This window comes from Lolium perenne, chromosome 1 (assembly GCF_019359855.2).
Source record: "Lolium perenne isolate Kyuss_39 chromosome 1, Kyuss_2.0, whole genome shotgun sequence".
NCBI lineage: Eukaryota > Viridiplantae > Streptophyta > Magnoliopsida > Poales > Poaceae > Lolium > Lolium perenne.
In genome coordinates this window covers 68,738,162-68,810,250 of record NC_067244.2, presented here as the reverse complement: position 1 = coordinate 68,810,250, position 72,089 = coordinate 68,738,162, and the positions used below count along the sequence as shown (strand labels likewise).

General features: G+C 43.0%; 2 long non-coding RNA genes and 1 pseudogene across 2 annotated transcripts; 1 reads left to right on the top strand and 2 right to left on the bottom strand.

Moving 5' to 3' along the window:
• Positions 1-18,811: 18,811 nt before the first annotated feature.
• On the bottom strand, positions 18,812-21,435 carry LOC127296347 (uncharacterized). The gene is made up of 4 exons (XR_011756873.1): positions 21,124-21,435; positions 20,938-21,034; positions 20,696-20,850; positions 18,812-19,571 (listed from the first exon to the last, which is right to left on the bottom strand). It is a non-coding gene; the product is annotated as an uncharacterized lncRNA (long non-coding RNA).
• Positions 21,436-28,682: 7,247 nt separating this feature from the next.
• On the bottom strand, positions 28,683-29,423 carry LOC139829788 (uncharacterized). The gene is made up of 3 exons (XR_007848466.1): positions 29,113-29,423; positions 28,927-29,023; positions 28,683-28,839 (listed from the first exon to the last, which is right to left on the bottom strand). It is a non-coding gene; the product is annotated as an uncharacterized lncRNA (long non-coding RNA).
• Positions 29,424-66,859: 37,436 nt separating this feature from the next.
• Positions 66,860-69,115, top strand: LOC127296330 (indole-2-monooxygenase-like; annotated as a pseudogene).
• The last annotated feature ends 2,974 nt before the right edge of the window (positions 69,116-72,089 follow it).

The window sequence follows — 72,089 nt, the reverse complement described above, 5'->3', positions numbered from 1 at the left end:
GTTAAGTTCTGGGGATTGCCGATGATCCCTTCTGCTTTGCCGCGCTCTGTCGACTCTTGCTTGTGCTGCTGTGTCTCTTGCTCCACTTGGCCCTTCGAGTCTTTGCCGCTGTTCTTGCCTGCGGGTCGCGGACTATTTTGCCTTGCCACTCCTTCGGGAGGCGTTGATATAAACGCTGTCCCCATAGCTCCAACTCCTGCTACCGCCATATTGTACGGTGTTTCCCTTGGGTCACCCGGAGGTGGTTTAGATGCAAGGATAAAAGCATGTGTCGCCATATACCCAGCCTCTGGTGTCTTAGGGATGATGTTTCCTCTTGTATCTATCGACATAAAGGACATGTCGAGGTTTTGAACCAAGTGTTCTCTTTCTGCCTCGGGTATGTGTTGCAGCCTTGATCTTGCTCTGTTCCGCGCCTCCCGATGGCTATCACCCGTAGTTCTAGATTGTCGACTTAGATCTGCCCTTCTCCTGCTGGATGCAGAAGCTGCCTCCTTTCTCCTGTTCAACTCAGCTGTCTGTTTTTCCAATTCCCTGGCAGCTCGTGCGAGCCTATATTGATATGCTTGCAATTCTTCTGGTGTGGCTGTGGTAGCCATTGGTTCTGTGCCGTTCATAGCTCTCGCAGCTCTGTCCCACGCTGCTTGTGAAAGTTGAACTCTATCTCGCGGCTCTGGCCCGACGTATTTGTTGCCCAAGCCTTGTCGCAGATTGGAGGGATCGACGTATGGATTTCCCAAACTGTCGAAAGCCTCAGATGTCTCCTCTTGACCTTCAATGGCGTAAATCTGATGATACCTTGTACTCAGATCTATGTTGGGTTTGGTGACATCATCGTTGAGATTGATGAAGACCTTGCCCACTGTGAGAGATTTGTCGATGAAGTCATGACTGTCGACATCGCTTGAGCCATCGCTTATATACGAGTCCGCAGATGACTCAAACGATATGTCGTTGAAGATCTTGGCGAGTTTCTCTCTTGCTCTGATGCTGACGTAGCGTGTCGCCGAGGTTTCTTCTCCTGACTCGTTTGACGATGCATAGCTTGAAAAATCGGAATCGGCCACTGATGATCCCGACGAAATCGGAATTTCGACACGATACGATCCTTCCTTCTCGACGCGAAAGTGGAACCTTCCGAACGTCATCTCCATGGGCTCCGCCAGATACGCATATGCATCCAAACGGGAGGGTGGGTGAGGAACAAAATCGACAAGACCAGTAGCGATCTGTTTACCTCGATCCATTGTGTTGCTTGCGGTTGACGATGTCGAAGATCTTGAGCGTGCCATCGAGATCAGCTCCTTACGCCTCTAATTCCCACAGACGGCGCCAATTGACAAGGGATTAACTTGTCAATGCCTATGGATTATAGGCTAGGGTTTAGTTAGAAGTAGAGGGTAAGTAGATCTCGAAGGTTTCAGCCGAAAAGTACTCTTGTGTGAGGCTAGCACCTCCTCAACGCAGACGTACTCCCTTTTGTGGGAGGAACTGCGGGAAACAAACCTCGCCTCGTCTCCGCGCCCTCCGGTTGTCTCGCTCCCTACTCTTACTATCTTGTTGATTCCTTTGCTTGTTGCACTTGTCCTAGGATCATTGTAGGAACACCGCTATCACTAAAGCTATCACCTTTACCTTCCGTTGCAATGAAAATTGAAAAAGGCTAAAACTTGGCGTAGCGCCCAGTCACCCCCCCTCTTGTTCGCTACGATCCATTCAAGTGGTATCAGAGCAAGGTTTTCTTGCTCGGGCTTTACCGCCTAAGAAATGGCCGAACAAGAGGTGGTTGTGAATGGAGTCCTTCCCGGTGAGCAATCATCTCCATTATCAATTGCCGATAATACTCCGGCAATCATCTCCATTATCCATTGTATCTCAAATGAAGGCTATGATGATGGAGTTGATTACTCCAAAATCAAACCCCATCATAGATCCTAAGAGAGGTGTCGATGTTCCACCACCACAAGTCAAGACTTTTCCTCTTGTGGGATTTGTTGAGCAATCGACAAATCCACCTCGGGAAAAGGAACTTGAGAATGTTGACACCTCATCACAAGGGAAGGATGAATCTCCGGTTGCGGGACAATTAAGAGATAATCATGCGGTGTCTCCACCAAGTGATTATGCCTTAAATGTCCCAATACCCATGCCTTGCATTTTGACTCATGGTTCACCACCACTACTTGAATCTAATAGCTTTGAAAATTGGCAATTCCTAATGCGTTCCCATGTGCGCAGTGCTTCTACCGAGCTTTGGCGTATCATTGAAGAGGGATATTCACCACGAGACCCAATGAACTTGACAAGAAGGGAAGTGGTGGACGACCAACTCAACGCCATCGCCATCAACATGATTCACTTGGCCGTTACTCCCAAGGACCGCGCTCATATCCGCTCGCTCAAGACGGCCAAGGAAGCTTGGGACAAACTTGACAAGCTCTTCCTCGGAAATGGGACCATCCAAAGCTCTCGTTTTAATGAAGTGAACAACATAGCCGACGACTTCGTCATGAAAGAGGGAGAATCGCCCGAAGAGATGTACCGGCGCCTTATTACTCTCGCCGTGCAAATGCAAGATCTTGGAGCAACGTTTGTGAATGACCCTTGGATCAAGAGAAAGTTCTACAATGCTCTCCTTCCTTGGAGCGGAAACAAGAGACGAAGCTCAAGACCAGGAAGTTCGTGCTACAATTGTGGCGACAAAAGTCACTTCGTTGCGGATTGTATCTATGAGAGAAGGGACGAAAATGGTGGAAAGCTCATTCGTAAGAGAAAGTTTAGGTCTATCTCCAAAGGGCTCTCCAAGCTTTCCTCCAACAATGACGACACCAAGATCTCCTCCACCAAGAAGCCTAGAACTAACATGCTGGGAGATCAAGACCATATGGTGGAAAAGGAAAGGCTTGAAAAGAAGGAGGAATTAGAGCTTATCTCTCTCACCCAAGCTTACGAGGAAGAAGTGTGCATGCGTATGAATCTTGAAGCTAGTGCTCTTATTCTTGAAGACTTCAACAATTCTCTCATCTCCCAACTCATCAAGGACCGAGATTATGCTCTTGGTTGGGTGGATGAGCTCAAGGCAAAGAAGTGTTATCTTGAAGAAAAACATGAATGGTCGCTTGAGGATGTTGCAACCTTTACCAAGAAGAAAGAAGATGAAGGTCCTAATTCATGTTGTGACAAGCTCCTTGATGAAGTTTGCTTCTTGAGAAGACACAATGCAAAATTCTTGGAAGTCATCTCAACTCAAGAGGAGGCCTTGGATGAATACTATCGCTTGAGTAAAGAGAAGGTGCAATGTTGTGATCATGAAGAAGAGATTGCCACTCTAAAGAAACACAAGGCCAAGCTATTTGAAGTGAATGAGTGGAAAAATGAGTCCTTGTTGGAGTGGATCCGTTTGAGCAAGGAAAATGTCACTTGTTGTAACCTGATAACCCACAAGTATAGGGGGTCGCGGCAGTCTTCGAGGGAAGTAAAACCCAAATTTATTGATTCGACACAAGGGGAGGTAAAGAATACTTATAAGCCTTAACAACTGAGTTGTCAATTCAGCTGCACCTGGAAAAGCACTAGTAACAGGGGTGATGTGAAAGCATCAGTAATATGAGAGCAATAGTAATAGTAACACAGCAGCGGTAACAGTAACACAGGAGCAATGGCACCAGAAAATAGTTGATACTACTTCCAATGACATATAGAACGAGTATATGATGATGAGAGATGGACCGGGGTTCCCAGCGATCTACACTAGTGGTAACTCTCCAATAAGTGACAAGTGTTGGGTGAACAAATTACAGTTGGGAAATTGATAGGATTGATAAAGCATTAAGATAGAACATCAATTCATTAATTATGTAGGCATGTTTTCCATATATAGTCATACGTGCTCGCAATGAGAAACTTGTACAACATCTTTTGTCCTACCAGCCGGTGGCAGCCGGGCCTCAAGGGAATCTACTGGATATTAAGGTACTCCTTTTAATAGAGCACCGGAGCAAAGCATTAACACTTGGTGAAAACATGTGATCCTCACATCACCGCCATCCCCTCCGGTTGTCCCGATTCTTGTCACTTCGGGGCCATTGGTTCCGGACAGCGACATGTGCATACAACTTGTAGATACAATCTAAGCAATAATTATAAAGCTCAAATCTAAGATCATGCCACTCGGGCCCTAGTGACAAGCATTAAGCATAACAAGATTGCAGCAACAATAACTTCACAAACTTTATAGATAGACTAATCATAATGTATCATCCATCGGATCCCAACAAACACAACACCAATTACATCAGATGGATCTCAATCATGTAAGGCAGCTCATGAGATCATTGTATTGAAGTACATGGAGGAGAGAATACCAACTAGCTACTGCTAGAACCCGTAGTCCATGGGGGAACTACTCACGGAGCATGATGGAGACGGTGGCGTCGATGGAGATGGCTTCCGGGGGCACTTCCCCGTCCCGGCAGGGTGCCGGAACAGAGACTTCTGTCCCCGGGTGGAGTTTCGCGATGGCGGCGGCGCCCCTGGAGTCTTTCTGGAGTTTCGTCAATTGGTATCGAGTTTTTAGGTCGAAAGGGCTTATATAGGCGAAGAGGCGGCGCAGGAGGGTCGACAGGGTGGCCTCCCCATAGGGGGGCGCGGCCAGGGTGTGGCCCGCGCGGCCCACCCGTGTGGTGGCCCCCTGGCTCTCCTCCGACTCTCCTTCGGTGTTCTGGATGCTTCCGGGAAAAATAGGATGTTTGGCGTTGATTTCGTCCAATTCCGAGAATATTGCCCGAACAGCCTTTCTGGAACCAAAAACAGCAGAAAACAGGAACTGGCACTGTGGCATCTTGTTAATAGGTTAGTTCCGGAAAACGCATAAAAACATCATAAAGTGCAAGCAAAACATGTAAGTATTGTCATAAAACAAGCATGGAACATCAGAAATTATGGATACGTTGGAGACGTATCAGCATCCCCAAGCTTAGTTTCTGCTTTTCCCGAGCAGGTAAACGATAAAAAGAATAATTTCTGTAGTGACATGCTACTTACATAACCTTGATCATACTATTACAAAGCATATGAGATGAATGAAGTGACTCAAGGCAATGATCTATAGTTGCTAACAAATAGATAACATATAGCAAAACTTTTCATGAAGAGTACTTTCAAGACAAGCATCAAAAGCCTTGCACAAGAGTTAACTCATAAAGCAATAAATTCAAAGTAAAGGCATCGATGCAACACAAAGGAAGATATAAGTTTCAGCGGTTGCTTTCAACTTTCAACATGCATATCTCATGGATAATTGTCAACACAAAGTAATATGATGAATGCAAATATGCAAGTATGTAAGAATCAATGCACAGTTAACACAAGTGTTTGCTTCTAAGATGGAAGGAAGTAGGTAAACTGACTCAACATAAAAGTAAAAGAATGGCCCTTCGCAGAGGGAAGCATCGATTGCTATATTTGTGCTAGAGCTTTGATTTTGAAAACATAAAGAGAGCATAAAAGTAAAGTTTTGAGAGATGTTTGTTGTTGTCAACGAATGGTAGTGGGCACTCTAACCCCCTCGCCAGACAAACCTTCAAAGAGCGGCTCGCATGAATTATTTTTATTTTTGGGTGGCACTACTTCCAACCTTTCTTTCACAAACCATGGCTAACCGAATCCTCGGGTGCCTGCCAACAATCTCATACCATGAAGGAGTGCCTTTTTATTTTAGTTTTATTATGATGACACTCCTCCCCACCTTTGCTTTCTCAAGCCATGGCTAACTGAATCCTCGGGTGACGTCCAACAATCACATACCATGGAGGAGTGTCTATTTAGGTTAATTAATTTGGGACTGGGAATCCCATTGCCAGCTCTTTTTGCAAAATTATTGGATAAGCGGATGAAGCCACTAGTCCATTGGTGAAAGTTGCCCAACAAGATTGAAAGATAAACACCACATACTTCCTCATGAGCTATAAAACATTGACACAAATTGAGAAGCATTTTGAATTGTTTAAAGGTAGCACTCAAGCAATTTACTTTGGAATGGCAGAGAAATACCATGTAGTAGGTAGGTATGGTGGACACAAATGGCATAGTGGTTGGCTCAAGGATTTTGGATGCATGAGAAGTATTCCCTCTCGATACAAGGCTTAGGCTAGTAAGGCTATTTGAAGCAAACACAAGTATGAACTAGTACAGCAAAACTTACATAAAAAACATATTGCAAGCATTATAATACTCTACATTGTCTTCCTTGTTGCTCAAACACTTTTACCAGAAAATATCTAGACCTTAAGAGAGACCAATCATGCAAACCAATTTTAACAAGCTCTACAGTAGTTCTCCACTAATAGGTTTAAACTACATGAAAAAAAAACTTAATCATGATCTACTTGAGAGCTCAAAACAATTGCCAAGTGTCAAATTATCCAAGACATTATGAGGCATTTTCTTTTTCCAACCAAATCATAATAAGTGCGGTAGCTTCCAACTTTTATCATTGAATATTAAAAGTAAAACGAAGAACAAGTGTTCATATGAAAAAGCGGAGCGTGTCTCTCTCCCAAACAATGAATGCTAGGATCCGATTTTATTCAAACAAAAACACAAATAAAAACACACAGACGCTCCAAGTAAAGCACATATGATGTGATCGAATAAAAATATAGTTTCAATAGAAGAAACCTGATAAGTTGATGAAGAAGGGGATGCCTTGGGCATCCCCAAGCTTAGACGCTTGAGTCTTCTTGAAATATGCAGGGATGAACCACGGGGGCATCCCCAAGCTTAGACTTTTCACTCTTCTTGATCATATGTCATCCTCCTCTCTTGACCCTTGAAAACTTCCTTCACACCAAACTTCTCATAAACTTCATTAGAGGGGTTAGTACTCAAAAAATTTGAATCCACCTTGGTCCTGTAGTGACACATTGCAAGAACTCAATAAAACATTAGCTACAGCTCTCCACGTCTAGAAAGCCTTGCTTAAAGTCCACAAGAGACAATGCAAAAAACAGAGACAGAATCTGCCAAAACAGAACAGCCAGTAAAGACGAATTTTAAAGAAATACTTCCGTTGCTCAAATCAGAAAACTCAAAACTAATGAAAGTTGCATAAATATCTGAGGAACACGCACGTAAATTGGCATATTTTTCTGAGTTACCTACAGAGAAAACAGCCCAGATTAGTGACAGATAGAAATCTGTTTCTGCGCAGAAATCCAAATCTAGTATCAACCTTCGATTAGAGGCTTCACTTGGCACAACATTGCAACAAAATAAAGATAAGGAGAGGTTGCTACAGTAGTAATAACTTCCAAAACACAACAAAACAGTAGCAAAATAAACACATGGGTTATCTCCCAAGAAGTTCTTTCTTTATAGCCATTAAGATGGGCTCAGCAGTTTTAATGATGCACTCGCAAGAAATAAGAGTTGAAGCAAAATAGAGCATCAAAAAGCAAATTCAAAACACATTTAAGTCTAACCCACTTCCTATGCATAGGAATCTTGTACACAAATAAATTCTTGAAGAACAAAGTGACAAGCATAAGAAGATAAAACAAGAGTAACTTCAAAATTTTCAGCATATAGAGAGGTGTTTTAGTACCATGCAAATTTCTACAACCATATTTTCCTCTCTCATAATAATTTTCAGTAGCTTCATGAATAAACTCAACAATATAACTATCACATACAACATGCTTTTAATGATTCACAAACACATAATTTTTATCAAGCTCAAAAATAGTGGGATTAAAACTCTCAAACACACTTTTATCAATAATATAACATGATGATTGATCATTCTCAAGAGATATGGGACTCATAGATAAAGTCAAGAACTCTCCAATCCCATTTTCATTAGTAGTACAATTAATATTATCAAGTAACATAGGACCATCATCTAAAGCTATCATAAACATTTGCTAAGCAAAATTCTTTAGTACCATGCATTTCGACATCAGGCACAAACAAAGCATTATCATAAGATTTATCGAAGTAGCATGGATTATCATAAATAACAGTAGCATAATTATTTTCACAAGTTTTACTCATAGGGAATATTTCAAGAGAATCCACAGGAACATAACATTCAACCTCTTTCGGTAAGCATGGAGGACAATCAAATAGTGTAAGAGATAAAGAGTTACTCTCATTAGAAGGTTGGCATGGGTAGCTAATCCATTCTTCCTCCTTTTGTTCATCACTCTCCTCTTCTTTTTCATCTAATGAGCTTTCAGGTTCATCAATTTCCTCCTCTTTTTCACCCAATGCGCTTTCAGGTTCATCAGCTGCTTCTTCCACAGGTTCCTGCAAATTGTGAGTGCCTTCTTGTGCATTAATGAGTCTCTCTTTATAATCAATGATATAAGGATTATCACTGTAGCATTCTATGCAAGAATTAAGGATAAAAGAGACATAATCTTTAAGGTCCTTACAAACAACGCAAGTTTCATAATTCTTAACCATGAAGGATTCTATCTCAGAGGCTCCCATAAATAAGACAAATTGTTCTACCTCTTCGAACCCATAATGAATATAGCAATTCCGATTATAGTTCTTAATTAAAAATTCCTCACTAAAGCCACATTGAAATTTAAGATGTTTAGTATCCTGTTGAGAGCAACAGTTTATATCATGGCGTTTAAGCAAGATTTTAGCAATTGTATTCAATTTTTCTATCATAGCACTCATAACTTTACCCATTCTTGATTCTCTATAATTATTATAATATTCTATAAGCTCCAAGTATGTTATGGGTTCTCCCATAACTGCAGTTTTTAATTTTTAGGGTTTTCAAATTTTTATGGATTTTTGGGTATATGAGAAAAGTAAAACAAGACAAAAAGAAACTAAGCAAAGTAATACTAGACAGAAATAAACTAAGCACAAATAAACTAAACAAAAGTAAACTAAGCAAAACAAAATAAAATAAAATAAAAACAGAGAGAGAGGTAGAGTGTACTCCCCAGGTGAACTTATGAGTAGAGCTATACCTCCCCGGCAACGGCGCCAGAAAACAGTCTTGATAACCCACAAGTATAGGGTATCGCGGCAGTCTTCGAGGGAAGTAAAACCCAAATTTATTGATTCGACACAAGGGGAGGTAAAGAATACTTATAAGCCTTAACAACTGAGTTGTCAATTCAGCTGCACCTGGAAAAGCACTAGTAACAGGGGTGATGTGAAAGCAGCAGTAATATGAGAGCAATAGTAATAGTAACATAGCAGCGGTAACAGTAACACAGGAGCAATGGCACCAGAAAATAGTTGATACTACTTCCAATGACATATAGAACGAGTATATGATGATGAGAGATGGACCGGGGTTCCCAGCGATCTACACTAGTGGTAACTCTCCAATAAGTGACAAGTGTTGGGTGAACAAATTACAGTTGGGCAATTGATAGGATTGATAAAGCATTAAGATAGAACATCAATTCATTAATTATGTAGGCATGTTTTCCATATATAGTCATACGTGCTCGCAATGAGAAACTTGTACAACATCTTTTGTCCTACCAGCCGGTGGCAGCCGGGCCTCAAGGGAATCTACTGGATATTAAGGTACTCCTTTTAATAGAGCACCGGAGCAAAGCATTAACACTTGGTGAAAACATGTGATCCTCACATCACTGCCATCCCCTCCGGTTGTCCCGATTCTTGTCACTTCGAGGCCATTGGTTCCGGATAGCGACATGTGCATACAACTTGTAGATACAATCTAAGCAATAATTATAAAGCTCAAATCTAAGATCATGCCACTCGGGCCCTAGTGACAAGCATTAAGCATAACAAGATTGCAGCAACAATAACTTCACAAACTTTATAGATAGACTAATCATAATGTATCATCCATCGGATCCCAACAAACACAACACCAATTACATCAGATGGATCTCAATCATGTAAGGCAGCTCATGAGATCATTGTATTGAAGTACATGGAGGAGAGAATACCAACTAGCTACTGCTAGAACCCGTAGTCCATGGGGGAACTACTCACGGAGCATGATGGAGACGGTGGCGTCGATGGAGATGGCTTCCGGGGGCACTTCCCCGTCCCGGCAGGGTGCCGGAACAGAGACTTCTGTCCCCCGAATTGGAGTTTCGCGATGGCGGCGGCGCCCCTGGAGTCTTTCTGGAGTTTCGTCAATTGGTATCGAGTTTTTAGGTCGAAAGGGCTTATATAGGCGAAAAGGCGGCGCAGGAGGGTCGACAGGGTGGCCTCCCCATAGGGGGGCGCGGCCAGGGTGTGGCCCGCGCGGCCCACCCGTGTGGTGGCCCCTTGGCTCTCCTCCGACTCTCCTTCGGTGTTCCGGATGCTTCCGGGAAAAATAGGATGTTTGGCGTTGATTTCGTCCAATTCCGAGAATATTGCCCGAACAGCCTTTCTGGAACCAAAAACAGCAAAACAGGAGCGCCTTTGTGGCATCTTGTTAATAGGTTAGTTCCGGAAAACGCATAAAAACATCATAAAGTGCAAGCAAAACATGTAAGTATTGTCATAAAACAAGCATGGAACATCAGAAATTATGGATACGTTGGAGACGTATCATAACCATCAGGATGAAATTGCATATCTAAAGAGAAGCAAGGACAAACTTATGGTGATCAAGCTTATGCAAGATGAAGCCTTAAAAGAATGCCAACTCTCAAGCAAGGATCACACTTGTTGTAATCATGAAGACGACATTGCCACTTTTGAAAGACACAAGCGTTTACTCTTGAAAAGGAATTCTCTTCTTGAGGAAGCTCTATCGGAACAATTCCGGGTGAATAAGGAGAAAGAGGTTCAAGTGTTTGATATAACTAACCCTCACCCGGATCATGAAGATAAAGTTAATCACTTGAAGTCCAAAATTGAGAGTCTCCAAGTCCAAGTCAAATTCTTGGAAGGAGTTATTGAAGAAAGAGTTGAAACTTATGAGGACGCATGCAATGAAGGAGAAGTGGCAATCATGCCAAAGAAGATCGAGAGAGGAAGAAGGATCAATGTAAAGAAGAACATCATGATAGGGCCCATTGAAAAATGGGTTCCTATTTCCAAGTCTTGATCCATGAAGGACCTTGCTTTTGGAGGTGCTTATTGGGTGGTTGATCTTGAAGCCACAAGTCTTATGTCCGGAAGAAAGGAATTCGTTGCCGTCATCAAGTCACTTATCTCTATCACTCTCATGATGACAACACAAGCGAGCTTAAAGGTATTGGAGCCTTGACAAGGTGGTGATCATGTCCTACCTTGTCAAGACTCTTGCGTATGTTCTCTTTGTTCATTGCTTTACACTCTTGGGTCTTTGTACCTACTATAATGAACATGTAGTGGTTCTCTTGTGGAGCTAGTCTCTTCAAGAGGCCACGGTCTAGGACTAATGGAATTTGCTTCTTTGTGTAGAGATCGTGTTTTGTAGGAATTGTGTTGAAGGAAATGAACCATGATGAAGTTTTCTCAAACAAATTCAATACAAGTTCTATGACATGTACCTTGCAAGAAGGAGCAACAATGGAATGGAGTTTATGCTCAAGATCTTGGATGTCTTCATTGGAAAAGAAGGAATCCGTTATATACTCCTAGCCATACTCTTACCCTAACTTCATGGGGTTGCCGGAAGTGAGAGACAAACCTAAGTTGTAGACACTCAAACATGATGATGGAGTATGAGTCTATTGTGTGGTTTGTGGTATTGTGTGATGAGACTTTTTGATGGATATGATAGTTCGTTGGAGGAGGCGAAGTGCTTCTTGTGAGAAAGGAGATGCAATTCCCCCGGTTACCATAGGAATGATGGGTGTTGGCACTCGCCGATCTCAAAAGCTACCTTCTATGAGTGCCGGGGAAGGACGAAGTTCCACCTATGTGGAGCCATCTACACCACAAGGCCAAGTCTTTTCCATTGAACAACCAAGTGCTAGATCACCTCTTCCACAACCTCAAGTTTGGCATCAACAACAATGAGGGTCAAGGCGAGGACCTAAACCATGATGAAGATCAAGGGACCTCACAAGAATCTATCCTTTTGGTCCATACTCGCCTATGTGCAAAAGCTCAAGACTCTTCCATATCTCAAGCAAAGCACATCAAGACACACTCAAGGGAAGTTATGTAAGGGGTCAACGGTATGAAAACCCCAAAGTACCTCAAGTATCTACACTCCTTTGATGAGACCGACAAGGATATGATCTCATGCTCTACCGGTCAACGATAAGGTTTGCTTCTCTCTCTTTCTGCGTTTCATCCGGACATTGCATTGAAAGTGGACATCATACCACTCTCGTGCTACATGTCTAGATGGAAAGCACGCATGAACATAGGGGGAGTGCGGTTTAAACTTATTGAGCTATCCCTCCCCCCTATAATGCATAAAGAAATCCAAAACATATGCTATTCGTCAACTAAGTGACTAATGAGCTTCATGTTGAGTTGTAGCCGTGAGTCCTAGGTACATCTACACGACCTCACACTACTAAACTCTTACACGGTGGCTTCGGCCACCAACCTCCTCCTTGAGGAGCTTTTGTTCTTTTGATTTCTTTTCTCCTTTTGTTTTTGGTTTTCGTTTCTTCTTTTTCTGTTTCTTTCTTCATGGGAGATTCACCCAAGCTTGGCTTTTCTTGCTTCGATTCTTGCAAGCTTGGTTGGGTCGTACCTTAACAGTTCCGTCATCTAATCCTAAGCCACTATCTATCTCTTGAGCCAACTCAGTCTAAAAGCACAAGTCTACACCAAAATCTGAGTGTCTTTGAGTTTGTAGGCCGGTACTACTAGATCTTAGGCCGGTACTACCGCTTTGGGGCAGTTATCTGACGAAACTGAAATTTTGTCCCCAGAGCGGTACTACCGCCCGAGGTACCGGGCAAGTACCGGTAAGCGGTACTACCGCTCCTACGAGCGGTACTACCGCTTGCGCTTTTGACTTAAGGTACCGGGCAGGTCGTTTTTCTCCCCAAATCACCACAAACCCCTGCCCACCTCAAGCCAAAGGAGTCCCCAAGCTCAAGACCTCGAGGAGACCGGCCCCGATCTCCTCCTCCAGCCGCCCCCGGCCAAATCTCCTCCGTGGAGAAGCTTGATAACGCGTGAAGCACACGTCCATTGGGAACCCCAAGAGGAAGGTGTGATGCGTACAGCAGCAAGTTTTCCCTCAGAAAGAAACCAAGGTTATCGAACCAGTAGGAGTCAAGGGTCACGTGAAGGTTGTTGGTGACGGAGTGTAGTGCGGCGCAACACCAGGGATTCCGGCGCCAACGTGGAACCTGCACAACACAATCAAAATACTTTGCCCCAACTTAACAGTGAGGTTGTCAATCTCACCGGCTTGCTGTAAACAAAGGATTAAACGTATGGTGTGGAAAATGATGTTTGTTTGCGAAGAACAGTAGAGAACAATTATTGCAGTAGATTGTATTCAGATGTAAAGAATGGACCGGGGTCCACAGTTCACTAGTCGTGTCTCTCCAATAAGAAATAACATGTTGGGTGAACAAATTACAGTTGGGCAATTGACAAATAAAGAGGGCATAACAATGCACATACATATCATGATGACTACTATGAGATTTACTTAGGGCATTACGACAAAGTACATAGACCGCTATCCAGCATGCATCTATGCCTAAAAAGTCCACCTTCGGGTTCGCATCCGCACCCCTTCCAGTATTAAGTTGCAAACAACAGACAATTGCATTAAGTATGGTGCGTAATGTAATCAACACAAATATCCTTAGACAAAGCATTTATGTTTTATCCCTAGTGGCAACAGCACATCCACAACCTTAGAACTTTCTGTCATTGTCCCAGATTCAATGGAGGCATGAACCCACTATCGAGCATAATTACTCCATCTTGGAGTTACAAGTATCAACTTGGCCAGAGCCTCTACTAGCAATGGAGAGCATGCAAGATCATAAACAACACATATATGATAGATTGATAATCAACTTGACATAGTATTCCATATTCATCGGATCCCAACAAACACAACATGTAGCATTACAAATAGATGATCTTGATCATGATAGGCAGCTCACAAGATCTAACATGATAGCACAATGAGGAGAAGACAGCCATCTAGCTACTGCTATGGACCCATAGTCCAAGGATGAACTACTCACACATCAGTCCGGAGGCGATCATGGTGATGAAGAGTCCTCCGGGAGATGATTCCCCTCTCCGGCAGGGTGCCGGAGGCGATCTCCTGAATCCCCCGAGATGGGATTGGCGGCGGCGGCGTCTCTGGAACTTTTTCCGTATCGTGGCTCTCGCTAATAGGGTTTTCGCGATGGAGAGTTTAAGTAGGCGGAAGGGCAGGGTCGGTGGAGGCACGAGGGCCCCACACCATAGGGCGGCGCGGGCCCCATGCTGGCCACGCGGCCCTGTGGTCTGGGCGCCTCGTGGCCCCACTTCGTATCCTCTTCGGTCTTCTGGAAGCTCCGTGGAAAAATAAGACCCTGGGCGTTGATTTCGTCCAATTCCGAGAATATTTCCTTTGTAGGATTTCTGAAACCAAAAACAACAGAAAACAGGAACTGGCGCTTCGGCATCTTGTCAATAGGTTAGTGCCGGAAAATGCATATAAATGATGTAATGTGTGTATAAAACATGTGAGTATTGTCATAAAAGTAGCATGGAACATAAGAAATTATAGATACGTTTGCGACGTATCAAGCATCCCCAAGCTTAGTTCCTACTCACCCTCGAGTAGGTAAACGATAACAAGGATAATTTCTTAAGTGACATGCTATCATAATCTTGATCAATACTATTGTAAAGCATATGAGATGAATGAAGTGATTCGAAGCAATGGTAAAGACAATGATTAAACAACTAAATCATATAACAAAGACTTTTCATGAATAGTACTTTCAAGACAAGCATCAATAAGACTTGCATAGGAGTTAACTCATAAAGCAATAGATTCTTAGTAGAAAGTTTTGAAGCAACCCAAAGGAAGATATAAGTTTCAGCAGTTGCTTTCAACTTCAACATGTATATCTCATGGATAATTGTCAACACAAAGTAATATGATGAATGCAAATAAGCAAGTATGTAGGAATCAATGCACACAGTTGACACAAGTGTTTGCTTCTAAGATAGAAAGAAATAGGTAAACTGACTCAACATAAAGTAAAAGAATGGCCCTTCGCAGAGGGAAGCATGGATTACTATTTTGTGCTAGAGCTTTTCATTTTGAAAACATAAAAACAATTTTGTCAACGGTAGTAATAATTCATATGTGTTATGCATAAGACATCATATAAGTTGCAAGCCTCATGCATAGAATACCAATAGTGCTCGCACCTTGTCCTAATTAGCTTGGATTTACATGGATTATCATTGCATAACATATGTTTCAACCAAGTGTCACAAAGGGGTACCTCTATGCCGCCTGTACAAAGGTCCAACGAGATAGATCGCATTTGATTTCTCGTTTTTGATAGATCTCAACTAAGGACATCCATACCGGGACAACATAGAAAACAGATAATGGACTCCTCTTTAATGCATAAGCATTCAACAACAGATAATATTCTCATAAGAGATTGAGGATTAATGTCCAAAACTGAAACTTCCACCATCATACATGGCTTTAGTTAGCGGCCCAATGTTCTTCTCTAACAATATGCATACTCAAACCATTTGATCATGATAAATCACCCTTACTTCAGACAAGATGAACATGCATAGCAACTCACATGATATTCAACAAAGGTGTAATAGTTGATGGCATCCGCAGAAACATGGTTACCGCTCAACAAGCAACTTATAAGAAATAAGATACATAAGCTACATATTCTTTACCACAATAGTTTTTAAGCTATTTTCCCATGAGCTATATATTGCAAAGACAAGGAATGAAATTTTAAAGGTAGCACTCAAGTAATTTACTTTGGAATGGCAGAGAAATACCATGTAGTAGGTAGGTATGCTGGACACAAATGGCATAGTTTTTGGCTTAAGGTTTTGGATGCCCGAGAAGAATTCCCTCTCAATACAAGGCTTTGGCTAGCAAGGTTGTTTGAAGCAAACACAAGTATGAACCGGTACAGCAAAACTTACATAAGAATATATTGCAAGCATTATAAGACTCTACACTGTCTTCCTTGTTGTTCAAACACCTCACCAGAAAATATCTAGACTTTAGAGAGACCAATCATGCAAACCAAATTTCAACAAGCTCTATGGTAGTTCTTCACTAATAGGTGCAGAGTACATGATGCAAGAGCTTAAACATGATCTATTTGAGCACAACAATTGCCAACTATCAAATTATTCAAGACAATATACCAATTACCACATGAAGCATTTTCTGTTTCCAACCATATAACAATGAACGAAGCAGTTTCAACCTTCGCCATGAACATTAAAAGTAAAGCTAAGAACACCAGTGTTCATATGAAACAGCGGAGCGTGTCTCTCTCCCAAACAAAAAATGTTAGGATCCAATTTTATTCAAACACAAACAAAAACAAAAACATACAGACGCTCCAAGTAAAGCACATAAGATGTGACGGAATAAAAATATAGTTTCACTAGAGGTGACCTGATAAGTTGTCGATGAAGAAGGGGGTGCCTTGGGCATCCCCAAGCTTAGATGCTTGAGTCTTCTTGAAATATGCAGGGATGAACCACGGGGGCATCCCCAAGCTTAGACTTTTCATTCTTCTTGATCATATTGTATCATCCTCCTCTCTTGATCCTTGAAAACTTCCTCCACACCAAACTCTAAACAAACTCATTAGATGGTTAGTGCATAATCAAAAATTCACATATTCAGAGGTGACATAATCATTCTTAACACTTCTTGACATTGCACAAAGCTACTGAAAGTTAATGGAACAAAGAAATCCATCCAACATACTCCCTCCGTTCCTAAATATAAGTCATATAGTGTTTTGAGAAAAATTCCAGAATATAAGGTTTACGAGGTTGCCCAACTTGTATGGAAAATATTTTTAGTGATTTGATTATGTTTATTTAGCTTATGCAAAGTCCTCTATTAGCTCACGTTAATATCCTAGGATTAATCCTAGCCAAACATGGTGTAATTTTTCCAAAATGTGTGTTTCTTAATTTCCGTGCCAAAAACTATATGGCTTATATTTAGGATCAGAGGGAGTAGCAAACCAGGCAATGCGAAATAAAAGGCAGAATCCGTCAAAACAGAATAGTCTGTAAATATGAATTTTTCAGGGGCTCTTAACTTGCTCAGATGAAAAAGCTCAAATTGAATGAAAGTTGCGTACATATCTGAGGATCATGCACGTAAATTGGCAGATTTTTCTGAGTTACCTACAGACGGGGCTACTCAATTTCGTGACAGCAAGAAATCTGTTTCTGCGCAGTAATCCAGATCTAGTATCATCCTTACTATCAAAGACTTTACTTGGCACAACAATGCAATAAAATAAAGGTAAGGAGAGGTTGCTACAGTAGTAACAACTTCTAAGACTCAAATATAAAACAAAAGTGCAGAAGTAAAATAATGGGTTGTCTCCCATAAGCGCTTTTCTTTAACGCCTTTCAGCTAGGCGCAGAAAGTGTGAATCAAGTATTATCAAGAGATGAAGCATTAACATTCTTATCAGGGGCTTTGCGTCTACCCTTATTACTCTTATTCTTACTCTTTGGTTTAGGGAATATATGACCGCATCCGGGTGTAGAGGTAAAATTTAGAGTGCCTTTCCCCACATCTATGATTGCTCCCACGAGTTTCAGCAGGGATCTTGTGGGGACCCCGGACTAGCTGTCCGAAATTCCCTGTTATGTATACAGTTCACGATCCCATGATCAGTGCGCCGTGAACACATAACCGAACTGATATCAAATTACACCATCCAATTACAAAGCGGAATAAGAAAAATACAACATGGTCACATGACCGATAATTACATAATAGCCTCGAAGGGCCTAACTAAACATCAGAGTAGCATCATCACTTCGATGGCGCCAGCCCAAGTCATCTGCCATAACCCTACAGGCAACTGACTGGGAAGACGTTCCTAGCTCGCATAGACGTCGCCAACTCCTTCTTCATCTGTCGAATTCCTTCAAGCCTGGCCAAGTAAATAGCCAGGGACAAAGCCGTGAGTACATTTGGAATTGTACTCGCAAACCATTTACAAAGTAACATATCAAGGAGAACAAGGTACCGAGGACTAACTAGGAGATCAAGAGGGAATGACCACTTATATAACAAGAATATGTTATGTAGAAGAGAAGAAGTGTTTTAGTGGAGTTAGCATCTCAACTTCATGGGTGAAGGAGATGAGAGAATATATCTAAGACCTCACTACTAGACTTAATTTAGGAAGATCTTTCACGACATAAACGCTTAGGAAGGGTAGACCCAATTTTTATCAATTCCTTTCCGACCACCTCATTGTGGTCATCAACCATTTTACCAGTACTCCAAGTACTCCAACACAAAACCCGTTTCTTTCCTTTGTCAAACATTTTCACAAACAAAACACATCAGGCTAAGCAACAGCCAATCCAACCGTCCATGACCGCGGACGCGGCTATTCGAATAGATTTAACTCTGCAGAGTTTGCGCACTTTCCCCACAAGAACCGATAAATCCGCCGGTATCATCCCCGGATCGTCATACGAAAGTATGCGAGACTCGGATAATCGGTCATAGTCTTTCGCCTGTCTCCCTTAACATGAGCCCCTCCCTGCGGGCTTAACCCTTCTCGGCACCCCGGCAGCATACCTCCTTTTTGAGCGTATCTCCGGCGCCACGACAGAAGACCCTCAGTAATCGTCCGGCTGCAAGTTAATGCAGTGTATTGCCTCCTTCAGAGCACAACCCGGTGTCAGAGGTCATCGTGACCCTCCTAGAGAGTGGTGAAGGTATCTCATGTCAAATTCAACAAACTACGGACTAAGCCCGTGCCCACTTTGGATATTGTGGTTGCGCTAGTTAATTGTCATGGGTGAGTACTTAGGCGCCAAAGTTTTCATAAAACCCAACCTTTTTCACATCCTCATCATTTTTACCAAATCCTTTCCTTTCATAAATCCTCACTTGCGGAAAACATCATGCCCAAGGTTTTATCAAAAACTTTTACAACAAGGTAAAACCTTGAGGGTTTTCCCAACCTAAAGTTTATGTGTGAACTAAGAAGTATAATAGCCCAAAAGTTGCCATTATACCATGAAGGGTGACAAAGACATCCATACTCACATTGAGCATAAATGGAGATAATCAAAAGTGGAGCAATTTTAATGAGGTTAACCCATATCTTTACTAGAATTAGAGGTGTCAAAAGGCGATGAACGTAATTCGCATACTTAGAGTAGGTATGCAAAGTAACAAGGAGAACCTTACATACTTGGTGGCAAGTATGTAAAGAAACAAAGTAATCGAAAACCCAAGGAACACAAGGAGCCAAGAGACCAAAGGATGGCAAGATCTCAATCAAGAACATAGAGAATGATGGATCAAAGTAAATGGCTTGCCTTGGCTTATTTGTCCCTGTACTTCTTCAATTCCATCAATATAAAAATTCCAACAATATAAATAATCTTCTCATCCGATTCCACTTCTTCTTCTTCTCCGGAATTGTTCGCATCTATCGCTGGAAAATATAAAAGGAACGCAATCAATCACATTGCATCAACAAGACAACATTCAACAATCAACAACTAACCATGCAGCCAAGGTATAACATACTAAGGACCTATAGATACCACAAAACAACTTTAAGATTTTTAATTTAGAAAACCCCATTTATTTACCTAGTAAAGGTATGAGAGTGCCATGACTTAGCAATTGCCTCTCTAGGTACCACCATGGAACAAGCTAAGTACCCCCTGGTATATAACATCATAGAGAGGACAAGAGCATTAGTTTGACATCAAATACATTCACAAAACATTTTCAAACATTTTTGGAAAAGTAGAAAACAGTTTTCCTAATTTAATTTGCTCACTTAACACTATACAAAAATAGGAAGCAAACCATATACCACGTCATTTGAAAACTTAAGCAAAACAAAAGAGCTAAAGTTAGGTTGCAGAGGTTTTGTTTTGCAAGCATAAAACAAAGGTTGCCCACCTCTACTAAAAAGAGTTGGTCAAGGGTTTTAAATAAACCGAAAAGTTTTGCTTCAACAATGCATGCCACACATAAACATCACTAACAGCAACAAATATGTATGAACAGAGACTAATAATATTTTTTCTAGATAGCCAGTACTAATACAAGACTAACCCAATTGGAATCACCCAAAAATACGAAACCTACAATTTTAGGAATTTGTTTGAATCTGACTGTACAGAAAACAAGATCTGTAAGCCATAAATCGTAGAAAAATCCTAAAAATATGAAGCTACAGGCATTTGAAAGGTAATTAAACAGAGATGCATACACAATTGGATTTGGGTTCAAATTGTTTCCGAAACTCTCACAAATGGATTTACAAGTTTACTGTATGTCTGTACCATTTTCTTTCTCTCTGGATTTACACAACAGATAAATGTTTGAAATTTGTTTGAGATGATTAAGAAAACATTCAGTAATCCTACCGAATTGGAATCACACAATTAGGTTCAAAAATGGATTTTTGATGATTTAAAAGCTAACAGCCATGTCTGCAGAATACACAGAACAAGTTTAATTCACCAAAAATCGTACACAACTCATAAAAATATGAAGTAAGCTGCATCTGAAAGGTATTGAATAGGTGGTTCTTACCCATCTTGTTTCACTCCAAAATTCGTTTCCAAGCTCCTGGTTTAATTCGACAAAGCCAGATCTGACCAGATCTTTATATGTGAACCATTTCAGTTTCAGGAGGTCAATCGAAGTGAAACCACCGCCACAATGAAGGTATTGAAGAGGGCTTTCACCTGCAGTTGAGTTTGCTCAAAAAGGTTTCGTAAAACGGAGCAAATCTAACAAACAGTGAATCTGCATGTTTACAGAACTTTATTTACCACAGACAATCCGTAACGAATTTGAGGATGAGACTAACGCCAAGTTGTAGATATTTTCCGTATCTATCTGCGGAACTTTGAATCACTCGATTTGGATCTACGCACGAGATTTGGTGGATTTTACAAGTTCGTACCAGAATCTGAAACAGCAAGATAGCAGAAATTACTGCAAGGATTTGGACGAACTTTGCTCAAGAACTTCAGATCTGAGGATAGCTCAAGCTTCTCCATGCTTGGACCAACATGCACCTGCATCAAGATCCAATCTTAGCAATGGAGGAAGAGGAAGAGGAGAGAAAACCATCTAGGGTTGGGGAGAAGAAGGAGAGGGAGGCTCTCATGGTGAGGAGGAGCTTGAGGGAGGAGGGAGCTTCATCTTGGAGTGCCTTCCATGGCCATGGCCAGCCATGAAGCTTGGGAGGGGCAGCAGCTCGTGGGGAGAGGTAGGGGGAGAGTGTGGGGGAGTGGAGAGTGAAGGAAATGAAGCCAAAGGGGAGGTGGTGGCCGGCTAGGGCCAATTTATAGAGGGAGAGGGGTGGCTGCCTCCTTTTTTCATTGGCTATGGTGGGTGGCTACCCATTTAGTGATTGGGGTAGTTGGGAGGTAAGCCTTGTGGAGGAAAGAAGTGAGGAAAAGAGGGCTGGCCGAAATTTGCATGCACATACAATGGCCGGCTCCATTCTTATGTCATGCAAAAATGATTCATCAAAAGGGAGTTCCCATCATGCATGTAGATCATGGAGGAGCTACATAATTCCTTGCCGAGATGGTGGCTTAGATGATGTGTAGGAAAATATAAAATAGCTAGAGATGGAGGAAGAGCGTGATGGTGATGGGGGTGTACAAGTTTTCATGTGCAAGCTATTTTGGAGATGGCCGCCACAAGATTTTGAGACTTGGCCATTCCAAACAAGATGAGACACATGGTACCCAAGTGCCTAAGCAAGACACACGACACCACTTGTGTTATGCAAAGAAAATAGGTTCCTTCAAGTGGTAAAGAGTCTAAGGTTTAGAAGGATAGTGATGGATATAATGATACAATAACAATGATGAATATGGTGACATCAATTCATCAATTCATGAGGTCAAGAATGATGATGGAAGAGAATAGAGGGGTGAGATAGGTACGAGGAAATATAAGTTTCTCTTCAAATAAGAGGTCAATTGGGAAGTGATTTGAAAGTATCAAATGATCATCTACATGATCAAGAATTGGAGAATGAGGGAATACAATGTGGTGGATCAGAGATGTGCAAGAGTTGCCATTTGAAAAAGAGTTTAGTTGAAAGGTATGGGACACACCTCAATTGTATAGAGACAATTGGGAATGAACTCAAGTGAAATGGAATCTTGAAGATGTTGGGTGAAAACTAGTTGGAACATAGGAGTTCAAAATATTCTACTTACTTTCTCAAGTAAAGTAGAGTTTTCTCAATTTTAAAGTAAACAAGAAATGGTATAGGTACCATAAACAAGCCTTTTGTTAAAAACAAAGCAAAATAGAGAGTAATGTTTTAGAAATCAGTGCTTGGTAGAAATGGGACGAAAAACAAAACCCATTTCAGTTCCTTGTTTTCCTTGAAGAAATATCTTGAAAAGATTTAGTAAAACTAGAAGTAGTTTTGTGGTCAAATCTAGAGAAGGAAAATCAATAGGATTTTTGAGAGAGAAGACTAATTTAGGGAGAAGTGTTCTCAAGGGTAGATGATGGCTACAAAATGTACCCATCATTACCACTCTTGGTTTTGTGAAGATTAAACTTGGATCAAAATAAAAACAAGAGGTAAAAGAGGAAGAAGTGATCTGGTGCTGGAACATGGGATAGGGTACCAGATCAAGTTGAATATACGAGTTGCAAGGATTGACTGAGACATGCAGGACGTGGAGGTTGAAGAGGGTGTTGCATAGATGAGATCCATGTATTGAGGCTACCAATAATAGTTGTGGTTGCTTAGAAATTAACTGCCAAAGTCTGTACATTTTAAGCCTGTCAACACAGATGGTCGACATGGCCTCAAAACCAACAAGGATGAGGGGGTATAAGAGAGGGATGTAGCTAGGGGTAGACGATCCCAAATTTTGAATTAAGGATGATTGAGCTATCTTGTACCACAAAGAGAAAATTAAGATGGCACACTCATGTTTCCATCAGGAGAGAGGTTTGATGCAGTAAAAAGGAAAACAACTTTTCCTGAGTCACACATGTGTTTTATTTGGTGAGTTGCTTGTCTGGCATCTAGAGGTGTTGTTCTTTGAGGTAACTCAAGACAAAACTCAACAAGCAAATCAAGACAATTCATCTATCAACAGATCAAGGCAATTCATCATAGCAAACAGATCAAGGCAATTCACCTTAATTAGTCTATAGGAAAAGTTTTTGTTCCCCCTGATTTTTGAAATAAGGACAACTAATCAAGGTTGAAAAAGTTGGGGTGTTACAGATCTTCCACCCTTAAAATAATCTCGTCCCGAGATTACTGAGTGTAGAACTAGAGGGGTTATAAAGTTTTAACCAAAGTCAGACTCCATTCTTCTGTAGACGTGCCGTTGTAGAGAAAGTCGTTTGCTTCATCTTCTGGGAGACATGATGGATTCTTGCCGATGGCGAGCTTCATGAATAGGTTGACTACTCCATGCAGGTGTTGGATCTATAGCTTCTTTACGATCCTAGCGGCGGCTCAAGACTGTGGGAGGGTTAGTGCACCCAACGGTGCTTGAGCGGGGCTGAAAACCTTTTTAGAGTTAGCTTGATTTTAGTGGAAGACAAAGTCTTCCACCCTTAAGATTTTTCATCGGGTTCTCGGAAAAACTCAGAGCTTCTGCCTTGTAGTTCTGTCTGGGGCTTCGGAAGAAGTCATCGGTCTTCCTTGTTCAGCTGAAGAATCTTCGGGGGCGACGTGCAGACCACCACTTCAAGAGGCACTCACGGTGTTAACTGAACCATATGGGACGCGCGGCGAGTTAGAAAGTTGAAGAAACGCCTGGTTGGTACCCATATGAAGCAGCAACAGGGGTCGTCGAAGACAATCTTCAGCTTGGGGGTCAGTGCTGATTTCAGTAACAACTAAGAAGTTAGCGGGTAAACTACGCCTAAAGTCTTGAGTCTTGGAGTATCTTCAGAAGCTTCATTTGATGAGGACCAGATGAACCATGTGGTGTAGCTCGGCTTTGACGCTATTGTTCTCTCAACTTGTTAGATGGTGTGTTCGAGGGTAGTTTCAAAAAGATATCCTCGCGGTTAGCGCGAGTATACTCCAAGGTTAGACCAAGTTAGCATGTCTTCTCGTAGAGGTGCAGTCACTCTTGAAGGTAGGGCTTCTTCTTTCTTGGCGTAGTGGAGATGCTCCAGCTGATCTTGAAGGAAGTCAGCATAGATAGGGGTCTGGTTAGTTTTCGTGACGGTTGAAAAACAACTTCCAACGGGTTTAGAGTTAGAGTCTTTCGTTAGTCTACCCAATTTAACTAATAGTTAGCAAAACATCGGCGAGGCGAACTTTAATCCTATCATTGCATGTGACACCCATACAACCATAACCAGAGACAAAATACCACTAACAGAGGCTACTGGTATTTTTCCTAGATGCACAGTAACAAAACAAGATCAACACAATTGGAATCATTCAAAAATATTTATTTTTCAATTTTTGAGATTCAAAATACTAACCAGAAACAGTGATCAAGTTTTATTTATTAGAAATCGCACAAAAATCCTAAAAATACAAAGTCAGTGGCATCTGAAAGATAATTTCATACTGGTTCTAGTGCAATTGGAATCACATCAATCGGAGCTACCAAACTATTTTTATTAGCAAAAGCAGTACCTTTGGCAGATTTCCATTTTTAATTGCTGTTTCACAAATTTCAAACAATTAAAAGGGGCGGGAACGTCTAAATAGCAAGACATACATGCACACAGCAAACAGATACAAACACTCAAGGCAGCACACTAGGGAACTACAAGCAATCATCAAACCAGACATGGTACTCTAAGTACCCAGAAATTCCTAATGTGCGGGTTTATCTCAATCAAAGCGATTGGGTTTGTCCTATCCATCCTATAGGTTTGGGGGCTGGTCACATATGTCGACGTCTTCATATTGCTGGCATCAACTTCAATGGGGATCCTTGTAATAGTGGGTGGTGACGCAGGCCTGATGTTGAATCCTCGATGTTGAAGTGGAGGCGAAAACTGTGCAGTCTTCTGTTGTAAACATCTCGGGGACGTGAGGTCTTCAGAGGGGTAGTTGTTGAGGTGCTCCCGAAGTCGATATCTTCTCGTGGCTGGCCTAAAAATTACTAGTCAAGAAACTGAGGACTTGATCCCTGACGACTGCAAAAAGTGCAAGCCCATGGAGGAACAAGGTCGGATCTTTGACATACTTTGGTGAAAACCAAATACATGATGTTATCATCCCTACATGAGCACGACTAAGTCGGCATCCAACCTTCAATAGCTGCTGTTGGAGATACGTGAGACTTCATAAAAGGTTGATCCATCTTTGAGTTTGAGTCTCCGGTCTGAGTTGGGGACATCGTCTAACCATGTGGGTTTGAAGTGGATGAGACAATAGAGTAAGAATTTTCAAACATTTTAATAAAGCGGAGAGATAAGAATTTAGAAGTTTTGAAGAAATAAGAGGAGTAGAAGCTATGCTTCCTACTAAAGAAATAATTTGTTTCGTAAATAGTTTTTCCCAATTACTTGTCTCCTAACTAACGTCCATGCTAACTAAGGTCTCCTACAGTCAGGATAGCTCTGATACCAGCTCTGTGGGGACCCCGGACTAGCTGTCCGAAATTCCCTGTTATGTATACAGTTCACGATCCCATGATCAGTGCGCCGTGAACACATAACCGAACTGATATCAAATTACACCATCCAATTACAAAGCGGAATAAGAAAAATACAACATGGTCACATGACCGATAATTACATAATAGCCTCGAAGGGCCTAACTAAACATCAGAGTAGCATCATCACTTCAGTAGCGCAGTACCCAAGTCATCTGCCATAACCCTACAGGCAACTGACTGGGAAGACGTTCCTAGCTCGCATAGACGTCGCCAACTCCTTCTTCATCTGTCGAATTCCTTCAAGCCTGGCCAAGTAAATAGCCAGGGACAAAGCCGTGAGTACATTTGGAATTGTACTCGCAAACCATTTACAAAGTAACATATCAAGGAGAACAAGGTACCGAGGACTAACTAGGAGATCAAGAGGGAATGACCACTTATATAACAAGAATATGTTATGTAGAAGAGAAGAAGTGTTTTAGTGGAGTTAGCATCTCAACTTCATGGGTGAAGGAGATGAGAGAATATATCTAAGACCTCACTACTAGACTTAATTTAGGAAGATCTTTCACGACATAAACGCTTAGGAAGGGTAGACCCAATTTTTATCAATTCCTTTCCGACCACCTCATTGTGGTCATCAACCATTTTACCAGTACTCCAAGTACTCCAACACAAAACCCGTTTCTTTCCTTTGTCAAACATTTTCACAAACAAAACACATCAGGCTAAGCAACAGCCAATCCAACCGTCCATGACCGCGGACGCGGCTATTCGAATAGATTTAACTCTGCAGAGTTTGCGCACTTTCCCCACAAGAACCGATAAATCCGCCGGTATCATCCCCGGATCGTCATACGAAAGTATGCGAGACTCGGATAATCGGTCATAGTCTTTCGCCTGTCTCCCTTAACATGAGCCCCTCCCTGCGGGCTTAACCCTTCTCGGCACCCCGGCAGCATACCTCCTTTTTGAGCGTATCTCCGGCGCCACGACAGAAGACCCTCAGTAATCGTCCGGCTGCAAGTTAATGCAGTGTATTGCCTCCTTCAGAGCACAACCCGGTGTCAGAGGTCATCGTGACCCTCCTAGAGAGTGGTGAAGGTATCTCATGTCAAATTCAACAAACTACGGACTAAGCCCGTGCCCACTTTGGATATTGTGGTTGCGCTAGTTAATTGTCATGGGTGAGTACTTAGGCGCCAAAGTTTTCATAAAACCCAACCTTTTTCACATCCTCATCATTTTTACCAAATCCTTTCCTTTCATAAATCCTCACTTGCGGAAAACATCATGCCCAAGGTTTTATCAAAAACTTTTACAACAAGGTAAAACCTTGAGGGTTTTCCCAACCTAAAGTTTATGTGTGAACTAAGAAGTATAATAGCCCAAAAGTTGCCATTATACCATGAAGGGTGACAAAGACATCCATACTCACATTGAGCATAAATGGAGATAATCAAAAGTGGAGCAATTTTAATGAGGTTAACCCATATCTTTACTAGAATTAGAGGTGTCAAAAGGCGATGAACGTAATTCGCATACTTAGAGTAGGTATGCAAAGTAACAAGGAGAACCTTACATACTTGGTGGCAAGTATGTAAAGAAACAAAGTAATCGAAAACCCAAGGAACACAAGGAGCCAAGAGACCAAAGGATGGCAAGATCTCAATCAAGAACATAGAGAATGATGGATCAAAGTAAATGGCTTGCCTTGGCTTATTTGTCCCTGTACTTCTTCAATTCCATCAATATAAAAATTCCAACAATATAAATAATCTTCTCATCCGATTCCACTTCTTCTTCTTCTCCGGAATTGTTCGCATCTATCGCTGGAAAATATAAAAGGAACGCAATCAATCACATTGCATCAACAAGACAACATTCAACAATCAACAACTAACCATGCAGCCAAGGTATAACATACTAAGGACCTATAGATACCACAAAACAACTTTAAGATTTTTAATTTAGAAAACCCCATTTATTTACCTAGTAAAGGTATGAGAGTGCCATGACTTAGCAATTGCCTCTCTAGGTACCACCATGGAACAAGCTAAGTACCCCCTGGTATATAACATCATAGAGAGGACAAGAGCATTAGTTTGACATCAAATACATTCACAAAACATTTTCAAACATTTTTGGAAAAGTAGAAAACAGTTTTCCTAATTTAATTTGCTCACTTAACACTATACAAAAATAGGAAGCAAACCATATACCACGTCATTTGAAAACTTAAGCAAAACAAAAGAGCTAAAGTTAGGTTGCAGAGGTTTTGTTTTGCAAGCATAAAACAAAGGTTGCCCACCTCTACTAAAAAGAGTTGGTCAAGGGTTTTAAATAAACCGAAAAGTTTTGCTTCAACAATGCATGCCACACATAAACATCACTAACAGCAACAAATATGTATGAACAGAGACTAATAATATTTTTCCTAGATAGCCAGTACTAATACAAGACTAACCCAATTGGAATCACCCAAAAATACGAAACCTACAATTTTAGGAATTTGTTTGAATCTGACTGTACAGAAAACAAGATCTGTAAGCCATAAATCGTAGAAAAATCCTAAAAATATGAAGCCACAGGCATTTGAAAGGTAATTAAACAGAGATGCATACACAATTGGATTTGGGTTCAAATTGTTTCCGAAACTCTCACAAATGGATTTACAAGTTTACTGTATGTCTGTACCATTTTCTTTCTCTCTGGATTTACACAACAGATAAATGTTTGAAATTTGTTTGAGATGATTAAGAAAACATTCAGTAATCCTACCGAATTGGAATCACACAATTAGGTTCAAAAATGGATTTTTGATGATTTAAAAGCTAACAGCCATGTCTGCAGAATACACAGAACAAGTTTAATTCACCAAAAATCGTACACAACTCATAAAAATATGAAGTAAGCTGCATCTGAAAGGTATTGAATAGGTGGTTCTTATCCATCTTGTTTCACTCCAAAATTCGTTTCCAAGCTCCTGGTTTAATTCGACAAAGCCAGATCTGACCAGATCTTTATATGTGAACCATTTCAGTTTCAGGAGGTCAATCGAAGTGAAACCACCGCCACAATGAAGGTATTGAAGAGGGCTTTCACCTGCAGTTGAGTTTGCTCAAAAAGGTTTCGTAAAACGGAGCAAATCTAACAAACAGTGAATCTGCATGTTTACAGAACTTTATTTACCACAGACAATCCGTAACGAATTTGAGGATGAGACTAACGCCAAGTTGTAGATATTTTCCGTATCTATCTGCGGAACTTTGAATCACTCGATTTGGATCTACGCACGAGATTTGGTGGATTTTACAAGTTCGTACCAGAATCTGAAACAGCAAGATAGCAGAAATTACTGCAAGGATTTGGACGAACTTTGCTCAAGAACTTCAGATCTGAGGATAGCTCAAGCTTCTCCATGCTTGGACCAACATGCACCTGCATCAAGATCCAATCTTAGCAATGGAGGAAGAGGAAGAGGAGAGAAAACCATCTAGGGTTGGGGAGAAGAAGGAGAGGGAGGCTCTCATGGTGAGGAGGAGCTTGAGGGAGGAGGGAGCTTCATCTTGGAGTGCCTTCCATGGCCATGGCCAGCCATGAAGCTTGGGAGGGGCAGCAGCTCGTGGGGAGAGGTAGGGGGAGAGTGTGGGGGAGTGGAGAGTGAAGGAAATGAAGCCAAAGGGGAGGTGGTGGCCGGCTAGGGCCAATTTATAGAGGGAGAGGGGTGGCTGCCTCCTTTTTTCATTGGCTATGGTGGGTGGCTACCCATTTAGTGATTGGGGTAGTTGGGAGGTAAGCCTTGTGGAGGAAAGAAGTGAGGAAAAGAGGGCTGGCCGAAATTTGCATGCACATACAATGGCCGGCTCCATTCTTATGTCATGCAAAAATGATTCATCAAAAGGGAGTTCCCATCATGCATGTAGATCATGGAGGAGCTACATAATTCCTTGCCGAGATGGTGGCTTAGATGATGTGTAGGAAAATATAAAATAGCTAGAGATGGAGGAAGAGCGTGATGGTGATGGGGGTGTACAAGTTTTCATGTGCAAGCTATTTTGGAGATGGCCGCCACAAGATTTTGAGACTTGGCCATTCCAAACAAGATGAGACACATGGTACCCAAGTGCCTAAGCAAGACACACGACACCACTTGTGTTATGCAAAGAAAATAGGTTCCTTCAAGTGGTAAAGAGTCTAAGGTTTAGAAGGATAGTGATGGATATAATGATACAATAACAATGATGAATATGGTGACATCAATTCATCAATTCATGAGGTCAAGAATGATGATGGAAGAGAATAGAGGGGTGAGATAGGTACGAGGAAATATAAGTTTCTCTTCAAATAAGAGGTCAATTGGGAAGTGATTTGAAAGTATCAAATGATCATCTACATGATCAAGAATTGGAGAATGAGGGAATACAATGTGGTGGATCAGAGATGTGCAAGAGTTGCCATTTGAAAAAGAGTTTAGTTGAAAGGTATGGGACACACCTCAATTGTATAGAGACAATTGGGAATGAACTCAAGTGAAATGGAATCTTGAAGATGTTGGGTGAAAACTAGTTGGAACATAGGAGTTCAAAATATTCTACTTACTTTCTCAAGTAAAGTAGAGTTTTCTCAATTTTAAAGTAAACAAGAAATGGTATAGGTACCATAAACAAGCCTTTTGTTAAAAACAAAGCAAAATAGAGAGTAATGTTTTAGAAATCAGTGCTTGGTAGAAATGGGACGAAAAACAAAACCCATTTCAGTTCCTTGTTTTCCTTGAAGAAATATCTTGAAAAGATTTAGTAAAACTAGAAGTAGTTTTGTGGTCAAATCTAGAGAAGGAAAATCAATAGGATTTTTGAGAGAGAAGACTAATTTAGGGAGAAGTGTTCTCAAGGGTAGATGATGGCTACAAAATGTACCCATCATTACCACTCTTGGTTTTGTGAAGATTAAACTTGGATCAAAATAAAAACAAGAGGTAAAAGAGGAAGAAGTGATCTGGTGCTGGAACATGGGATAGGGTACCAGATCAAGTTGAATATACGAGTTGCAAGGATTGACTGAGACATGCAGGACGTGGAGGTTGAAGAGGGTGTTGCATAGATGAGATCCATGTATTGAGGCTACCAATAATAGTTGTGGTTGCTTAGAAATTAACTGCCAAAGTCTGTACATTTTAAGCCTGTCAACACAGATGGTCGACATGGCCTCAAAACCAACAAGGATGAGGGGGTATAAGAGAGGGATGTAGCTAGGGGTAGACGATCCCAAATTTTGAATTAAGGATGATTGAGCTATCTTGTACCACAAAGAGAAAATTAAGATGGCACACTCATGTTTCCATCAGGAGAGAGGTTTGATGCAGTAAAAAGGAAAACAACTTTTCCTGAGTCACACATGTGTTTTATTTGGTGAGTTGCTTGTCTGGCATCTAGAGGTGTTGTTCTTTGAGGTAACTCAAGACAAAACTCAACAAGCAAATCAAGACAATTCATCTATCAACAGATCAAGGCAATTCATCATAGCAAACAGATCAAGGCAATTCACCTTAATTAGTCTATAGGAAAAGTTTTTGTTCCCCCTGATTTTTGAAATAAGGACAACTAATCAAGGTTGAAAAAGTTGGGGTGTTACAGATCTTCCAAGTGTGATTTGTCCTGTCCCTACACATTCAACAACGAGATGATCAGTGGATACCGTTCTTCCAAGAAAGGTTGTGAACACGCCTTTAGCTATTCCCTTAGGACTTATAACAGAGTTATCAGTAAGAGTTATTCCTTCTCCTCCTTCAGTAAGTTCCCAAAGTGTCAAAGATTCATAAATACTTTTAGGCATAAGGCAGAACTCAGACATAATATCACAACGGGCATGACAAATTTCACCACAAATAGCAACTTTAATAGTAGGCACCCACATTGAAGGTTCAAAGCTTACTGGAACATAATCATAATATTCGCGAATCTGGTTGTACCCTTCTTTTAAACAAGATATATTCGTTTCGAGAGTGTTTAATCTATTATGAATGCTAGAAAGAGATGAATCAAAATTATTAGCGGAGCTAGATGATGTAACCAAATTTTTTTATGGCATTAAAATCTTGATCCCCATCACAGTGAAGGAAATCTCCTCCCACTACAGCATCTAAGGCATATCTATAGCGAAGAATAAGCCCAAAATAAAAGATACTAAGAAGCAAACATAGAGTCATTTTAGGTTCAGTTTTACTATAAGAATCAAAAATTCTAGACCAAGCTTCTTTAAAACTCTCCTCACCCCCTTGTTTAAAAGTAAAGATCGATTCCTCAGGTGATAGAGTAACAGCTACAGGACTAGTCATGATAACAGAATAAAGTAAATGCAAGTAACTAATTTTTTTGTGTTTTTGATATAGAGAACGCAAACAAGACAGTAAATAAAGTAATGCAAGTAACTAATATTTTTTTTGTATTTTTGATATAGAAAGCAAACAAAGCAGTAAATAAAAATAAAATAAAGTAAAGCAAGACAAAAACAAAGTAAAGAGATCGGATGTGGGAGACTCCCCTTGCAGCGTGTCTTGATCTCCCCAGCAACGGCGCCAGAAAAAGAGATGTTGGCGTGCAGTTGACGTGGGAGTTAGAAAATCTCTGTGGTATAATTTTCCTTCACGTCCCCGGCAACGGAGCCAGAAAAAGAGCTTGATAACGCGTGAAGCACACGTCCGTTGGGAACCCCAAGAGGAAGGTGTGATGCGTACAGCAGCAAGTTTTCCCTCAGAAAGAAACCAAGGTTATCGAACCAGTAGGAGTCAAGGGCCACGTGAAGGTTGTTGGTGACGGAGTGTAGTGCGGCGCAACACCAAGGATTCCGGCGCCAACGTGGAACCTGCACAACACAATCAAAATACTTTGCCTCAACTTAACAGTGAGGTTGTCAATCTCACCGGCTTGCTGTAAACAAAGGATTAAACGTATGGTGTGGAAAATGATGTTTGTTTGCGAAGAACAGTAGAGAACAATTATTGTAGTAGATTGTATTCAGATGTAAAGAATGGACCGGGGTCCACAGTTCACTAGTGGTGTCTCTCCAATAATAAATAGCACGTTGGGTTAACAAATTACAGTTGGGCAATTGACAAATAAAGAGGGCATAACAATGCACATACATATCATGATGACTACTATGAGATTTACTTAGGGCATTACGACAAAGTACATAGACCGCTATCCAGCATGCATCTATGCCTAAAAAGTCCACCTTCGGGTTAGCATCCGCACCCCTTCCAGTATTAAGTTGCAAACAACAGACAATTGCATTAAGTATGGTGTGTAATGTAATCAACACAAATATCATTAGACAAAGCATTGATGTTTTATCCCTAGTGGCAACAGCACATCCACAACCTTAGAACTTTACATCCTTGTCCCCATTCAATGGAGGCATGAACCCACTATCGAGCATAAATACTCCCTCTTGGAGTTACAAGTATCAACTTGGCCAGAGCCTCTACTAGCAACGGAGAGCATGCAAGATCATAAACAACACATATATGATAGATTGATAATCAACTTGATATAGTATTCCATATTCATCGGTTCCCAACAAACACAACATGTAGCATTAAAAATAGATGATCTTGATCATGATAGGCAGCTCACAAGATCTAACATGATAGCACAATGAGGAGAAGACAACCATCTAGCTACTGCTATGGACCCATAGTCCAAGGATGAACTACTCACACATCAGTCCGGAGGCGATCATGGTGATGAAGAGTCCTCCGGGAGACGATTCCCCTCTCCGGCAGGGTGCCGGAGGCGATCTCCTGAATCCCCCGAGATGGGATTGGCGGCGGCATCTCTGGAACTTTTTCCATATCGTGGCTCTCGGTAATAGGGTTTTCGCGACGGAGAGTTTAAGTAGGCAGAAGGGCAGGGTCGGTGGAGGCACGAGGGCCCCACACCATAGGGCGGCGCGGGCCCCATGCTGGTCGCGCGGCCCTTTGGTCTAGGCGCCTCGTGGCCCCACTTCGTATCCTCTTCGGTCTTCTGGAAGCTCCGTGGAAAAATAAGACCCTGGGCGTTGATTTCTTCCAATTCCGAGAATATTTCCTTTGTAGGATTTCTGAAACCAAAAACAGCAGAAAACAGGAACTGGCGCTTCGGCATCTTGTCAATAGGTTAGTGCCGGAAAATGCATATAAATGATGTAATGTGTGTATAAAACATGTGAGTATTGTCATAAAAGTAGCATGGAACATACGAAATTATAGATACGTCTGAGACGTATCAAAGCTTCCCCACCCTCTTCTCCGCCATGTCCTCCGGTATGAACCCTAATCTCTCTCTCTAGGGTGTGTTGAACTCCCTAGATGCATAGGCTAGGGTTTGATGGAGGTTTGCGGTGGAGAAGCCCTCTTGGAAGCTCTACATGTGCGGGGATACTGGCTAGCAACAATGTGTGACACTATGAACTACTTTGCCATGTCCTCAATCTCGATCTAGGTGTGCTGAGCTTGAGCGGTAGTACCGCCCGTTCACGGGCGGTACTACCGGTCCAAGCGGTACTGCCGATTCGAAATTGCGGTACTACCGCTTTGACTAGTTTCACCAATGTTGCTTGTTAGTGTCCTCTTTGATCTTTAAATTCATGGCTTGTGCACTTATCCCCTATTCCCTCCCAAACCTTTGCTAATTCACAGGAACATCTAAGTCCTGTGGTGGTGGCAAGGTCAAGCCATCCTCTCGTCGTCATCGAGATGAAGACGAGCAAGAAGAGATCACTCCGGCGAGAACCACCAAGCGTCAGAGGGATGCAGCAGCTGGTGCAAGGGGTCCTCAAAAGTCAATGATTGACATCAAGAAAGGCCAATTCATGGAAGTACGAGGGGCCAATCCTTATTTGCTACCAAGGAATGCTCGTCAATGCCCCAATCACTATTTTCATCATGTCAACCAAGAGAGGATATACAATGAAGTCTATGGGGCCAAGAAATTCAAATGTTGCCCCCAATACTCCATCAGCATGGACAAGCTCAACTCCAACCTCGAGTACTTTGGAGAAGCGCTTGAGATATGTGAAGAACAAGGACTTACACCTCTGATGACCTTCTCTCACAACTACTCCAAGGAGGTGATTTGCCAATTCTACGCCGCGGTTGTTTTCCTTGAGGATGAAGGAGGCTTCCGCTCCTTGAAGTGGATGACAAGGGAACATGTGATGGAGGCCACGTGGGAGGAGTTTGCTAGATGCATTGGATATGAGCTCGTCGACGATGACTCAAACGTTTTCCGGATTCATCTCCAAGCCAAGCCAATGGCCAAGGAGAAAATGGCCGACCTCTAAATCCGCGGGAGGATGTTGTGTGGGAGCACCAAAAACCTCCTTCCCGTCTACGACATCATGAACCGCATCTACCGCAGCACCATCAACCCCAAGCACACCAACCATGATGAAGTGCATGGGTTCCTTGTGAACCTTCTTGTGAGCACTCATGAGATGAGGGGCCGCGGCAAGCAACTGGACGTCATGGACTACATTTGGCATGAGATGTGTGATTGTGCTTTTCTTCGCAAGCTTCCTCAATATGCGCCCTACATCATTAGGCTCATTTGTCTCAAGTGGGAGCGAGAGGGCCGTGGAAATCTTCTTGAGCAATGCCGCCCCAACATCACTATCCATAAGGAGAAGAGTCCTATTGTCAAGAACCATGACCTTCCAAGGTACGGCAAGGGGGCTCCCAAGGACAAGGACGAAGCCGATAGTGATGACTCCGACTACGTACCCAACTCCGTCAAGACCAAGGGCCTCTTCGCCAAGCTCACCGCTCGCCTCAAGAAGTCCTTTTTCTTCAAGAGGGACCTTGAAGATAGGATGTATCAAGCTCACCATGACAACAAGAAGATCCGCCAACGCCAAAAGGCGATGATGAGGCATATGCAGCTTCCTGTCTCCGAGGGCTCCGAGGACAACATCACTCCTCCCGGTGAGTGGAAGTCCAAGCTCGTTTGGTCAAGTTCTGAGAACTCCATCCCCGAGCCACCTCATGGCAAGGGCCATGCTCAAGATGAAGGCGACGATGATGAAGGCGAAGATGAAGAGGAGGAGGATGTCGAGGAGGAGGGTGACGAGGAGGAGGGTGACGAGGATGAAGATGGCGAGGATGAGGATGATGATGACAAGTGATCCCCTTGGGGCGTTAGTATGCTTCTTCTCCCTTTTTGGTGTCTCGATGCCAAAGGGGGGGAGAAGTTGATCTATTAGGACGGGAATTTGCATGGGGATGCCAAGGGCTTGGTGTTTCATTTTGGTTCTTTCGGCCTTGGCATCAATCTCTTCCCTAGTTATTTGGAACTCTATTCGTATGTGCTTGCTACTCTATTTGTGGATCTCCCGATCCCCCGGTTTGTATTAAGACTTAATCGTTCGTAGCCTAATGGTCTTCACTATTTATCCCTTGTTTGGCTACATCAATCTTATGGAGGCACTTATTATGAGTTTGGGTTTTCTCAAGGCAAAGTTATGAAAAGTTTCACCCAAAATATCCTATATGCACTTATACTTGCCTCCATAGTGTGCTTGTGCTATATGATCTTGTCATATGTTCTTCTTAGCACTTGTGCTTGGTTTGTAGAATCTAGGGGGAGTTTCTCTCTAGGATGTGTGCATTTGTATACCAATGCATATTCTAGATATGCACACATCTAGGGGGAGCTTCGTCTACTCTTGCAAACCAAATACCTTATCATAATATCCTATGAGTTATTGCAAATTCGTGTGTTGTCATCACACACCAAAAAGGTGGAGATTGTAAGAGCAAGATCTATATCCCTTGTTTTGTGTGTTTGATAACAACACTCGAATAATTCTAACCGTGCACAAAGATTGTCCTTGATAGGTTTGCAAGGTGTACGGTGCCCTCGCCAGACACATTATGATCAGAAGACTGAAGCGTAGTTCTTAGGCTTTCTGGTTTTGTGTGTGTCTCGCGAGGTAACATGGTAGGAGAGGAAAAGAGAAAAAAAGTTGTTTTAGCCATAGCGGTACTACCGGTACCAGGAGCGGTAGTACCGCTACCCCTACTGGTACCGCTCTGAGATACCGCTCTGAGGATTGCACACGATATTGTCTCACAGTACTAGTTGCGGTACCTTTGCGGTACCATGAGCGGTAGTACCGCTTGCTAGCGATAGTACCGCCCACGGTACCTCTCAAGGACCGTAACTCGTTACGGCAGTGCCGCTTCGGTACCGCTCCGGTACCGCTTTGAGTCCAGTAAGGTCTGGACCCTACTGCGGTACCTCGAGCGGTAGTACCGCTCTGTGTCCACGTGGACAAGTACTGTGTGGATTTCGAACTCAGAGCGGTAGTACCGCTTGCACAAAGAGGTAGTACCGCTTAGGCCAAAACAGCACATAATGGTTGGATTTGAGGGGACCTATAAAAAGGCCCCTTCTTCCCCAGCTCGATTTCAGCTCTTCTCTCTCTCTCTCTCTCCTCCATTGTTGTTGAGCTCAAACTGAGGGGATCTCCCGGACCAACCATCCAACCAATCTTGCTCATACTTTGAGGAGTGGTGGAGGAGACCCCGATCTATCGTTCTACTGAGAGAAATTCAACCAATTCATGGTAGTCCTTAGTGGATCTTGGTGGTAGAGTTCCTATTGTGGAATCTTGGAAGAAGTGGACCTATGGAGGCTAGCTTGGTGATGTACTAGCCCCATAGGTCGTTGGGAGCCTCCTTGTGTGTGGAGCTCGCCCCAACCTTGTGAAGGAATCACCGCCTCAACCGGTGCCTTAGTGGAGAAGGGGGAGCACCTTCGTGGAGCTCTCTCGAGTAAGAAGGTGAGGCCTTCCTTCGTGGTGTGGCCGTCTAGCCTCTTGCGTGAGGCTAGCACCTGTCAACACCCGGATTTTTAAGTCTGGATGCCTATTATGTCATACATCGCAATCCCAGGAAATTGTTGTTGCGAGGCATAATAGTTAAGTATCACAGTCATCATTCATTACAAACCATAATGTCTTACAACTTGGAATCACATGATCCATATTACACGAATAGTTGATCTAATGATCAACGAACAAACACAAGTTCATAGCGGAAGCGTAAGATACAAGGACTCTCTAGTCCACAGGCCAACGCTTGACGTTAGAAGATCCTAGTTGTGGTAGACGTCCTGCTGATCGTCATCCTCGTACTGCTGCTCGGCTTCATATTCTGGCCATTTGAATAGCCAGGGACAAAGCCGTGAGTACTTTAAGTACTCGCAATCTAATACTAATGTAAGTACTAACATTACTATTGAGAGTATTCTAAGCTCTAAGTTTATTTGCATAAAGCCAATTTTAGTTGATAAACATTTTAGTAAACAACTCCTCATGTGCTAACTAACTCAAGTGGGAACATTAGTGTCATTCCCACAACTCTGTTGTGATTTAAATTCAAAGTCATTGTTCAAGTTCAAGTTCAAGTTCAAATCCAAATTCAACAGTCACATAGATATAAAATTCTGATGACGGAAACAGTATGGCATTTCCAATTGTCCATATCCGCGGACGCGGCTATTCGAATAGTTCTACACTCTGCAGAGGTTGCACACTTGTGCCACAACATTTGATTACATCCGTCAGGGATAAAACCCCGAATAATCGTAACTCAGTACGCGGATCATCAACCGTTAACCTTTCACTTACACACCCTCGTATAGGCACCTCTCCCCATGAGCTTGGCCTCCCTAAGTGAAAACCAAGCTGTTAACCCGGAACCGCATGTGGCTTGGCCGTACAATTCACCTCAATTCACATCATTTCTCAACAACGGAGGCAGCCTCAAGCGTAACCCCTATGACGTGTGTTCAGAGGGAACCCATACTAAGACACATAAATTTCCAGCTAAGCCTTACCCATAATCAGGTATTGTGGGGGTACTTAAAATTGAAAAGGTATCGCATTCAATTCAATCATCAGTTTTAGTCATTTCACCAAGTCAAATTCATGTCATATTCACCTTCAAAATCTTTCAATGGAAATGACTCATCATTCCAAGGTTTTCAACTTCATCATTTCATAAACACATGTTCCCATCTAGAGTAGTCATTTTTAGTTTAGCACTAGCATCTAGGTATGAGGGGTGCTAAGGACCTTGCTTTGCTTCTAGGCTAACTTTGATACTCTTGTACTAATCCAATACTATCAAAGTGAATCATGAATCAAAAAGTACTTTGATAAAACAAAAGTACATAAAACTCGTAAAGTAAAACTGGGAGATAGGATCATAAACATTAAGTAAATGGGTAATGCTTTGCTCATGGTGAGCTTTGCACTTTGCAAGAGTATTATCTTGCCTTGGTTGGGGAATTGGTCAAAGTGGTCTTCTTCTCCTTGGAAGTAGACCTCCTCCTCCTCCTGGTACTCCTCGGTACTAGCGTCTAAAATACGAATACGGGGTACACAATCATCATACCAAACTAATTTACTAAACTAGGCACACTCATGAGCTACACACTTTAAACTAGCATCACACATTAATATTGAGTTGGTGGATGTGTTCTTTTTATCATTTAAGAAAAATAATTTCCTCTCATACTAATCTTGAATGTTACTTTGAATTATTCAGAGAAATAATTTCCTCTCATTATCTTATTAAGATTTAATTTCTCTTATGCATAATATGTGACCTAGGTTGACCCAAGTCAACCTCTTCACACTTACCATGTTGAGAAAATGATTTAAATGAGGTGAGCACCTCATACCATTTAATTCTAGCATAGCAAAGATTAATATCACCAACAATTCCTATGAGACCTAATTAACCAGAGTCTCTACTTCATTTGGAATTGGTGGTGACAAGATTTAAATGAGAGAAACTCTCTCATAACATTTCTTAATAGTTTTGGACAATATCTTTGACTAGAAAATAGCCATAAAGCCATTTAATTCAACTAGGCCATGATCATTTAAAGTAAGCATGGCATATTTTTGTAGAAACAATTAGTATAAGTGAAATGTGAATTATAGAAGTTGGAATTAACTGAAAAGCATTTATGGTTGATTTTTAAGAATTATTATAAGGCAGAAAAGTCCCTGCCTTGTTCATTTTGTCACTTTAATTCTACAACAGATCTAGGGTTCTAACCAGTGGCATTGTGTAGATAATTTCCTAAGGTTTCCAAAGATATAAAGTTTGTAAATTTTGGCCCAGTAGAATTGTCCCTATTGAATTTCAAAGTTTGCATCAGATTGGGGTATTTCTCTATTTTCCAAATTTGAATTCAAACTGTGGGCTGGCGGGAGATCTTAACGGGCTAGGTAGAGAGAGAGGGAAATGGGCCGGCCCAGCAACACAGCGGGCCAGCTGACAACGTGGGGTCCATGCGTCAGTGGGTTTCCACGCGCGAAGCGGTACGCGAAAGGAGGGCCGTGCGATTAGAGGGAGATCGCACGGTCGGGGAGCGTCGTCGTCGACGGCGAGAAGGGGACTCACTGGCGGCGGAGGTAGGGGGTTGGAGCGGTCGTCGGAGCTCCGGCGAGCGTCGGAGGGGTGCGACGCGTCGTTGTCGAGGACGAGGATCTCCCTGGTAGCAGCGGCGTGTCCTGGGGTGGCCTCCTGCTCCGGCTTGCTCCATGTACTGGCGGCGGCGGCGAGCTTGCGATTGGAGGTCTCCGGCGGCTAATCGAGCAGGGGTGGTGGTCGAGGCGAGTCTGTGGGAGGAGGGAAGGTGAGTGGCGTGCTCAATTTGAGAAGGCGGGGGCTCCTTTTATAGCGGCTCCGAGCAAGGGCGGAGGGTCATGGTGACGGTGGCTCTGGCGCTCTCCCGTCGATCAACGGCGTGGGCGAGGGTACGGCTTGGCTCAGAAGTGCTCAGGGAACGTCACGGTGAGCGCGGAACAGCGTTCAGTGGTCAAGCATAGTGGCGAGGGTCACGCGTCGACGCGGTACTGTGGCGGACGTCGTCGTCCTCCTCGACGGCGACAGGGCACGGGAGAGCTCGTGGCAGCGTCTGGCGGGGTCCTGGTGCTGAGGTGAGGTGAGTCAACCTGCAGGAGCTGGTGGCGAGGGACAGGCTGAGGCGACGAGGCGAAGCGCGCTCTGGCGCGTCCAGGGCGCTCGCCGTGTGCGCACTGGCGCGTGCATGGTCATGCCTGGGCGTGTCTGGGCGTGTTGAATTCTCTATGCTGCGATGTGATTTTTCGACGTGGCAAGGTCTGGTCGTGCTCAACTGAGTGAGAGGGAGAGAAGGGACATGGCTGTGCAGGTTGGAGTGGAGAGGTGAGTGAGATGGCACAAGTTGGCCATGCCATGCCATGGCATGGCATGCTCTGGTCAATGTGGTCAAGCACAGGTGCTGGCAAGTGGATGAGGTGGTGCAGTGAGGTGAGTGGAGGGTCCAGAGCATCAGAGGAGGGCAGGCTTGGACTTGGTCTTCCTCCAAAATCCAGCATGGGCACTTGTTTAATCCCTGCCTGCAAGGTGTTTGTTAAAATGGCCGAAAGAAAATTACTTTGGAATTTTGCAAATCTTTTTGGTGGGTTGTAATCATATATTAAAAGGAGTAGAATGGTGGTGGTTTGGTTCAATTTGGAGTTGGTTTGCAAAATCTCAAATTGCATATGATCTTGCATATGCAACTTTGTTCCAACTTTGCTTGATCCTCATTTGAATTTGAGAAGGAATTTGGGTGGGTGGTTTTGGGCAAAGTTGAAGTTCTTGATGTTGTCTTGGATGAGGTGCAAGGAGTTGACAAAGTGTAGAAGTGAAAAGTTAAAAACCAGGGGCTCAAAGTGAGCCTCGGGCTAAAAATGGCACATATGACCATAATCATATGTGAGCTCAATTTTGATTCAAATTTGATTTGAATTGAGTTTGATTGTTTCCAAAAGTTTTAATAAGTGTTTAGTATCCATTTACAACTAATGGTGCAAACCAAAGTGGCCTAGATCAAAGATTTGTAAAAATGGCATAGGCCATATGTGAGTGTGAAGTTGATTTTTAGAATTTCTTTTCTATTTTATTTTTATTTGACTTGGGATGATCAAGTGATCATGGCTAGGGTTTTAGAGTGAGAGTAACACATAAACAAGCATCATGGCAAAAGCACACTCAAATAAATTAATAAGGTGAGCTATATGCATAGTCCTATATGATGAGAAAAGTTTTTGTTGGCTCTGATTTTTGGATTCTTGAATTCTCTCTCTTGTTCCTTTTATTGAAACTTGGGATGTTACAAACCCTTCCCCCTTACAAAAGATCTCGTCCCGAGATCTAAAGAAAACTAGGTACTAAAGAGATCTGGGTATTCCTTCTTCATGTCCTCCTCGCGTTCCCAAGTTGCTTCTTCTTCGGTGTGATTACTCCATTGTATCTTCAGGAACTTGATACTTCTGGTGCGGGTGGTCCTGAATGCTTCTTCAAGGATGCGAATTGGCACTTCACGGTAGGTTAGATCCTTGTTGATATCAATGGCTCTGTGGTCGATGTTCTTGAATACTTCGGTCTTCTCCGGCACTTCTAGGCACTTCCGAAGCAGTGAGATGTGAAACACATTGTGCACGTCGGACATTTCTTCCGGTAGTTCCAGTTGATATGAAACTTCTCCTCGGCGACTCAGAATCTTGAATGGTCCGACATATCTGGGGGCGAGCTTTCCTTTGAGTTGGAATCTCTGCATTCCTTTGAGGGGTGAGACTTTGAGATACACAAAATCTCCGATCTCGAATGTCATCTCTCGGCATCTCTTGTCGGCGTAGCTCTTCTGTCTTAACTGGGCGGTCTTGAGGTACTCGCGGATCTTGTGCACCTTCTCTTCGGCTTCGCGGAGAACATCGGGGCCGAAGACTTGACTATCTCCGACTTCCGACCAGTTCAGAGGGGTACGGCATTTCCTTCCGTACAGGGCTTCAAAGGGGGCCATCTGTAAGCTGGCTTGATAGCTATTGTTGTAGGAGAATTCTGCGTATGGTAGGCAGTCTTCCCATTTGGATCCGTACTCTAGCACACAGGCTCTCAACATATCTTCCAGTATCTGGTTGACTCTCTAGGTCTGTCCGTCAGTCTGTGGGTGATAAGTTGTGCTGAAATTCAGACGGGTTCCTAGTCCTTCATGCACTTTCTGACAGAATCTTGAGGTGATTTGAGATCCTCTATCTGACACAATTGACTTCGGTGTTCCGTGCAGGCTGACTATTCTGGATATGTATAACTCTGCGAGCTTTGGGCCTTGGTATGTGGTCTTGACGGGGATGAAATGTGCAACTTTGGTAAACCTATCGATGACTACCCAAATGGAGTCATTTCCTCGGCTAGATTTGGGCAATCCTGTGATAAAGTCCATACCGACAGAATCCCATTTCCACTCCGGAATCTGTAAGGGTTGCAACAGTCCTGCGGGGCGTTGATGTTCTGCCTTGACTCGCTGACAGATATCACACTTGGCGATGTAGCTTCCTATCTCTCGCTTCATTCCGTGCCACCAGAATTGTTCCTTCAGGTCTTGGTACATCTTGGTTCCTCCAGGATGAATGGAATACAGTGTATCGTGAGCTTCCTTCAGAATGACTTGCTTCAACTCTGAATCTGACGGTACACAGAGGCGTTCGTTGTACCAAAGAACTCCTTCTTCATCTACGGTGAATCCTGGTGCCTTTCCGGCGGCTATCTGGTTCTTGATTCCGTCAATGCTGGCATTTCCCTTCTGGGCTTCCTTTATCTGGCTCATCAAAGTGGGTTGAAGCTCAATGCTGGCGAGGAATCCTTCGCTCACTAACTCTAATCTGAACTGTTCAAACTCTTGATACAGGCTTGGTTGCTCTATTGCGATCATGGAGTTTAACTGACACGGCAGTCTGCTCAAAGCATCCGCTACCACATTGGCCTTGCCGGGGTGGTAGTGAATTTCCATGTCGTAATCTTTGATTAATTCAATCCATCTGCGCTGTCTCATGTTCAGCTCCTTCTGGGTGAAAATGTACTTCAGGCTCTTGTGATCTGAATATATCTCGCATCGATTACCCATGAGGTAATGACGCCAAACTTTCAGGGCTAACACTACGGCTGCTAACTCCAAGTCATGAGTTGGATAGTTCTGTTCATGTTGCTTCAGTTGCCTTGATAGGTAAGATATCACTTTGCCTCCTTGCATCAACACACATCCAAGACCAGTCTTGGATGCATCACAATAGACATCGAATGGCTTGGTGACATCGGGCATGATCAATATTGGGGCTGTGGTTAATCTGAGCTTGAGTAGCTGAAAGCTTTCTTCACATTTGTCATTCCAGTCAAATTTCCTGTCCTTCTTCAGCAGTTGAGTCATTGGTCTTGCTATGCTTGAAAATCCTTCAACGAATCGGCGGTAATATCCCGCTAATCCCAGAAATGCTTGGACTTCAGTCTGGGTGGTTGGGGCCTTCCATTCCTCAACGGTTTTGATTTTTGCGGGATCTACAGCAATTCCTCCTGCGGACAAGATGTGTCCCAGGAATCCTACTTCTTTCAACCAAAACTCACATTTGCTAAACTTGGCGTACAACTTGTGCTGCCTCAAGGTTTCTAGGACCACTTCCAAATGTTGCTCATGTTCTTCTTCTGATTTGGAGTAGATAAGGATGTCGTCGATGAAGACAACGACAAACTTATCCAGGAATTCCATAAAGATTTTATTCATGAGATTCATGAAGTAAGCGGGGGCATTGGTCAGTCCAAAGGACATGACATTGTACTCATACAGTCCATATCTGGTGGTAAAGGCAGTCTTGGGAATATCTGTTGCTCGGATCTTCAGTTGATGGTAACCTGTCCTCAGATCAATCTTCGAGAATACTTGGGCACCGGTTAGCTGGTCAAACAGGTTTTCTATCTTTGGCAAGGGATATTTGTTCTTGATGGTGACATCGTTAAGCTTACGATAATCCGTAACCAAACGAGTGGCACAGTCCTTTTTATCCACAAACAAAACTGGTGATCTCCAAGGCGACGCACTTGGTCGAATCAGACCTTTGTATAGCATATCATCCAGTTGCTTCTTCAGTTCCACTAACTCTGCGGGGTTCATGCTATAGGCTCTCTGGGCTATAGGTCCTGTTCCAGGGATTAACTCGATATCCTGATCCGGGGGCATACCGGGTAGATCATCCGGAAACACATCAGGGTATCGACAAACGACCCTAATTTGATCCAGAGTTGGCTTGGCTACACTTTGGTTGCATGTGAAATTTCTTGGTAGCTTTTCAGACATGTGTTCTATTATTATTCCGGTGCTACTAGTCATGGTGATGGCCTTCTTGGCGCAGTCTATCAATCCATGATGTTTCGCCATCCAATCCATACCCAGGACTACCTCCAATCCTTTTGTTCCCAGAACAATCAAGTTTGCATAAAAGTCTATTTCATGAATTCTGATGGGTACATCTTTGCAAAATTTTCTAGCTTTAGTTGTTGATCCAGGTATTTGAACTATCATGACATGTTTCAAGCTGATTGGTTGAATCTTACTAGTGCACACAAAATCTTCTCAGAATCTAACAGATGCGATGCTCTAATCAAACAACACTCTTGCTGGTATTGAGTTAACAGAGAACATACCCAGCACCATGTCAGGTGCTTCCTGGGCTTCCTCGGCGTTCATGTGGTAGAGGCGACCACCGCGGTTGTTCGGGTTGTTGGGGGCGAACTTCTTGCCGGTGGAGACACGAAGTTGCTGCTGAGCTGGTGGTGCGGGGTTGCCTGCGAGCTTGGTGAGCCTCTTGGGACACTCATTGGAGTAATGCCCCACTACACCACACTCATAGCAAGTGATGGTGGTCTTGTCCTGCTTGTTCGCGATGGGGATTGCATTGCTCCCGGTCCTTGGTGCGGTGTTGGTGTTGTTGTTGCTGTTGTTGTTGTTGGGGGCTCTCGGCGGAGCGCGGTTGTAGTTGTTGTTGTTGTTGTAGTTGCTGTTGTTGTTGTTGTTGTAGTGGCCTCCTGGCCTCGAGTTTCCTCCACTCCGGTTCTGATAACCGGGGCGCGAGTTCTGCATCGGTGGCTTGTTGTTTCTCGGAGTGAAACCTCTGCTTGAGCTAGGGCGATACTTCTGGGGGTGGCTTGATCCACTTTGATTCATCATGCGGCGCTTGCGGTTCTCGCTGGCTTGGTGCAGTTTGCCCTCCATTTGGATGGCGGAGTCAACAAGGGCTTCGAGGTTGGCGAAGGGGATGTTGATCAACACAGTCTGCATCTCATCATGCAGTCCGTTCAGGAACCTTTCCTTCCTCTTCTCAGTAGTGTCGGTCTCATCCGGGGCGTACCTTGACAGTGTGAGAAACTTGTCGCGGTATTCCACCACGGACATCCGGCCTTGCTTCAGTTCACGGAATTCATCTCTCATCTTCTTTATCAGACCCGGGGGCACATGGTATTTGCTGAACTTGAGCTTGAAATCAGTCCAAGTCATAAACTGTCCCGCGTTCATGGCACGGGTGCTTGTCCACCAAGCTCTTGCTGGTCCTGCTAAGTAGTGCGTGGCAAACAGCACTTTCTCATTCTCTTCAACTCCAGCTACTTCTAGATTGTTCTCCATAGTTTGGAGCCAATCATCTGCATCAAGTGGTTCCTCAGTCTTGCTGAAAACTGGCGGGTTGGTATTCTGGAAGTTCTTGAGCTTTGATCCTGGATGATCATGATGGCCTTGATTGTTGTTGGCAAGCTGTTGAAGTGCTGCAAGGTTGGCTTGCCTTTCAGCTCTTTCGGCTTCTCTACCTTCCAGCATAGTTTGCCACATCTGCATCATTGCTTCTTGAGTCGCGTTGCGAACCGGAGGGGCCATCTGAGCATTGAAATAGATCATGAGATAAGAGGGAAATTCTCTATGGCTTGTTTTTGTGTTTTTGGTTCAAAAAGTTTAAAACTTGAAGTCTTTTCATGATAGCACAAACATACATTCATTCATGACAAACAACACACATTACAAGCTAACACACTAAGGGTTTTAAGAACCCTTCTTCTCCAAGCTACGATACATGGGGCGGGATACAACTCACACCTACGATAGTGCATAAGTGAACTACTCCTCATCCTCATCTACATCTATGGCGACATGGTCATCTTCTCCCCCGTCGAGGAACTCGTAGTCTTCCTCCTCGGTGTTCTCATCCTCCTCGAAGTCGTCGTCGTCACTCAGGAAGGCACTTCCTCCCTGAATGTCATCTCCATCTTCCTCCATCTTCTTCATCTGTTCCTCCTGGTCCTTGACGGTGGCCTCAAGCGCAGCTATCTTTGCGCGGAGGCGGGTGATGGTGGCATCCTTCTTTGCCCGCTGCTGGCGGAGAGTCTTGCGGTCGTTGTTGAGGAGCTTGATGGCTTCACCTTGCTCGATGATGTGGGCGTGAGTCTGGTTGGCGTACTCACGCGCGTGGTCGAGGTCCTGCTGAGTGTGGTACAGGATGAAGTCCAGGTGCTCCACATGGTGCTTCAGCTCCGGGTGGGGAGACATGTCCATGGGCTCTCCAGCAGAGTTACGCCTCGCGAGGTGAGAAAAGCGAGGGCTCCTGAGTGCCTCCCCGCTCATCCCGCACAAGCGTGCGAGTGCCTCCTGAAGGGCGCGGGCTAGTCCGTCCAGCCAGTTGCTCTCCCTGAAGGAGAAGAGGATCCTCTCAGAAGTGGGAGTCTCCATCTTGCCCCTCAAGTCAGCGGTGATGATCCACTGCAACTCGCCTCCTGGCTGGTCATTGACCTGCACTCCATGGAACTCCGGGTGCGGGCGACCAAGGTGGTCGGAAAGGGCGTTGAGGTCGTGCTCAAAGACCAAGCTTCCCCCGTTCCCGAGCTGGTAAAACTTCGTGTTCATGGGCTCCATCTGAAAGTGAAGGATTAAGTTAGAGAAGTGAACAAGTGTGGCAAAATTTTAGTTATATTTCTAAGGAAGGGCATGACTTCTTATTTTTCCAAAGAACTCAAGAGAAGACAAAGACTAAGTTTTTCAGAAATACTTCACTCATTTTTGAAACTAATCTTTCAGAACGTCCATTTCTAACTAGGGTCTCCTAAGGTCAAAAGAAGGCTCTGATACCAACTTGTCAACACCCGGATTTTTAAGTCCGGATGCCTATTATGTCATACATCGCAATCCCAGGAAATTGTTGTTGCGCGGCATAATAGTTAAGTATCACAGTCATCTTTCATTACAAACCATAATGTCTTACAACTTGGAATCACATGATCCATATTACACGAATAGTTGATCTAATGATCAACGAACAAACACAAGTTCATAGCGGAAGCATAAGATACAAGGACTCTCTAGTCCACAGGCCAACGCTTGACGTTAGAAGATCCTAGTTGTGGTAGACGTCCTGCTGATCGTCATCCTCGTACTGCTGCTCGGCTTCATATTCTGGCCATTTGAATAGCCAGGGACAAAGCCGTGAGTACTTTAACTACTCGCAATCTAATACTAATGTAAGTACTAACATTACTATTGAGAGTATTCTAAGCTCTAAGTTTATTTGCATAAAGCCAATTTTAGTTGATAAACATTTTAGTAAACAACTCCTCATGTGCTAACAAACTCAAGTGGGAACATTAGTGTCATTCCCACAACTCTATTGTGATTTAAATTCAAAGTCACCGTTCAAGTTCAAGTTCAAGTTCAAATCCAAATTCAACAGTCACATAGATATAAAATTCTGATGACGGAAACAGTATGGCCTTTCCAATTGTCCATATCCGCGGACGCGGCTATTCGAATAGTTCTACACTCTGCAGAGGTTGCACACTTGTGCCACAACATTTGATTACATCCGTCAGGGATAAAACCCCGAATAATCATAACTCAGTACGCGGATCATCAACCGTTAACCTTTCACTTACACACCCTCGTATAGGCACCTCTCCCCATGAGCTTGGCCTCCCGGTGAAAACCAACTGTTAACCCGGGAACTGCACAGGGCTTGGTCGTACAATTCACCTCAATTCACATCATTTCTCAACAACGGAGGCAGCCTCAAGCGTAACCCCTATGACGTGTGTTCAGAGGGAACCCATACTAAGACACATAAATTTCCAGCTAAGCCTTACCCATAATCAGGTATTGTGGGGGTACAAAAAATTGAAAAGGTATCGCATTCAATTCAATCATCAGTTTTAGTCATTTCACCAAGTCAAATTCATGTCATATTCACCTTCAAAATCTTTCAATGGAAATGACTCATCATTCCAAGGTTTTCAACTTCATCATTTCATAAACACATGTTCCCATCTAGAGTAGTCATTTTTAGTTTAGCACTAGCATCTAGGTATGAGGGGTGCTAAGGACCTTGCTTTGCTTCTAGGCTAACTTTGATACTCTTGTACTAATCCAATACTATCAAAGTGAATCATGAATCAAAAAGTACTTTGATAAAACAAAAGTACATAAAACTCGTCAAGTAAAACTGGGAGATAGGATCATAAACATTAAGTAAATGGGTAATGCTTTGCTCATGGTGAGCTTTGCACTTTGCAAGAGTATTATCTTGCCTTGGTTGGGGAATTGGTCAAAGTGGTCTTCTTCTCCTTGGAAGTAGACCTCCTCCTCCTCCTGGTACTCCTCGGTACTAGCGTCTAAAATACGAATACGGGGTACACAATCATCATACCAAACTAATTTACCCACCCTAGGCACACTCATGAGCTACACACTTTAAACTAGCATCACACATTAATATTGAGTTGGTGGATGTGTTCTTTTTATCATTTAAGAAAAATAATTTCCTCTCATACTAATCTTGAATGTTACTTTGAATTATTCAGAGAAATAATTTCCTCTCATTATCTTATTAAGATTTAATTTCTCTTATGCATAATATGTGACCTAGGTTGACCCAAGTCAACCTCTTCACACTTACCATGTTGAGAAAATGATTTAAATGAGGTGAGCACCTCATACCATTTAATTCTAGCATAGCAAAGATTAATATCACCAACAATTCCTATGATACCTAATTAACCAGAGTCTCTACTTCATTTGAAATTGGTGGTGACAAGATTTAAATGAGAGAAACTCTTTCATAACATTTCTTAATAGTTTTGGACAATATCTTTGACTAGAAAATAGCCATAAAGCCATTTAATTCAACTAGGCCATGATCATTTAAAGTAAGCATGGCATATTTTTGTAGAAACAATTAGTATAAGTGAAATGTGAATTATAGGAGTTGGAATTAACTGAAAAGCATTTATGGTTGATTTTTAAGAATTATTATAAGGCAGAAAAGTCCCTGCCTTGTTCATTTTGTCACTTTAATTCTACAACAGATCTAGGGTTCTAACCAGTGGCATTGTGTAGATAATTTCCTAAGGTTTCCAAAGATATAAAGTTTGTAAATTTTGGCCCAGTAGAATTGTCCCTATTGAATTTCAAAGTTTGCATCAGATTGGGGTATTTCTCTATTTTCCAAATTTGAATTCAAACTGTGGGCTGGCGGGAGATCTTAACGGGCTAGGTAGAGAGAGAGGGAAATGGGCCGGCCCAGCAACACAGCGGGCCAGCTGACAACGTGGGGTCCATGCGTCAGTGGGTTTCCACGCACGAAGCGGTACGCGAAAGGAGGGCCGTGCGATTAGAGGGAGATCGCACGGTCGGGGAGCGTCGTCGTCGACGGCGAGAAGGGGACTCACTGGCGGCGGAGGTAGGGGGTCGGAGCGGTCATCGGAGCTCCGGCGAGCGTCGGAGGGGTGCGACGCGTCGTTGTCGAGGACGAGGATCTCCCTGGTAGCAGCGGCGTGTCCTGGGGTGGCCTCCTGCTCCGGCTTGCTCCGTGTACTGGCGGCGGCGGCGAGCTTGCGATTGGAGGTCTCCGGCGGCTAATCGAGCAGGGGTGGTGGTTGAGGCGAGTCTGTGGGAGGAGGGAAGGTGAGTGGCGTGCTCAATTTGAGAAGGCGGGGGCTCCTTTTATAGCGGCTCCGAGCAAGGGCGGAGGGTCATGGTGACGGTGGCTCTGGCGCTCTCCCGTCGATCAACGGTGTGGGCGAGGGTACGGCTTGGCTCAGAAGTGCTCAGGGAATGTCACGGTGAGCGCGGAACAGCGTTCGGTGGTCAAGCATAGTGGCGAGGGTCATGCGTCGACGCGGTACTGTGGCAGACGTCGTCGTCCTCCTCGACGGAGACAGGGCACGGGAGAGCTCGTGGCAGCGTCTGGCGGGGTCCTGGTGCTGAGGTGAGGTGAGTCAACCTGCAGGAGCTGGTGGCGAGGGACAGGCTGAGGCGACGAGGCGAAGCGCGCTCTGGCGCGTCCAGGGCGCTCGCCGTGTGTGCACTGGCGCGTGCATGGTCATGCCTGGGCGCGTCTGGGCGTGTTGAATTCTCTATGCTGCGATGTGATTTTTCGATGTGGCAAGGTCTGGTCGTGCTCAACTGAGTGAGAGGGAGAGAAGGGACATGGCTGTGCAGGTTGGAGTGGAGAGGTGAGTGAGATGGCACAAGTTGGCCATGCCATGCCATGGCATGGCATGCTCTGGTCAATGTGGTCAAGCACAGGTGCTGGCAAGTGGATGAGGTGGTGCAGTGAGGTGAGTGGAGGGTCCAGAGCATCAGAGGAGGGCAGGCTTGGACTTGGTCTTCCTCCAAAATCCAGCATGGGCACTTGTTTAATCCCTGCCTGCAAGGTGTTTGTTAAAATGGCCGAAAGAAAATTACTTTGGAATTTTGCAAATCTTTTTGGTGGGTTGTAATCATATATTAAAAGGAGTAGAATGGTGGTGGTTTGGTTCAATTTGGAGTTGGTTTGCAAAATCTCAAATTGCATATGATCTTGCATATGCAACTTTGTTCCAACTTTGCTTGATCCTCATTTGAATTTGAGAAGGAATTTGGGTGGGTGGTTTTGGGCAAAGTTGAAGTTCTTGATGTTGTCTTGGATGAGGTGCAAGGAGTTGACAAAGTGTAGAAGTGAAAAGTTAAAAACCAGGGGCTCAAAGTGAGCCTCGGGCTAAAAATGGCACATATGACCATAATCATATGTGAGCTCAATTTTGATTCAAATTTGATTTGAATTGAGTTTGATTGTTTCCAAAAGTGTTAATAAGTGTTTAGTATCCATTTACAACTAATGGTGCAAACCAAAGTGGCCTAGATCAAAGATTTGTAAAAATGGCATAGGCCATATGTGAGTGTGAAGTTGATTTTTAGAATTTCTTTTCTATTTTATTTTTATTTGACTTGGGATGATCAAGTGATCATGGCTAGGGTTTTAGAGTGAGAGTAACACATAAACAAGCATCATGGCAAAAGCACACTCAAATAAATTAATAAGGTGAGCTATATGCATAGTCCTATATGATGAGAAAAGTTTTTGTTGGCTCTGATTTTTGGATTCTTGAATTCTCTCTCTTGTTCCTTTTATTGAAACTTGGGATGTTACAGCACCTCCTCAATGCAGACGTACTCCCTTTTGTGGGAGGAACTGCGGGAAACAAACCTCGCCTCGTCTCCGCGCCCTCCGGTTGTCTCGCTCCCTACTCTTACTATCTTGTTGATTCCTTTGCTTGTTGCACTTGTCCTAGGATCATTGTAGGAACACCGCTATCGCTAAAGCTATCTGATGACCCACAAGTATAGGGGGTGTATCATAGTATTTTCGATAAGTAAGAATGTCGATCCCAACGAGGAGCAGAAGGTGTTGACAAGCAGTTTCGATGAAGGATTCACTGTAAATGCTCACAGACAAGTATTTAGGGGGTTTTGATGTAGCAGATGAATAAAGTACGAGTAAGTAAAGTGCGAGAGAAATAATTGCAGCGAGTGGCCCAATCCTTTTTAGCACAAAGGACAAGCCGGTTTGTTTACTTATAATGACCAAACGTTCTTGAGGACACACGGGAATTTAGTCTAGTGCTTTCACTTCATACAGCTGATTAATCTTCATTGTTTTGATAAGTGTTGTGTGGGTGAACCTATGCTAATGCACCGCCCTTCCTAGGACTAATACATACTTGTGATTATACCCCTTGCAAGCATCCACAACTACAAGAAAGTAATTAAGATAAATCTAACCACAAACCTTAAACTACGAGATCCTGCTATCCCTCCCCGCATCGATATACCAACGGGGTTCAGGTTTCACACTCAGCAACCCCGCAATTGGAAAACGAGTACAAGATGTATTCCCCTAGGCCCATAAAGGTGAAGTATCATGTAGTCGACGTTCACATGACACCACTAGAAGAATAACACCACATCTTAAATATCATAACATTGAATATTACTCAACCATAATTCACTACTAACATTTAGACTTCACCCATGTCCTCAAGCACTAAACGAACTACTCACGAGACATCATATGGAACATGATCAGAGGTGATATGATGATGAATAACAATCTGAACATAAACCTTGGTTCAATGGTTTCACTCAATAGCATCAATAACAAGTAGAAATCAATACCGGGAGAGTTTCCCCTATCAAACAACCAAAATCCAACCCAAATTGTTACAGCGGTGACGAGGTGCAGCGGTGGAGACGGCGGTGATGATGATGGAGATGATGGTGATGATGATGGAGATGATGTCCAGCTCGATGACGGTGACGATGGCGTCGATTTCCCCCTCCGGGAGGGAATTTCCCCGGCAGATTTCAGCCTGCCGGAGAGCTCTTTTCTCTCTGGTGTTTTCCGCCCCGCAGAGGCGGCTGTGACTCTTCGCGACTATCCTCTGGAGCTTAGGTTTTCGGGACGAAGGTGTACGCGAAGGAGAGGAGGCCAGAGGGCCTGTGGGCCCCCTCCTCACATGGCGGCGCGGCCAGGGCAGGGCCCACGCCGGCCTATGAGGGGGGCCCATGGCGGCCCTCCTCGGCTCCTCCTTCTGGCTCTCGTCGTCTTCTGGAAAAATAGGATTTTCTATATAAATTCCGTCAATTGTTGATCTTCTGAAATATTGCAAGAGGTGTTTGTTGTTGTCAATGAATGGTAGCGGGTTCTCTAACCCCCTTGCCAGACAAACTCTCGAAGAGCGGCTCCCATAAAGGAGTGCCTTTTTATTTTAATTTTATTTAGATGACACTCCTCCCCTCCTTTGCTTTCTCAAGCCATGGCTAACCGAATCCTCGGGTGCCTTCCAACAATCACATACCATGGAGGTGTGTCTATTTGTAAAATTATGAAGGTTAATTAATCGGGACTGGGAACCCCATTGCCAGCTCTTTTTGCAAAATTATTGGATAAGCGGATGAAGCCACTAGTCCATTGGTGAAAGTTGCCCAACAAGATTGAAAGATAAAACACCACATACTTCCTCATGAGTTATAAAACATTGACACAAATAAGAGATAGTAAATTTTGAATTGTTTAAAGGTAGCACACGAAGTATTTACTTGGAATGGCAGGAAATACCATGTAGTAGGTAGTTATGGTGGACACAAATGGCATAGGTTTGGGTTAAAGTTTGGATGCACGAGAAGCATTCCCTCTCAGTACAGGTTTTTGGCTAGCAAGGTTAATTAGCAAGCATAAGAGTTGAGGGAAACAAACAAATATACATGTGATAGAAACAATCATGCATCTTCCTTGTAAGCACAAACAATTTTAACTTCAGAATAATAAGCTAAGAGCTAACAAGAAAGAAAGACAATGAAATAACTACATGTATTTCTCTTTTATACTTAAACCTCAAAGTGTTGTTGCTATTGACCAATGCTAAGTTTGCCAAAACCAAATAGATTTATTCAATGCTCCCAAAGTGATACCAATACTAACCACAAGATCAATCATATAATATAAATTGCAAACTAAAATAAGATGTGCAATATGTAAATGATAAGACTTCTCATTAATATTCCATAACAATAACTCACACCAAGGGATACATAGACAACCAACTAAGGAGAGATACTTCCACACTGCAACCCATCTTATATGATAACTTCCCTACTCATGATATGACACTACTTGATAGCAAAAAGTAAAAGGTAGTGATGATGTGATACCGCGGCACTCCCCCAAGCTTGGAACAAACCAAGGGGATGCCAATACCGATGATGAATTACTCCTTCGGGGGTGGTGGTGATGACGGAACAACCTCGATGGGAGTGAGGAACCGCTCTAGCATTCTTCGGAGTCGGTGATTCTCCTCCTGGAGTATCTCCACTTCCCTTCTCAGAGCACGGTATTGATCACAAAACTTGTCTGTAACCCGTAAAGCTTCTTCCAAAATAGGGAAAGAGTCGAGGCTAGGAGCAGGCGGTAAGGGTCCCTGCAAGTTATGAGAAAAAGAACGTCGAGTGCCAACAGATCCCACCAAGATTTGCTTGCTTCCAACAGCTTGTTGTTCTTGTTTTGACGACATCTTCTTCACTTCTTCCTCCGAAAGCCCCTTGCCCTTGTTGTTGGAGGCCATGGTGCTTCTAGATCAAAGACAGATCCTGGCGGAAACAGCTCGAAACAAAACACGTCGAGAAAACGATATACGGACCTCCAGGGGTCCGGGGGATTATATAGAATAAATTTTTGCGACAAAAGAAAAGTACCAGGTCGAACCAGAGTCGGAGAGGGGCAACGAGGTGGCCTCCTCATAGGGCGGCGCGGCCAGGCTGGGGCCCGCGCCGCCCTATGAGGGCACGCCCTCGTGCGTCTCCTCCACTCCGTTTCGATCTCGTAATTTTTCATATTTTCTAAAAACAGCAAAAACATTGTTCGGAAAGTAAAACGCGAACTTTTTATTACCAGTACTGTTACCTATTCAAAGTCAAATTCTGCCGGACTGTCAATTTGACCTTTGATGAAAGCTTCCGGAGTTTCCACTTGAATAACATCAATATCTTCATTATAAGAATCACCTGAGATATAATGCTTGAGTCTTTGTCCATTCACCACTTGTGTGGTATCGCCTTGGAGAGAACTAATTTTAATTGCTCCTGAACGATATACCTCCTGAACGACATATGGTCCTTCCCATTTTGAGAGTAATTTCCCTGCAAAGAATCTGAGACGAGACCGATACAATAGGACTTTATCCCCAATATTAAATTCTCTTTTGATAATTCTTCTATCATGCCATTTCTTAACTTTCTCTTTAAAGAGTTTAGCATTTTCATAAGCTTCACTTCTCCATTCATCTAGAGAACTCAATTGTAGCAACCTCTTCTTACCGGCAAGTTTAGGATCTTTATTTAGTTCTCTTACAGCCCAATAAGCTTTGTGCTCTAGTTCTAAAGGTAAATGACAAGCTTTTCCATAAACCATTTTATAAGGTGACATACCCATGGGATTTTTATAAGCAGTTCTATAAGCCCATAGTGCTTCCTTCAATTTACTAGCCCAATTCTTTCTAGATTTATTAACAGTCTTTTGCAAGATATATTTATTCTCTCTATTTGATAGTTCTACTTGCCCACTAGTTTGAGGATGATAAGCAGAAGCAATTCTATGATTAATACCATATTTAGCAAGAGTTTTTCTAAAACCACCATGAATAAAATGAGAACCTCCATCAGTCATAATATATCTAGGAACTCCAAATCTAGGAAAAATAATATCTAAAAGCATTCTTAAAGAGGTCTCACCATCATCACTTTTTGTGGGTATGGCTTCCACCCATTTAGTAACATAATCAACAGCAACAAGTATATGAGTGTTACCTTCTGAAGAGGGAAAAGGTCCCATGAAGTCAAATCCCCAACAATCAAATGGTTCAATAACAAGAGTATAATTCATAGGCATTTCATTGCGTCTGGAGATATTACCAACCCTTTGACATTCATCACAAGATAAAATAAACTTCCTTGCATCCTCGAAGAGAGTTGGCCAATAAAAACCTGATTGTAGAACCTTTTGCGCGGTTCTATCTCCGGCGTGATGTCCTCCATAAGCACTACCATGAAATTTGCTCAATATCTCTTGTTGTTCATATTCGGGAACACATCTTCGCAGAATACCATCCACTCCTTCTTTATATAAGTGTGGGTCATCCCAAAAATAATGCCTCAAGTCATAAAAGAATTTCCTCCTTTGCTGGGCTGAAAAGGTTGGAGGTAAGTACTTGGAAACAATAAAGTTAGCATAATCAGCATACCAAGGGCTATCTCGCGAGCTCACCTTTATTACAGCCAATTGTTCATTTGGAAAACTATCATTAACAGGAACAGGATCATAAGCAATATTTTCCAATCTAGACAAATTATCAGCAACAGGATTATCAGCACCTTTCCTATCTATAATATGCAAATCAAATTCTTGCAACAGAAGCACCATCTAATAAGCCTTGGCTTAGCATCTTTCTTTTGCATTAGGTATCTAATTGCAGCATGATCAGTATGAATTGTAACTTTTGAATCAACAATATAGGATCTAAACTTGTCACAAGCAAAGACTACAGCTAACAATTCCTTTTCGGTTGTAGCATAATTTCTTTGAGCAGCATCAAGAGTTTTACTAGCATAATGAATAACATTCAATTTTTTATCTACTCGCTGTCCAAGAACAGCGCCTAATGCAAAATCACTAGCATCGCACATAATTTCAAAAGGTAAGTTCCAATCAGGAGGTTCAACTATAGGAGCAGTTGTTAAGGCTTTCTTTAGAGTTTCAAAAGCTTCCTTACAATTATCATCAAAAACAAAAGGTACATCTTTTTGACGAAGATTAGTAAGAGGTTTTGATATCTTGGAGAAATCTTTAATGAATCTCCTATAAAACCCAGCATGACCAAGAACACTACGAATACCTTTAACATCCCTAGGATAGGGCATCTTCTCACTTGCTTCAACTAGCTCGATCAACTTCAATACCTCTCTCGGAAATTTTATGTCCCAATACAATTCCTTCATTAACCATAAAGTGGCATTTCTCCCAATTAAGAACAAGGTTAGTTTCTTCACATCTCTGCAAAACTTTATCAAGGTTCCGCAAGCAATTATCAAAAAAATTCCCATAGACAGAAAAATCATCCATGAATACCGCTACAATATTCTCGCAAAAGCCATGAAAAATAGCAGACATGCATCTTTGAAAAGTAGCAGGAGCATTACATAAACCAAAAGGCATACGTCTATAAGCATAAGTTCCATAGGGACAGGTGAAAGTGGTTTTCTCTTGATCCTTAGTTTTAACAGCAATTTGTGAAAACCCAGAATAACCATCAAGAAAGCAAAAATGAGTATTTTTAGATAACCTTTCTAACATTTGATCAATAAAAGGTAAAGGGTAGATCTTTCTTAGTAACCTTATTAACTTTTCGATAATCAATGCACATTCTATACCCTACAACTACTCTTTGAGGTATGAGTTCATCATTATCATTAGGTACAACAGTCATTCCTCCTTTCTTAGGAACACAATGCATAGGACTAACCCATCTACTATCAGCAATAGGATATATAATACCAGCTTCAAGAAGTTTTAATACCTCATTCCTTACCACATCCTTCATCTTAGGAATTAGACAGCGCTGATGTTCAACAACATGCTTTGCATCATCTTCCATATTAATGGCATGTTGGCAAATAGAGGGAGAAATCCCCTTCAAGTCATCAAGAGTGTAGCCAATAGCTCCTCGGTGTTTCTTCAATATTTCCAATAACCTTTCTTCCTCAATCTCTGAAAGCTTAGAACTAATAATAACAGGATATATTTTCTTATCATCAATATGAGCATATTTAAGATTATCAGGCAATGGTTTTGGATCAAAAACAGGATCTTCTTTTGGTGGCAATGTTGTACATAGATCTTCTACCGGTAAATCATGCTTAAGAATAAGTTGACGAAGGAAAATTTCATCAAGCTCATTTCTTTCTTCCCTAAAGACTTCACTCTCACTATTCTCCAAATGTTGCTGCAAAGGATTATTAGGAGCAAGAGCAATAGATGCACATTGTTCAACTCTAAAATCATTATTAGGCAAATCAGCTTTATAAGGAGTTTTGGCAAATTTAGAGAAATTAAACTCATAAGATTCACCAGCAAATTTAGTCAAAATTTTCTCTTTTTTGCAATCTATAACAGCTCCACAAGTATTTAGAAAAGGTCTACCAAAAATGATAGGACAATACTTACTAGCAGCAGAACCAAGTACTAAAAAGTCAGCAGGATACTTAATCTTACCACATAGAACTTCCACATCTCGAACAATACCAATTGGAGAGATAGTTTCTCTATTAGCTAGCCGAATAACCACATCAATATCTTCAAGTTCACAAGAACCAATTTCATGCATAATCTCCGTGTAAAGCTCATAAGGAATAGCACTAATACTTGCACCAATATCGCATAAACCATAATAGCAATGATCACCAATTCTAACAGATAGCATAGGAACACTAGTTTTCCTAGACTTATTAGGATGTGAAACAATATTAGAAGCATCTTCACAGAAAATAATATGACCATCTTCCACATTTTCAGTCACAAGATCTTTAACTATTGCAATACCATGTTCAACTTTTATTTGCTCTTCATGTTCTATAGGTTTCTTTTCACTTTTATTAACCACACTATTTATAACAGAATACTCCTTCATTTTAGCAGGGAAAGGAGGTTTTTCAATATAAGCTTCAGGAATAACATGATCAACAGTTTTAATTACAACACATTTATTTATAGATGAATCAATTTTATCTTTATACGGTTCATGATACTTATCAAAGTTCTTCTTAGGCAATTCATAATGAGAGGCAAAAGCTTTATAAAGATTTGCAGCAACTTGAGAATCAAGACCATAAGTAGCACTCATATTACGAAATTTATCAGTATCCATAAAAGCTTCAATGCATTTATAATCATAGTTTATACCTGACTCTCTATCTTTGTCGTTCTCCCATCTTTCAGTATTCTCCTGGATCCGATTAAGAAGGTCCATTTTAAACTCTTCTTTGTTGCGTGTAAATGATCCAGAACAAGAAGTATCCAGCAAGGTCTTGTCTTGAAAAGGAAGTCTTGCATAGAAATTATCAATGATAATATTACCAGGAAGCTCATGAATGGGGCATTTGAGCATTAAAGACTTCAATCTCCCCCACGCTTGGGCAATACTCTCTCCATCATGAGGCCAGGAATTATATATGCGGTTCCGGTCTTTGTGAATTTCACTTGGAGGATAGAATTTAGAATAAAATCGGGGCACAATATCATTCCATTCAAGAGAATCCCCATTATTCAGTAATTTATACCAATGCGCCGCTTTACCAGACAGCGATATAGAGAATAGCTTCTTCCTCACTTCATCCATAGCAATACCTGCACACTTGAATAAACCGCATAATTCATGTAAGAACAGTAAATGATCTCCAGGATGGACAGTTCCATCCCCTGTATAACGGTTATCCACAACACATTCAATAATTTTCATAGGTATTTTGTATGGAACTTCTTCCTCACCTGGCGGCTCATCTACTACCTTTGCAGTAGTAGTAGATTTTCCAAATAAAAATTCAAGAGAAGATCTCTCCATAATGAATTATAGCAGCAGGCAGAAATAAAATCAGCACAAACAGTAAAAGTTTCCCTTACCAATTCCACTTACCAATAGCGCTTCACTCCCCGGCAACGGCGCTAGAAAATAGTCTTGATGACCCACAAGTATAGGGGGTGTATCGTAGTATTTTCGATAAGTAAGAATGTCGATCCCAACGAGGAGCAGAAGGTGTTGACAAGCAGTTTCGATGAAGGATTCACTGTAAATGCTCACAGATAAGTATTCAGGGGGTTTTGATGTAGCAGATGAATAAAGTACGAGTAAGTAAAGTGCGAGAGAAATAATTGCAGCGAGTGGCCCAATCCTTTTTAGCACAAAGGACAAGCCTGTTTGTTTACTTATAATGACCAAACTTTCTTGAGGACACACGGGAATTTAGTCTAGTGCTTTCGCTACATACAGCTGATTAATCTTCATTGTTTTGATAAGTGTTGTGTGGGTGAACCTATGCTAATGCGCCGCCCTTCCTAGGACTAATACATACTTGTGATTATACCCCTTGCAAGCATCCGCAACTACAAGAAAGTAATTAAGATAAATCTAACCACAGCCTTAAACTCTGAGATCCTGCTATCCCTCCTGCATCGATATACCAACGGGGGTTCAGGTTTCTGTCACTCCGGCAACCCCGCAATTGGCAAAAGAGTACAAGATGTATTCCCCTAAGCCCATAAAGGTGAAGTATCATGTAGTCGACGTTCACTTGACACCACTAGAAGAATAACACCACATCTTAAATATCATAACATTGAATATTACTCAACCATAATTCACTACTAACATTTAGACTTCACCCATGTCCTCAAGAACTAAACGAACTACTCACGAGACATCATATGGAACATGATCAGAGGTGATATGATGATGAATAACAATCTGAACATAAACCTTGGTTCAATGGTTTCACTCAATAGCATCAATAACAAGTAGAAATCAATACCGGGAGAGTTTCCCCTATCAAACAATCAAGATCCAACCCAAATTGTTACAGCGGTGACGAGGTGCAGCGGTGGAGACGGCGGTGATGATGATGGAGATGATGGTGATGATGATGTCCAGCTCGATGACGGTGACGATGGCGTCGATTTCCCCCTCCGGGAGGGAATTTCCCCGGCAGATTTCAGCCTGCCGGAGAGCTCTTTTCTCTCTGGTGTTTTCCACCCCGCAGAGGCGGTTGTGACTCTTCGCGACTATCCTCTGGAGCTTAGGTTTTCGGGACGAAGGTGTACGCGAAGGAGAGGAGGCCAGAGGGGGTTGTGGGCCCCCTCCTCACATGGCGGCGCGGCCAGGGCAGGGCCCGCGCCGGCCTATGAGGGGGGCCCATGGCGGCCCTCCTCGGCTCCTCCTTCTGGCTCTCGTCGTCTTCTGTAAAAATAGGATTTTTCATATAAACTCCGTCAATTGTTGATCTTCTGAAATATTGCATTCTGACGGCGCGTTTTCCAGCAGAATCCTGACTCCGGTGCGCGATCCTCCAATAATCATGAAACATGCAAAATAGATGAAATAACATAAGTATTACCTCTAAATATGAAATATATCAATGAATAACAGCAAATTATGATATAAATAGTGATGCAAAATGGACGTATCACTATCACCTTTACCTTCCGTTGCACTAAAAATTCAAAAAGGCTAAAACTTGACGTAGCGCCCATTCACCCCCCCCCCCCCCCTGTTCGCTACGATCCATTCACTTAAGAACTTTAAGAACAATGGGGAAGAAGCTTCTTTTATAGCCCCTCAAAAATATGACCGTTTGGGCCAAAATCGAGCCTGAACCCGGCAGGCCGGGCCAGCTACCGGGCTTCCTGGTAGCAGCACTATAACGAGCCACATGCCGAAAACACGATAACTTTTGCATCCGAACTCCGATTTCGATGATCTTGGGCTCATTGGAATCGTGACAACGAGCTCTACAACATTATGCATAGAAAGATCATAGTCCAACCATTTATTAAGAAAAATAATATAAAAGGTTTGGCCTATCTATAAAACATCAAACCGGTAAAACCTTCAAACATGAAAACGCGATAGAAGATGCATACGAATTCTGTTTTCGGTGAACTTGGGATTGTTGTAAAGCTAGCACAAGCTCAAGAACCTCACACAGAGAAACACCAAGAAGGAAAAAAATTTATGGAATGCAAAGCATGCAAAGGGTTAAGCTCCCTAAGACGATGTGATCAAGTTACCCAACCGAAAACCCCTCTTGATAGTGCGGCTATCTATCCTATAACGCGGTCTCTCAACAACCACCTTGCGACCGGTAAAAGGAAAACCTAGCAAGGTCATACCTTTGCCTTGCGCATCCCACTTGATGTTGATGATAACTCTTCAAGCTCCACTCAATCCAGAATGCCTCACTTAATCATTGTTGCTTCGTGAAGACTCGCAAATGTTGCCCCATACACCATGATGGGGTAGCTACATTGATGGACATCTTCACATATCCATTATCACCAAATGGACGATAAACTTCAAGCATATGATCCTCTTGAGATGCTCAACTTGAACTTGCCCAACTCAACCTTAATCATGATCACCACTTGATGTCATCCTCTCATGGGCTATATGAGATCTCACTTTTGAACCATGCCCATGGAAACATACCTAACCCACATAGACAACATAAGGGCACATATATGATGGGTTAGTTCATGAAGCATAATTTACAAGGCTTACCATACCACATGACTGATGGGATTCGTAGCATAGAAAACAAAAAAATTCCTACCGCAAGAACAAATAACAAGCCAAGGTCCAATCTAGAAGATGGTAGCAACGAGAAGATCATGAGACTAACCCTAGAAGATTTCCAAATCCTACGAGATTAGATCTCGTTGTTTCTGTAGTCGATCACTTGCCGCTTTCGAAAGCGCGTAGAAGATCTTGACGGTGCCACAGTCGGGCAGCACCTCCGTACTTGATCAGACGTTCGGTGTTGATGACGACGTCCTTCCCCAAGTTCCTGCGGGCAACAGATGTAGTAGATCCTCCTCGGAATCCCGCCAGCACGACGGCATGGTGACGGTGGTGGTGGAGATCTCCGGCAGGGCTTCGCCTAAGCGTTGTGGGAGAAGATGGAGGAGGAGAGAGGCTAGGGTTTGAGAGAGAGGGGGTGACTAGGGGCGCCGGCCAGGGGGCCCCTTTGGTGGTGCGGCCAGGTCTGGGCTGCCCCTCCCTCTCCTCCTCATTATATAGGTGGAATCCCTAAGGCTTTGCCCAAAAGTTTGAATAAGACCCCAATTCAAAACTTCCATATGGACGAAACCTAGAGGGATAGGGACTCTCCCTTTTCCCCCTTTCTTGGCCGGCCAAGGAGGTGGAGTCCACCATGGACTCCACCCTCCCACTTGGTTGGCTGGTTAGGGTTGGTGGAGTCCAACTGGGACTCCACCTTCCATGGTGATTTCTTCCGGAAAGTTCTAGAACATTCTAGCGCCTTCCATAAATGCATCGGATCATTTCCAAACTTGGAAACTGACTTCTTATATATGAATCTTATTCTCCGGACCATTTCGTACCTCCTCGTGATGTCCTGGATCCCATCCGAGACTCCGAACAAACATTCGAACTCCATTCCATATTCCATATCTACTTAAAACGACATCAAACCTTAAGTGTGTCACCCTACGGTTCGTGAACTATGTAGACATGGTCGAGACTCCTCTCCGACCAATAACCAATAGCGGGATCTAGAGATCCATAATGGCTCCCACATATTCAATGATAACTTAGTGATCGATTGAACCATTTACATACGATACCAATTCCCTTTGTCACGCGATATTTTACTTGTCCGAGGTTTGATCATCGATATCTCCATACCTTGTTCAACCTCGTCACCGACAAGTACTCTTTACTCGTACTGTGGTATATCATATCTTGTGAACTATTCACATGCTTGCAAGCTAATCAGACGACATTCCACCTAGAGGGCCCAGAGTATATCTATCCGTCATCGGGATGGACAAATCCCACTCTTGATCCATATGCCTCAACTCACACTTTCCGAATACTTAATCCCACCTTTATAACCACCCATTTACGCAGTGGCGTTTGATGTAATCAAAGTACCCTTCCGGTATAAGTGATTTACAGGATCTCATGGTCGAAGGACTATGTAACTATGTTTCGAAAGCTTATAGCAAATTGAACTTAATGACGTGATCTTATGCTACGCTTACTATGGGTGTATGTCCATCACATCATTCACCTAATGATATGACCTTGTTATTAATAACATCCAATGTTCATGATTAGGAAACCATGATCATCTATTAATCAACAAGCTAGTTAAACGAGAGGCTTACTAGGGACACTAGTTGTTTACACAACACACATGTATCAGTGTTTCCGGTTAATACAATTATAGCATGGAGTGTAAACATTTGTCATGAACACTAAGATATAACAATAACTATTTTATTATTGCCTCTCGGGCATATCTCCAACAATGACTTCACGTGGCACATTCTTCATGCTTCATGTGTTGACCAAACTTGAATCTATTCTTCGTTCTTTGTATTGGTCAACCTTGTATCTTCTCATGCTATTTTATACTATCTTGAGGTGTATAAAGAACTCTTCATTTTCCCGGTTTACATGCGAAAATCATCCAACTTGAACATGCAACATGCGATGCATCCAGAATCCGTTTCCGATGAGTTAGAGCTTGTCATGAGAATGAACACAAGCTCTAAAACATATCATGGATAAGAACCAATAACCACCAAGAAAAATGATGCTTCCTATCGAGCACAAACCTTGTCCTTGCGCGTTCCACTCGAGTCGGTAAGCTCCGTCTTCACCCTCTTCATCATTGTGCATGTCACCATCTTCTTCCAATATACACGCCACCATCTTCATCCATCTTCTACGCATGCCACCGCCTTCATCTCTTCTACACAGTCACCGACTTCATCTCTTCTCCACGGTCTTCGTCCCTCTTCATCTTCTACACCGTTTTCATCTCTCTCCAACACGTCTTCTTCATTATACTCGATCTTCTTCATATTGCAACCTTGAGATCAACATATGGCTCAAGCATTGCCTATAGACACGACCTAAGAGAGAGTCTCAATACAACCATTAGTCCATAGGGATTGTCATCAATTACCAAAACCACACATGGGGGCCCCATGTCCTTTCAAGCGCACTATAATATGAACAAAGGGATAAGATGTCAATAACATAATAGGTGGCTTGACTTGTATGTACATCGTACCTTAGTGAACTCCTACAAAGACTCGTCCTTTTCACCACCTGGATATGTATCGTAAGCATCCGCGTACTCTTCAGCCTACTTCTCTCCGAATGCTATAATAAAAATAAGATCGACAAGTTAGCCGACAATCATGGTGACACAACAATTCTCAACCTTGATTAGCAGCAGTGTCATCCGACACACTCGCTACAAAACAGGAACCCTCAACTATAAGCAGACAGGCAAAACGACAAAGGTAGTGAATGATTGGACTTGCTATAAGTGGTAATTTATATCTAAGCACCGGACTAATGCCCAGCTGACCTAGATGGGTTATTTCACCCTTGGATCGACACACTTACCCAAACAAATATTGAGATTTCTTGAAACGAAATAGGAATCGAGACGAACCATTTTGATTTTACAAAATGGCCTTGCGTACAAATATCGCATAAAAACCACATCTCGAAAAATATATTTGTTTTATTTCAATGTCTTCACTGTCACCACCAGCTGCACATCCGGCCACACCGTAAGAGGGGTCTATTCAATGTTCAAGAAATCATGAATTGCTAACTTATCAGTCAGCCTCAAAATGGAGATTAATCGCTTATCGGGCGATTAATTGATTGGGTCGACCATTTATTGGCTTAATTTTGTTGTAAATTCTTATTTTCAGCACTAAAGTTTCTATAATATGCTATGTATTGATAATATTGAAGCATTGAACAGAAGTATTATCTTGATTTCTTGCATTTGAATCAATAAAAATGGAAATTTTGAGCTAATGCATAGTTCTACAAGACTATAGAACGAAAATATCGACTGCCAGACCGAATTTCAGCGAAATCTCACTAAATATCGGCCAAAATATCGGTCGTCTGACTGAAAATTGGCCGAAATATCGGTGCGGCACCGAGAGATGCCGAAATCTTATCGGTTACCACCCGATTCACGATAAACCGGTCGATAAATCGGTATCTCGACCGATTATTTGAACAATGCGTCTGTTTAGACTTCAAATCTAGATCATCGATCATTTTTACTAGTCGTTATTTTTCAAGTGTATAAATGTCACTCGTATATTTTTTTTAAAGCACTCGCATTTACTCATCACCGCACAAAATGTCTAAGGCGATGAGTCTTATTCTTCCACGTTTTGTCCGGGGTACGATGAGAAGTTTTTCTTTCCTATTCGGGCGCCACCATCTCACAGAAAGAACAAGGAAAGTTTGGTCTTTTTCATTCTGCCGTTTTTGATGTGCATACCTGAGCCTTTTGTGTATGTGTGTGGAGGTTTCTCGACTCCTATACGTGTTTTCTGATGAACGGAGCGCAGTGAACCTTATCTCAAGGAAAAACTGGTACAAGCAATGGACATGCATGCTCAGCTACGTGTGGGAAAGGATACCACATGGCATATATGTGGAGAGCAACCAAAACAAATACTATAATGTCAAAAAAAAAACGTGTGGGGAAATGCAGCTATAAAAGCTTGTAGCCTCTCTAGCCAACTTAACTGCGTCTCTTCCCATTGCCATGGCTCCATACGCAGAAGTAGCGTACCAGCTGATGCATGGGACACCTCTGCAAGCACTGCTATTGCTCTTCTTCATGCTACTACTGCACCTGGCCACCACAACCAGTAGCAGAAACAAGGCAAAGCGTGTACCTCCTTCCCCTCCGGGGTTCCCTGTCATAGGCCATCTCCACCTCGTCGGTGACCTTCCTCACGTCTCCCTCTGCAACCTCTCCAGGACGCACGCCCCGACGGCCTCATGCTACTCCGCCTCGGCGCCGTTCCGAACCTCGTTGTGTCGTCCCCGCGTGCCGCCGAGGCGATCATGCGGACGCACGACCACATGTTCGCGTCCCGCCCACCGTCCAAGATCGCCGAGGTGCTCCTGTACGGGCCGTCGTCGGACATTGCTTTCTCCCCCTACGGCGAGCACTGGCGGCAGGCGAGGAAGCTCGTCACCACCCACCTCTTCACCGTCAAAAAGGTCCAGTCGTACCGCATCGCCCGTCTACAAGAGGTAACTACTGACTTTTACATAACAACAGGTACCTTGATTGTCGTCTGACAACTGTCAGGGTGTATTCTCGAAAAACCTTGATCGTCGTCTCCGTAACAAACATAGACAAACACAAGAACCTCCTCTTCATTTACAGGTGAAACAGGTGATGGCCAGGATAAGCGAGGCAGCGGCGGCGAGCAAGGCCGTCGACCTGGGCGAGACCTTGAATGCCTACGCGAACGACGTGGTGTGCCGCGCCGTCTCGGGGAAGTTCTTCAGGGCGGAAGGCCGCAACAAGTTGCTTAGAGAGCTGATCGAGGCAAACTCTGCTCTCGTCGGTGGGTTTAACCTCGAGGACTACTTCCCAAGCCTAGCCAAGGTGCTACATCTTCTGAATAGGTTCGCCTGCAGCAGCGCTAAGACGGTACATAAGAGGTGGGACGAATTGCTCGAAGCGATTATAAGCGAGCACGAGAGAAACTCGATGCACCAAGAGAACGGCACCGATGATTTAGGCGAGAGTGACTTTATCGACATGTTGCTAGCCGTTCAGCAAGAGTTCCGCGGTATAACCAGAGACCATATCAAGGCCATCCTAATGGTGAGTAAATAAGTAATGGGTTTTGCTAATTTTTTGTTGAATTACCTTAAGTCTCAAAGTATCATTCGACTCACATACCGTTGGATTGTGTCGTGATTCGTTCATGCCATGAGTTGCAACATCTTGCACATGGCATTGCAACTAGAATTTTGCAGCTTGTACATGGATTAAGCTAAAAAGATGGTCTTGACATTAAGGTTGCTTTGTGGTCCGTGCTAGCTATGAGTTTTAACATGGGTTGCGCGCAATGTGTATTCACGTCAAAAGTCTGATAATTAATAAGGTCAACAAAAAATAGATTACCATACATATATTTATGTTACGTTTGCCACCTCATTTTTTACCTCCTAATTAATGAACAACGTGCAGGACATGTTTGCGGCGGGCACAGATACCTCGTCTTTGGTCTTAGAATTTGCCATGGCCGAGCTCATGCGCAATCCTAAACTCATGATCAAGCTGCAATCGGAGGTAAGAAACAACACTCCCAGGGGACAAGAACTCGTCGAAGAAGAGAACCTTTCCGGCATGTCCTATTTGAAGGCTGTGGTGAAGGAGACGCTCAGGCTGCACCCACCCGCGCCGCTCCTTGTCCCTCACCTCGCCATGGCTGACTGCGAGGTCGACGGCTACAGGATTCCTGCTGGAACACGGGCCATCATCAACTCGTGGGCTCTCGGCAGATACCCGGGCTCGTGGGAGAAACCCGAGGAGTTCGTGCCGGATAGGTTCGTCGAGGGTGGTGCCGCAACGACGGTGGACCTAAGGGGAAAGGACTTCCAGTTCGTGCCATTTGGGGCTGGCCGGAGGATCTGTCCTGGACTCAACTTCGGGTTGGCTACCGTCGAGATCATGCTGGCAAACCTGGCGTACTGCTTCGACTGGGAGCTGCCGGACGGCGTGGAGGACATCGATATGACGGAGGTGTTTGGCCTCACGGTTCATAGGAAGGAGAAGCTCATGCTTGTCCCCCAAACCCATATAGCCGTGTGATCGGTGTAGAGTGTGCATGTACCGTAGTTCATGCTTGCGTGTGTGTTGATATTCACATTTGCATACATACACGATGCTGATGAACTCATCTAATTACATAGTATGGTTTTACGTCTGAATGTAAGTAATTATTCAGTCTGTTGAAATCGAATGTAAATTTTTTCTTAGAGACATTTTCATATATAATTTTATTATCGGAGATCTATGCAACCAGAAAAGGCGTTTTACCGAAACATGAGGCCATTTTTCTTAAAAAATGTTGAAATTCATGTTTGTTAATTTTCTCAATTAGAGCACATAACACATGGCCATCTAAAATGATTTTTTATTTTTTATCATTTTCTTTTATTTTTAAAATCAAAAAGGTGATCCGCGCAGTCTTGGACTTACCATTTCCACGGCTAAGGACCAAACCAGTCTCCTCCCGGTAACCTCCTAGGATGTGAAGCCACATGTCGAAGCCATATGCGCTATACTGTGATGCGCCGCTCCATATGGCGCTATCATGTGTAGCATAGCGCCAGTTCTATCGACACTATGCATCTTAAACTTGCCAAAATATATTTTTGTGCTTTGTCTCAGCACAAAACATATTTCAATACATGTTCAAATTGAAATCCACAGAATCATACAAGTTCAAGGCAAGTTCAAACTGACACAACCACATCATCATACAAGTTCAAGACAAGTTCAACATAGTTCGATACAACAATTTCCGACAAGTTCAAATTGAAACCAACTTCTACAAGTTTGATACCAACACATAGCTCGACATAGTTCAGCACCAACACGTAGCTCGATAGAACAACTACTTCTTTCCACGAGTCCTTGGGGCACGTCCCCTCCTTGGAAGAATCTTTCTATGCACCTCTGGTCCATCCTCCTCCTCATCGTTCCTCATCCACCTCAAAGCTGACCTCCTCGGTGGCTCGTCGTCGGAATCAATGTGCGCCTTCTTTCCTTGAGCGACATAGTCATCCCGTGTGTAGAACCTAATGCCCTTCCTAGGCTTCAACATGTAGGCAGAGCGGACATTCTGTGTGTAAGCCTATAATATCATGTCATCCTCGCCCTTACAAAAAAAACGAGAAATCCATGGTGACTTTGATTTAAAAGTGCAAAACTATGGTTTTTAATGTATAATTGGTTCTGTACCTCATTGTCTTCCACATTGGCCGAGGTAGTGTCCTCTACATGAGGTGAAGGGTGAGGTGGTGAACCGGACCGAGAGTGTGACCGTGTTGCAATCTCCGGGTCACGGCAGCCAAGAAGGTTACCTAACCGGCGCATCCGACGGCTAGCACGCTATAACATGAATAAAGAGATAATATGTCATAACATAATAGGCGGCTTGACTTGTATGTACAACGTACCTTAATGAACTCCCGCAATACCGACTCGTCATGTTCATCCCTTGGATTTGTATCGTAAGCATCCTCACACTCTTCGGCCTGCTTCTTGATCTCTGAATGCTATAATGAAAATAAGATCGACAACTTAGCCAACAAGCTTGGTGACACAACATAGTACAAGAAACAAACTTGGCAACACATTACCCAAAAGTTGAGGACGGGAACAAAAGGGGTTTAGGACCCTTATTGGACAAGTGTGTTGTATGTGTTCTCGGCGACGTCGTCGTAGGAGATGGGCGCTTCCAAAATCCCATCATCATAAGCAGACGGGCACATCTCAACACGAGTGTTCGAAATGAATCATCGAACGTAGTCATTGAACGCAATTGGGCAGTATGCCCGTAGCTGCGATCCTGCACCAAACCTCGCTGCCTCCACACAGTGCCTGAACTTGGTGACATGGTTTCTATGATGGTGATGCAAATTCTTGATCTTTCTCTGCTTCTTCCTATCAATTCTGGCATAAGTTAGCAAAGAAGAACTTGACACTCAACAAGCAAAATTCATCCACTTCTACCTGTGAAGAGTGCGGTCCGTGTCCCCCCACTCAGGTGGTTGATTCTGAAACAAGCCAAAATAAGCTATCATGCGGTGCGGTAAATGATTTTCAACCACCCAATTGCATATGAGTGGGCACCACATAAACAAAGATATTCTTCGTCCAAACACTTCGGGTTCAGTACGTCGAAGGATGTAGCGAAATGGTCCCTCCCACCATATGGCTGCCACTCCACCTTCAACATAGCACAACAACATCAGTCTGGAGTTTCCAAATAGAGAATGGAAGTGAGTGATGTAATGGCAATGTTTACTTGCTCAGGAGTAAGCGTATCCAACTCGTTGGTGTACTGCTTGTACATGATATTAACGTTGTTCGTCATCTCCGATACCACGTCCCACCTATAAGCCCAAGTGGGGTACCGCAACAGGTTTCCGTGATCGTTCCAATGCAGGTACTATGTTGTGTCGCGAAACTCCAACTCCATTTGTGCTCAAGAACGGTCAACGCCTTGAGCCACATCCATTGAGCAGTCCTGCCACCACCATCGGCAAACATAGTCCTAGAGATGGAATACCACGCGTATACTAGAGTATATGTCTTGATTGTGTCCTCATTCACCTCAATAGGGTAGGGTGCAAAGTTTTCCACAATCCACGTGTAAGTTGCGTTTGTTGGAACTCTGTCTTTAGACTTGTCTTCAGGCTCTTCAGGAACCATACAAATAAGAGCCTCCATATGTTGTCTCCACCCGCTAGGTTCTATGCTCATACACGGTGGCTCGCCATCGATTGGAAGTCCAAGGATCATAGAACATCCTGAAGAGTAGGGGTCATCTCCTTGGTCCTTAGGTGGAAAGTGTGTGTCTACGGTCGACAAGTGCGGTGATTGCCACGTCGTTGAGGTTTGGCATCGACCGGCTCACAAGCGTGATGAACAGGAGGAGACCAAGACTCACGATGAATGGTGTGTAACGCTCGTACGACATGTCACTACATGGCGCCCTGTGATGGTCGAAGTACCTGAAAACACAAAAGTCGCAATGTCACGCCATATCCATTTCAACTCAACCACTAGTATTCAACATCATAGCTACTAAAACAATTTATCACCTTCCGTTTCTCCGCCATCAAAAAATCACGGTGTTCAACATCATACTAGTCATCGAGTAGCCACACCAACCTACATTTTATAAACAATTAGACATTAAACTATTTTGCCAACATAACT